The sequence below is a fragment of the Aplidium turbinatum genome, chromosome 7 (genome assembly GCF_918807975.1).
Source record: "Aplidium turbinatum chromosome 7, kaAplTurb1.1, whole genome shotgun sequence".
Lineage (NCBI taxonomy): Eukaryota > Metazoa > Chordata > Ascidiacea > Aplousobranchia > Polyclinidae > Aplidium > Aplidium turbinatum.
In genome coordinates, this window is record NC_137478.1 from 8,576,286 (window position 1) to 8,648,374 (window position 72,089).

At 36.9% G+C, this 72,089-nt stretch overlaps 3 protein-coding genes across 3 annotated transcripts in view; 1 reads left to right on the forward strand and 2 right to left on the reverse strand.

Moving 5' to 3' along the window:
- Positions 1 to 10,862: 10,862 nt before the first annotated feature.
- LOC145774773 (uncharacterized) lies at positions 10,863 to 24,380 on the reverse strand. The gene is made up of 13 exons (XM_082586083.1): positions 24,197 to 24,380; positions 21,879 to 21,973; positions 20,777 to 20,882; positions 20,139 to 20,248; positions 16,300 to 16,443; positions 15,530 to 15,601; positions 14,976 to 15,084; positions 14,050 to 14,204; positions 13,724 to 13,855; positions 12,977 to 13,128; positions 12,472 to 12,585; positions 11,405 to 11,533; positions 10,863 to 11,130 (listed from the first exon to the last, which is right to left on the reverse strand). The coding sequence occupies exons 1-13, from the start codon at positions 24,319 to 24,321 to the stop codon at positions 10,966 to 10,968; spliced, it is 1,608 nt and encodes a 535-aa protein (XP_082442209.1). The 5' UTR covers positions 24,322 to 24,380; the 3' UTR covers positions 10,863 to 10,965.
- Positions 24,381 to 29,743: 5,363 nt separating this feature from the next.
- LOC145773976 (uncharacterized) lies at positions 29,744 to 31,741 on the forward strand. The gene is made up of 3 exons (XM_082585104.1): positions 29,744 to 29,985; positions 30,196 to 30,327; positions 31,327 to 31,741. Exons 1-3 carry the CDS (start codon positions 29,802 to 29,804, stop codon positions 31,434 to 31,436), a joined length of 426 nt encoding a protein of 141 aa, XP_082441230.1. The 5' UTR covers positions 29,744 to 29,801; the 3' UTR covers positions 31,437 to 31,741.
- A 33,571-nt stretch (positions 31,742 to 65,312) lies between these two features.
- Positions 65,313 to 72,089, reverse strand: part of LOC145774688 (uncharacterized) — a 12,597-nt gene continuing 5,820 nt past the window's right edge. Inside the window, exon 2 of the mRNA XM_082585984.1 lies at positions 65,313 to 65,642. Coding sequence (XP_082442110.1) covers positions 65,526 to 65,642 — 117 coding nt within the window. The 3' untranslated portion in view covers positions 65,313 to 65,525. The remainder of the gene's footprint in view (positions 65,643 to 72,089) is intronic.

A 72,089-nucleotide genomic window follows, 5' to 3' on the forward strand; every position in this document is an offset into this window, starting at 1 on the left:
TAAGCAGATGCCCCAAACGATGCAAGGCAGCTACTTTGAGACACAGACACTTCAACAGATCACATTGCCCTTTTTACATTGACTCAACGTTAGCAGAGACTGAACCAATGCAATGATTTTATATCTTATGCAGTCAAGCGATGTCTCCTAATTGCTCAGTTTTTTTTCTTTCATGCATTCACGGCGTACGTTGGATTGTTCACAATGTCGGTTTTAAAATTGTGGAAAAATGATTATGTGCATTAATTTAACGCTTTTTAACTAATTGCCTTTTTTTTTACCAAGAAACACCATTTCCTAAATCGTCACCTGCATTTACTTGACCCTATTTCCGTGGTGGGAAAATGCAACTTTGCCTTAAAAAATCGATGACTGTTCTACAAGCGTCTTCTTGGTGAAATAATTATCCTGGGAAATTTTGTAGCTTTGTATTTTTTTCTATTGTTTTGATTTAACATGCTCATTAGGGACAAGCAAATCCTTTCAAGTTGCAATTACCTGGCCAAAATTATGACGAAGACTTGTAGATTTCCGACTTAAGAGCTTAAGCCCTCAGCAACTTTTGTGAACGACTCCTTGCTTTTCGTTTTAGTAATTAACAGTTTTACCATGAAATGCACGTGACTTGTATGCTTTAAAAACAAGTGTTTGGTTCATGTTTTCACATTAATTTTAACTTACTTGTGACCGTGCTAGCTACAGACTTGTACCTGACCACCGGTTAATCTGGCATGGACATTTTTTTACACCTTTCCCGGTTGTGCCGCCTATCCTTGTTTATTGGCACGCTAGTATATATTGTACTTGGTACTTTGTTTTTCTTTCTTGACACGTTAGCCTATTGGCAAAACATAAAAACTAGTCCCAAGTTCAGCAAGTAGTTAAGGTGCTTGAAACAACCAGTGGAGAGCCATATATTTGAAGAAGTTACCGGAATGGTAAAGTAAGTTAGTTAAAATTTATGTTTAGTTTCAGTGTGCATCTTTTTAGGTTTTAACATTTTGCGGGTCCTGTGTCACGTTTGCAGTTCATGCTCCTAAATCAACACATGTGAAGTGAGTAGTCTACCCTTCTCTGAGACTGTTTTCCATGCATTTACGTTTTGAAGAGATAAACTCGAATTCATCACAAGGATTGCTTGTGTTGAGGACTCCGAGCATAAGGCTACCTCTAAAGGGCTTAATCAAAGTGTTGTTATGGGTAGATGACTATTGTCATGTGAATTTACGTGCATTACTTTATGAAGTTTTCAGACTGTTTATGAATGCATTGCTTTCGAGAAATACTACTAACGTTTAAACGCCAAATTCATATCTAAACTAGTAAGTTTAGAAATGCGCATGCTTAATAGTTCGTTGATAGAGTACCGTACCTAACTGTAACTTCAAAATGGTTTGAGAGCCATTGGTGTGGTGAACACAAGCCATCGTTGCAACTCAAAAAGATTGGCTACCAGGCGTTAAAATAACATCACCACAAGTGTAAATGACGTTTCAGTTCGCTTTATGTTGATTCAACATCAACAGATGCCAAATCATTGCATAAAGAATGGATTTGGTCAGCTGGGCACACAGTGAACACCATGCTGAGTTGATCTTGGAATACCAGAACGACCCAGTTCCTGCAATTGAACTGTTTGTCTTCCAGTTTACAAAGATACGATCGGAGGCCATTTTAAAGAATATACGGTTTTATAACGTTAAAACGACAGTTGACAAAATAGAGCAAATCTATCACAAACGACATAGAATTGTTTACATTGCTTGAATAGCTTTTCGCGGTGCTCATGCACAGATTTTAAAGTGAAAGTTGCAGAAATCCTGAAAGGAAAATCAATTGAAAACGAAAAGCAAAAAATCTACAAATGCAATTACACCACGGGAGATTTTGTAGATGCTGCTGCATAGAGTGCTCATACCAGAAGGCCTATTTGGGCTGAGCTGCAACCATCAACGCACCATTTAAGGTTAAGCTGTCGATTAAGTTAATGATTTTTGTTAATCGGGAATCAGTTGGAGCAGAGTTCAACTGTGGATCAGTAATTGGTAATTTTAATCAGCGGATTACGGTTGGTGCAAAAGAGAAAAAAGCATTCCACAAATTAAATTTCTTAATTGGCCGGTTTGCTTAGTTCATGAATGACCCACAGTTGGTGCATCGAACTATTAGTATTTGCTGCGTTGTTCTACGATTTGACTTGAACGATGCAACAACAAGTAGTTGTCAAAAGCAATTAATCAAAATTCACACGAGCCAGTTTGCTTCCATTTTATAAGTTTTCCACTTTGTTGACGCTCTCTAGCTTGCTTTTTAAATTTGCTTCCATGTGATTAGGAATAAACGGTTAAGTTACTACAAAAAGGAACGAACCAAAAGTCGAGATAAAGCTTGCACAAAAGTCGGACCACCTGCTAGCTATTGTATTCTTAGCATAAGATCTTAAGAGCCGCACTAGCGCAATCCAAATGTTATTCAATTCAATTTATTTTTCAATGCTTGCGCGAACATGTAGAGAACGATAAAGCAAACACACGAATTTGGCACCAACAAAAGGAAAAGATGACAAAATCAAAAGGATTAAAATATACATCGATAAAACACTATCTTAAAAATACACAGCCACCAAACATAGAACGGAAGAGAAAAAATAAAAACTTTTATTTCGTCGGTTGTAAAATTAGGCCTACAATCAACAGTTGCAAGTATAACAAAGAAAATTTAAATTTTACAACACACAAAAAATAAAGTGACAAGTTTCCTGAACTTCTTACTGTGACAGTCACTCATTCAAAAACTTAGTTGTGATGTTATATAGGATAAGCTTGCAAACATGATTCGGTTGTTGTAGTTGCATCCGGAATATCTAAATCAGGATACGATAGTAGCCGGAGCTCGATGCGGAACTTCATAATTCCGCAAATTTTCTTGTAAGATTTGACTAGCTTTCCAAACGTTGGACATTAACGCATTGCCTTGCATCAAATTTTTTTCTTATTGTAGTTAAAACTTTTTTTTTTTTTTAAATTTGTGACAATTGATTTACATGATTCCTGCTATAAATACGTCACACACTTATCAAAACCGAAATTAATGCTGAATGAAACGGCGTTGTAAAACTAAAATCATTAAACTGCTGCTACATCGCAGTCCATGAAAAGTAATATCAACAGCCATAATTTTTATTGGTTGTATGCAATTGCATCATCAGAATGAGAAAGCATTCTCTGAAGATTCTATCGAAAAAGTTTTTACAAAAAAAAAAAAACGTTCAGTCGGCCACAGGTTTTCTGAAGTAATTTGTTCTTTCAAAGTAATTTTATCGTTCGATGTTCAATCAATAAAACCATAGCATAAGAATCATAGTCGTAGAAGATGAGGGGGGGAGGCAGGGGGCGGTCGCTCTTCAGCTGAAAAAAAAACGTAAAAAAACGTCGCGGATGTGTGCGAAAACGTCCATTTATTTGGGCAAATCATCTCACCATAATGTTTTAACATCTCATCAGTTTACAAGCTTTACATAATTGTTATAATAATTTATGAGATGCATTGATATTTTTCAATGAATGTAAAATTTATTATCGTCAATTTTGGAAACTATTGCATGTAATTTTGCAATTTAGGCAGAGTAATAAGTTTCGATTCAACATTTGCAAAAAGTAAGTGTAAACGAGCACAATTAGCGAGCAGAAGTAAGCATATCCTCAGCATGTAGGCTACATTTCTTCACGGGTAGGATTCAAAAGCCTGCTGGGTACTGGTATTCTCGTGATTTTTTTGCTTTTTTTCTCCATATCCTACTAGTGCAGTAATCATAAAAATCATTTGGGAAACAATGTCTAGTTATTTGGACAATTCAATTTTTACCATGAATTTTAAACATTTAACCAGTTTAGGAGCTTTGTATAGTGTTATATTTTGAAGTACATTAACATTATTCTTAAAATGTAGCATCAGAAACCTGTCTAGGATTTTGTCCATATCCTACCAATACAATTATTTGTAAAAATCTTTGGACAAAAATGTCCAGTTATTAATGTAACGGTGCTAAAAAAACGAACATTGACTACGATTTCATTGTAATATTACACCAAATACTAAAAGTGGTTTTGTTCAACTGTGCATGTTTGATGCAAGAAAGATTCAATTTGATGATTTATTTATAGTAATTGGGACACAGACAGGTCTATGAATGTAGATTAAAGTTAAGTCAGCCTTGTTTGTAACCTAAGTTGAACGTTTTGTTGCATGTGTTTTCGTACATTGCCAAGTCGATAACCGCGGAGTTATTAGACCAGGGGTTGGGTTGGAACCCTTGGCACGTGAGAAATATATGGCTCCTCGTTACGGCATCTAGCTCACAGAAAGTTTTATCTTAACTTTTCATCACAATTTAAAGCTGAAAATACGCTCAGAATAATAATAATAATGCTTGTTTTTATATAGCGCTGTATCCATCGCAAAATGCGTTTCTCCTCAGCGCTTTACAAAGCAGACAGTGTCAATGCAGCCATATAGAGGCGCAGCTGAAAATACAACTGAGAATACACCAAATTAAATACACTTTTTAAAGTTTTCTTGGGGAGGTCCCCCAGACCTCCAGCTGTTTTTCTCATTCTCAGTGAACACATAGTCCTACTTTTACAATTCATGAACTGCCACTATATGCTAGTTGTATTAACTGTTAAAGCAATATATGGTTCTTAAAGAAATATATTTCCAAAAATGTAGCTTTCATAGCTTTCTTACCTGAAAAGGTCCCGACCCCTGTATTAGACTATACACCATTTCAGAGATTGTAAGTAATGTTGCGTTTATGAAAGTATATTTACAAAGAGAAAATTTGGGAAAATTTTGTTTGTCCTCCCAAAATGTTTTATTCGCCTACGGTTATGGTAAAAATGATTACTACCATTCATGCTTTCCTCATCAAGCAACATATCCGAGAGCTTGAATCGAATTGGCCAAAAATATTCAAATTTACCACATTTTCTGTGTTATTATAGCCTCTGCTTTATGTTACTGGGCTAAACAAATGTTAAATAGGAAGACATCTCTTACATGTGTGTGAATCCTTTGTTCTTTTCTTAGAAATTGAGCAGTTTCTGAATTTGCTGTCTTGGCTAATACGTCTCATACTAAACTAATCTTGTTCATTCATTGTTTGGTACTTTGTATTATTGCTGCGACAATGCGACTTCTAAACGACAAATCTGCTGAAATAAATGATCCTCTATAATCGTTCTACAACCCTTGCTTCACTGGTTCTCTGCTAAACATATTAATCCGGTTTAATCTAGTCGACACCAGTTTTGACCTATTTCCATCAAGCTGTTCCATGCGCTTGCTGCATCGTCAAGCTTTTGTGTCAATCGATGCAGCTCTTGATCGTAACTTTATGTTCATTCAACGTCAAAAAAAGTGAAACTTGGGAATGCTTTCAAGTGCACACTTTGTCTGACATTCTGCGCTTGTACGACATTGATCAATAAAGAACCAAAGCATTTTGTATATTTTACTTTTTCACGTGTAGGCTCTATACGGCCAGCGGCCACATACAGCCCGAAAAATCTTTTTATGCGGCCCGCGAGGTGCTAAAAAAAATTTTTATTACATTTTATAAGAACCATTTTTGGCTTTCTATTCGTGCGGTAAATTTTTTTGAAATACAACAATACGATCGTGTGGAGCGGCACGCTCCTTTGCCGTTTACCATTAGGACAATTGATTTTCTTTTTTCCTGTCCGAATATTATCTGTTGTCCAATAGGCGGATAGGCCTAGTAACTTTATAGAAACGTTACAACAACGTTTGTTTGCTGCGCACGAAATGTAGTTTTTCTTGTTACTCCCTACCATTCTGAGTTGTGTAATCCTGTCCAGAGAGTCTTTACTATAACAATTATACACCAGCTCAGTGGCCGAGTCTTCGGTCAAATCGAAGTCTTCAAAACCGGTACTGATTATATTCTTTTTTGCATAACGTAGTGAGAATAAGTCAGGTAATAAAGTGATGACATCGTAAACCTGATTAAAAATGACCGTGTCGCTAAAAGAACTTTAGCTGTTGAAGAGCAACAACGATTAAATAAAACCCAGGGATATCTAGAGAAGGGGATAGGAAGACTTTGATTACGTCTGACAATAGAAGGGCTTCTATTTATCTTAAATAATCTCTGTTTATGGTAAAATGACAATTGGCACATATGGTAATTTAATAAACTTTGTTATGACAACCTGCACTGCACTATTACAACCAGGTATGGATATTCAATGAATGCTCATAGTCACTTAATTCAACTACCCGTATACTTGCTTTACGCCTAGCCAACTGCAAAGGTTTTGTCAAAAAAAACAGCTAAACTGGTAACCTTTCAACTGTCTTTCCAAACAAGCATTCTTCAAATATGTTCTACATAACACTTGCTAAATGTTTTGTGTAGCTAAGTATACCAGCTGCACTACAAAACTTTTTGCAATTTTAAAAAGAACCTCATGTTTAACGCGGTACCAACTACCGCCCTTCTAGTGTCATGAGAATCAGCAATCGCTCTGAGCTTTCGTATCCCCTCCCTGTTAAAACCATAACATTATTATTTAATTATCAACATCATAGTTTTACAGCAAAATCAAGTTCCATCACATCAAATTTTCCATTTTGCAGCAAAATTGTGTGTAAGATACATTAAGAACCAAAAGCCATAAACAAAGAATATTTCAACTCACTCTCACACACGCACGTTGAGAATTGAACTAACGTTGCTTGGCCTACCGGATATTTATCGATGGCATACTTCATACGGTTTGTATATTTGCAATCTGCAGGCCACTGCAGCAGGGCCGGATTTAGCTGATGGAGGGCCCGGGGCACTTTTAGATCGGGGGCCCCCATGCAAAAAATTTTTTCGCGCTTACCGGGCGTAAAACCACTTCTACGGCTACAGTAGCATTAATCCAGCACTGCACAGCATTTTGCAGAAACTTCAAAGGGTAAAAGAAAGAAAAAAAAAAACAAAAAAAATCACATTTTTTCCACGTGGGGCCCTTCAAAAGTCGGGGACCAGGAGCACCTGCACCCTTTGCCCCCCACCCCTAAATCCGGGCCTGCACTGCAGTGATGATGTTTACTGACTAATCAGAAGGCAAGATTCAACTCAGTAGAGGAATTTTTTGCCGGGAAAAGTTTGAGATCAGGTTTGTCACAATTCACAACAGCATTTGTCAAAATCGATGTTGGAAAGAATCAGAAGGCGAGCTTTGAAACAAGTTGCAACAAAAGTTTAGTAGGCTAAATAAGGTTTGCTAACAAATTTTCGAATGATAACTTTTCAGGTAGGCTAGTGAGATATAGCCTATCAAAGTATGTGGCTGGCATGCTCATGGAAATTGTGACATCAGAGGCAAAAAGTTGATTTATTAAACTTTTTCCCACGAAGTTTCTTTCAGTCGCGTTTGTTGATTAAATCCTGCCTTCTGGTTGGTCAAAACACTTTATCTGCTGAAGCAACTTGCAGATTACAGACACGCTGACGGTTTAATTGTTCATACTTTTCTGTAAGTTTCGAACATATATTTGGTTTGCAGAATGAGTCTTGCAGTAAGTTTTAGGCTAGTCTACTTTTCTTGCGTATCGTATGAAGAAAGAGTAATGTGTCTTTAATTTTTATTTAGGCTGTGCTATCTACAGTAGCCTATCCACCACAGTTGGCACAAATAAGTTTTTTCCAGTGTTTCTCAAGACAATTTTTACTCAGCGGTATTGAAAGGCCCAGCACCTTATAAGCCTGCTAACCGAAATCCGTTCCCTCAACTGCTGAGTATTACGCAGAAACAAGACTCATTGCCGACGATTTTTTATATTAGCCTACCGCCCTGCCTACATGGCATTTAACCAGGGGCTCCGGACACTTCCTGAGAGTGGGGGGGTAATTTAAGCAGGGACGGGAACGATGTTTTGACATCGACAGGGGGCTTATTGGATTATCGCATCACATATACTCCTGGGAGGTCTCCCCCAGACCCCCCTCGCAATACTGAAAGCTTCAATTTCTTATACAGCGTCTTAGGCGGCATGTTATGCGCCGAAAGCGCAAAATTTTTGCTTTTCAGCACAATTTAAATCAAAAAATTATTTTAACGAATCTAAAATCGCGAGCAAAAGCTCTTTAACATTTGCTTCATTTTTGAGGTTTTGAGACAATTTTGACTGGAAGAGGGGACGTACGCAAAACTTCCTCTCTGTATTCTTCCTTGGCTCAAGCCATCCAAGTTTTGCACTTCAGACGCTAAAAGGTTAGATTTAAAAGGTCAAAAGCGTCAAGGTCAAAACTTTCTATAACTTAATTTACAATTACATAAATACAACACGATAACCTGTGCCATAACATCCACAGTGTAAGAAAAAGTTTCAACATCTGGAGTCTAGGCCTACATTCAATTGTGAAAAAAATAAAATAAAAGCTAAAATGCATTAACTTTTACAACAACTGAAAATAGAAAAACATTGAAACAGCGCAACTGTAGTGGGTTTCGTTCGTGAGTGGTAAAAGCGAAATTAAACAGTTTGTAGCAGTGAAAAACTACGACGTCACACATAGCGCATTGTGATGCGTATGTATTTGACAGGATACGCAGTTCGGCGTTGTCTTGCGAGTCGAACTTTCCAAGCAAAAACCTCAAAAGTTGTGCAACAAAATAAAAACAAGAAAATAAAACACAAAAGTAAAAAAATAATTAAAAATATAATTTTTATCTGTAGGCTACATTGGTGGGGGGGGGGGGTAATTTTGCATTAGTTACCCCCCCCCACTCCAATTGGTGGGGGGTAATCACCCCCGCGGCCCCCCCTCTAACGGAGCCCATGCATTTAACCGTTTCTACCCGTGTCGACAGTATCAATGCGGAGGCAGGCAGGCAATAGGCTATCGAGCCGCGATAAAAATTACCTATGTCGTCTACTCGTTGCTGCACATGACCAGGGAACCGTGTTCCGAAAGCTTGTGACAATCCGCTACTACCACAGCAAACCACCTTCAGTACATGGGATGTTTTGACCGGTAGACACTTCAACATAGGACAATTTTCACTATTAACCAGCTGACTGCAGTCATTGTGATCCTTCTAGTACTCAGCCAGCAAGTTGATTTTTGCTTTGTTTGGTAATACAGAAGAAAAAAGAGTAATGGCAAGGGTTAGAATCGAACCCTCGTCATTGAAGTGACTATTCCACAACCCTCAAACTTATCGACATGCTGATTACAAAACGCGATCAACCACAGTATGAGTTTTGTTCAGTTGAGAAGGAGCGATCTTCCTGGCGTCAGTACTACCTGACTACTCACTATAGAACAGCGAGCATTGTGTTTCGCTAACCATACCGGTGTAGCCTCCACACTAGCCATCAAGACTTTTCCAAAAACATGTGTTTCTCGGCAGTCGAGTGGAGCAAGAATTGAAAGCGATAGACACGTGTTTCACCCAAGAGGCTGGACTCATCAGTATCGCACCACTAATTCATGCTACATAGTTCTCAACCGCTGCTTTTGTCAGTCAATTACAATCCTTACCTATGTGGAAAGAAAACAATTAAACTAACTGTCGCCAAGAATATGCACAGTATGAGTTTTATTAAATTAGAAAGATCCAGTGGCGCGACCTACAGACTGCATAAACTAGTTGTTCGGAAATTTCATGCCTTCAAAAGCATTGATTGATTATTGAATTCTTTTACCTCGGACTGAGAAGGATTCTTTGAGAGCTTAATTCTGGCAGTTTCGCATACTTGTAGAAACTTTGAACTACTGAAATCGACGCAGGCCCAGTGACGGTGTTTGACAGTGAACTTTTCGATTGTTGACGTGTTTTTTATGAATTATTGAATGAGCCCTGGGCGGTGGTGGTAGCCATCCACCCGGTTAGATGGTAGGGGAGCGGTTAACACAACAAATCCGTTCTTCAATTGAAGAAATAGATTACTTTTATAATAAGGTTTTTTAGTGAAGAAGTAGCAGTAGGCCACATACAACTCTTTAATCAAAGAACATTGGTCTACTGCCAACTTTGTGAGATATTTGCTTCAAACACTCAAAAAATGTTCCTAAAGCAAATATTCCTTGTTGTGAAAAAACCAGGGAGTCGAACCGAACCCGAACCGGATTTTTGTAAACCGGTTTTGGTGCGATTTTGTCTGAACTTTAACCGGAACTGAACCGAAAATTTGAGTTAGCTTAAACCCTAACCGAACCCGAACCGGTTGAAAAAAGCGGTTCACTCCAGCATTACGTCATTGTTCGCATTGTGGTAAGTGAAGCTGTACGTAGCATGTTGTTATCTTGGAGGCCACATTGTACTGATGAATTATAGCCTATTCCGTAACACACGATCCACTATCATCGATGCTTTGGAGAGGAATTTTTTGAGGTAAACAACTTCTGTTCTGTGACATCATAGACAATATAGTTTGATTGTAACTTGTGCAACAAACAACAAAGGCAAGTTAATTGAGCAAAGCAGTGTTGAGATCAGTGTTGCCAACCTTGCGGTTTTCACGCCCAATTTGGCTAGTTAGTAGTTGGGCAATAGTAGGCCTAGGCCTAATTTTATCGGACCCGAACCGGAACTTATAAAACCGGTTTTAAGTTTCTTCGAACCTGAACCGGAACTGAACCAAATTTTGAAACAATCTTTGAACCAGAACCGGACCCGAACCGGAAAAATCAAACGGTTCGACTCCCTGGAAAAAACGTCATACTATGACTACTTTTAAGGATTTATGTTGTGAAAACTGCCACAAAGAGCTCCTAAAATTTTCTTAAACAAAATTTGTGCATTTGCGCAAAGGTCGAAGCTGTGCTGCGATTTGGAGAAATGAAGGCATCGCTGAAAACGAAAATTCTTTGTGAGATTGCACATTCATACTGTGTACATATGATATGCAAGATTGAAGAAAGTATCAGTACAATTAACAAGTTTATGAATCCACTGATACGTTAGTATTTGTTATTCTGGACGGATGGGGAGCGGTAGGTCGGGTAGTTTTTGGTCCTGGATTACTTTTCTTCATCGCTTTTCGAAGTTGAGAAGTGGAAACCGCTCCGCGATTGCTAGTAGCTGCGCTGCTGTATGCGCTATACGCCTATACAAAAAAAAAATTATGTCGTTTTGTTCTAAAAAATATCTTACTATGCTGCATTTATTTAAAACTGGACAGCAGTTCTTCACAATCCAAACTACATTTTGATTGTTTTAGAATCGACAACGATTGAAAATAGGCTACAACGACTGGATTAGAGTTAGGTTACTTAGGACATCGGTGAAAATATAATATGTCTGGTAACTTTTGTGCGGGGTTAGTTATACCGAAAATACATAAAACAAACTATGTTTGAAAATAATATTGACGGACTCACATTGTGAAATTGATGTTCAGCAAACTCTGTTTGTAGCTTGGCGTTGTTTAATTCTTTAAATCGCTTTATATTGAGCTCTCTCTTTTTCTGCGAGACGGATCGATTAAATTTTGTCTTTGCTTCATCAACCTGTAAGAATTATTCAAAAAATATGAAACTTTAATTACAACCTGTTTAGTTTCTTCTATGGTAGACCATCATCATACTTGTGCTTAGCTGTATGCACCAAAAATTGCTAAAACTGGTGATCGGAAAAGTTACACATCTCAGTGGAAACAGCGGAAGCGCATCCGCTCTCGTGTATTACTGTATCTTTATTGCTCTCTAGTTACTGTATTAGCAACGCAATTGGTCACAGACGTGCTTGACTTGTCAACGTGGCCCAACAGGTGCATGTCGTTTTATTTGAGTTATAGAATAAAGCTGATATCTTTTGTTTATTAAATATTCAAAATCCAAAATTACATCTTAATTTTGCATCAATCTTTTTTCTTTGCGATGGCCTTTCGATTTTAAACTTATATATCATTTTTATTTTGTTACCCAGGCTTCATGGCTTTGTCAGTTTAGCAATAGAGTGTTTAAAGCGGATGTATGTATGAATGCACAGTATCACTTTATGTGTGTAACACTTTTCAGATATGTGTTTCTCGGCAGTCGAGTGTAGCAAGAGTTTAGCTATAGATACGTGTCAGGTAGTGCTGACGTCAGAAAAATCGTTGCTTCTCGACTTTTCAGATAAACGGTTAAAAACCTTGAACCTCAGTTTGACAAATGCAACAAACATTTTAATGATATTAAACAAACAAAATAATTGTTCATTACTATGGCAGTCTCCCAGAATAGATTGTGGTTGTTGCTTGTCCAGGTTGGTTGACAAAGTGTGTAGAATAAGCTTACAGTAATTAGTTGTTTAGTAGGTGTCTAGATTTATTTGAAAGAAATTAGATTTATTTGAAAGAACTTTTTAATCAAGGTAGGTTATGTAGTGCGATATGCTACTCCCCACTAGTAGGCCTATTCTTAGCACAGTTTAAGTCAAAATTTCAATCATTCAACATTTTTACCTTATTGCGTATCCATGGCAGTTTGTCAATTGGAATCTTTTGAGATGACTGAGATAAATTAATGCCAACTCTGTATACTTTCGCTCTTTGCGTGATCCAGCCTGGTCTACGACTCTACAAAAATAATAACTGCCTACATCTTTTATGAAGTTGGATATGTGTAAAAATGTGTTTCACACAGGGCCGTGGAGCTGGAGTCGTGGAGTCAGAGAGATTTTGATGTGTCCAGAGTCGGAAGGGGCCAGTTGTAAACCGAGGAGTCGGTGTCGTATATTTTTCAACCGACTCCGCCGCCTTGTTTTCTCATGAACTTCATACGAACATAATTTCTACAAATTACACGTATGACAAAATATCAATTTTTGATTGGCAACTCTTACATACATAACTTTTACTAATTTTAATTTGTATAGGCTATTAAAGTATTTTGAATTATTGTTAGGTCAAGAAGGTTTTACAACTGTAGTTAAAGAAAGAGTTAATTATGACAATCTTTTTCGGTTACCTTATCAGGCAGTTTTTCGCAAGATTTGTACGTTCTCTGATTAAAATAGTCGTTATCCAAATTGCTACTGGATGGTGGGTTGCTCTGTGATTTTGGGTTTGCAAGAAGTTTTTCAAGAAGGTACTCATGGTTCTTGTTTGTCAGTTGGCAATCTGAAAATGAAACATTTGTTGTCAAACGCACAGTTGTACTTTGACTTACATGGCTGAGTAGTAGAAAGACAATAATCACTTCCTAGACAGCAAATCAGCCGTCTTTTAGACTGATTGCGTTGAACGTCTGCAGACGTTGAATCAATGTAAAAAGCGGTTGATTTGCTGCATGGGTTGGGTAAGATACAACAAAGACACCTACTTGCTTGATAAACAAAAAGGTTTATATGAGATTCATCGTTTTCACGTTTTTTGGAATTTATGCTTTTAAAATATTGGCTGGAAGTTAGAGCGTTAGACCTATGGAATATGATTGGTCTTAGCTAGCGGTTAGCAGCAAGCAAGTTCTCGACAATTACAGTACTGCTTGCTATGTGATATCTATATTCATATCCCATGTGCGGTACAGTGATGTGCAACATTGACTTCGAGTAAAAGGAATATTAAATTGGAGAACGATTGCATATTTTGTTTAGGCGAAAAGGGCACCAGACCAAGTCTCCCTAGGTCTGCTACTAGTATTGCAATACGCACAATTTATTATAACATGTACAAACGAATTGAATGTAAACAATATTTATATAACAAACTACACCTGAGTCTGCACTGAGTGACGACGGTCGTCGCTGTTGTTTTTTATTTATAACCTTCTTTTCTGGCGACATAACAGAACGCAGTTCAGATGTCTTTATCGGAGCTGCGTAGGGACTGTTTTTAAACTCTCCGTCTGAAATAACAATCATGTGGTGAAGCCATTGGTTGGTAAATGGCTAACATAGCGCAGTTCACATAGAAGACAAATATATCATAGTTACAAGAGTGAAGTAGGCTAGTCACATGGTAGAAGATAACATTGTTCATGCTCTAGAAATATCTTTCTATATTGAATCATTGCATAAAGCATAAAAAATCTGAACTTACTTTCAAAGGTTTGATTGATTTTGATTTTGTTTAGTTGATCTATCAGTTGTTTGTTAGTGATTCCGATCAGCCTGGCCACGTTTGCATAGTGCTCAACCACATGAGGAGACTTTTTTGAAACACCAGCTACTTTTTTGTACTTTTTAACATAATATCTGAAACGAAATTGAGTAGGCTACATTCAGATGAACAATTTGTTACAAATAATAGGTTGTAAAACTAGAATAAATAGCTGCAAATTCATTAATTAAACTAGTATGCAAATTTATCAATTAAAACTAGTGTAAACTCACTGCAAATTCTACAGCACGAAGTAAACTTTTATTTTACTCGTTTTCATTCAAAGGTCTTTCATCAACAGCTAAAGCTGCAAACAACTAGCAGCAACATAAATTCAATGTGGGATAGTTTCAATGACGATCCCTACTTCATCAATGGTTGCAAGGAAGTTCTGCACATCTATCAACATCTCCAGATTACATATTATCACTAATAAAACAATAAATGTTATTAATACTACAGAAAGAGCCCAATGCCAAGCAAAAAAGCCAAGCAGAGCAAATTACATCACGGGTGTGGCAGACTTGACGACCAGCTCGGTCCTTCTGCCACTCCCATCATCATCAGCAAACAACTTATTTCACGTTTTAATCTTGTATTGTTTTTTTTTCATATGTGCTGATGATACGAAAATAGTTTGAACCCTGAAAATCAAAGTCAGTTACTACTTACTAAAACCTCTACAGCTTGTTTTAGCCTTACTTGAGGTCATAAGAAGGTCTTTATTCAAAATTCTACTTGAATAAGAACCTTCTAATGATCCCAAGTAGGCCTAAGGCTAGAACAAGCTGTAGAGGTTTTTAGAAAGTTGCAACTGAATTTGATATTAATTATAAGTCAAACCAATTGCAAGTTAAGCAGTTTACCCAACAATTTCATGAGCTTCTTTTAAAGCGGATTTCTTCATGAACAGAGTAAGGGCATTGCATAACAAGTCTCTTAGTATTTTAGGACCACAGTCGTGTTTTACAGCACCTAAATACATGATGTTGATTTAAACGTAAACTGAACCACAAAAATTTTCAACTAGGATTGCTGGTGTTGTTTTAACCCTGAAGTGCGGACCGCAAGAAATTTCAACTAAGGTCGCTATGTGCACAACGACAAATTTTGAAACCAAAGTAAGATTTAATACGTTTCAGATACTATAATGTCTTCAAATCCTTTTCACAAATAAACTGGACTTTCATGATTAACAAAGTGTAAAGTCTGTCAATTCCTAATTTCGTAATTAACTCGTACATATAGATATTTTTAAGAACATACGTAAGAAACGTTCACGAAAACATGCTTTTCAATTTCCAATCTTTTAGGCTGCTCTTAATTTTTCTTTCCTCATGTTAGATGAGGTCTCAATGAAACTGCAATTTTGTAACCGTGTTTCGTTACTTGTTAATTAATAAATGTTCTTTTCTCTTACCATGTACTTCCAAAACCATCTCCTGATCCGTCATGGCTTCCAAAAACTCATCAAAGTCAATAACTCCGTTTTCTAACACAAAAAATATTTGAGAAGGAAAGTAGACCCATGAAGGTAGAATGGCCTACTGTTTGTAACTTATCATTAAACAAATGGTCCACTTTTCATGGGCTTACCGTATTTTTGTATTGGTTATTGCTAGGTCGATAACGTTTGATTCAAAAACAGTGTGAGAAGAAGAAAAAATAACGGATCTGGCCATATTTTGCAACTTACAGAAGAGCGACTGTGAATCTTTTAGAAACTGAAGATGAATAGGTTGTTAATGTAGCTTAGAAGCTACTGCAATTTATATACAATACAACGCGTAAAATAATTCACAGAACTGTACACTTTCTTGTACACAATGAAAAAACTCCGTTACAAAATAGAGTGTTGAGAAAAAAGAGCTTAAAGTTTGCAAAGCTTCAACAAATCGAATGTCTGGGGATATTTTTCACGTGATGTGACAAAATCAAATAACTACTTTAACGTACACGGTTCTGGCACAAACGCAAAACTCTGTAAAATAAAAACCATTCAGGAACTTCACATAACCAGCCGTAATTTGCTCCTCCCTTTAAAATCAACATACTAGTATAGAAAAGCCGCAAATAAACGATTGTGGAATTCAAAATAGCAATTACAAACTCCCTGATTACAGTTGAAATTTATGTTTTTTTTCCAAGAAAGCTTTCTTGATGATAAACTTTTGTCTCAGTTCATCTTACCATCTCTGTCCAGTTTCAGCATAAGATCTTGCACTTCCCCGCGGCTGACGTCAATTCCAACAGATTCCATCGTTTCTTGTAGGTCCTGAGCATTGAAACTTCCACCTCCACTTTTATCGAATAATTTGAAAGCTTCTTTAAAAGCTGTACATATTTAAGGCTGTGTTTAAGTATATGAACATTACTTTAAAAAAGAGTCGTTGAGAGAAGGACTTGGGCCAGGTATCACTGAGACCTCTGACCCCACAAATTAGGAAACCTTTCAAAATATTTTAAAAATGACACAAACTACCTTAAAGTAGAAAAAGGTACCACATATTTAAAAAAAAATATATTCGATACTTCCTTTAAGTTCCTGAGTTCCTGCTGACATCCTGAGCTCCTAAGCTTATTCTGGATCTTAGCCAAACCTCTCTGAATTCCTTTGCCTGCGCTACTGCTTTGAGGTCGCCAGAACTTGATGTGCGTGTGGAAAGTGGTTATTTTATTTAGTGAAACTCTTAGCTTATAGCTTGAAGGCTGTAATCAGGCCACAGACGTTTTTTATAACTTTAAAAACGCTGGACTGCTTGAGCAACAGTAAGTGAAAACTTGCGAAACGTGTTCAGAGGTCGAGATCAATCAGATTGTAAAATAATGATTCACAAGACGTCCTATCAAGATGGAAATCTCGTTAGAGAAGAAGGCATTCTACTACTATTAACTTTTAAAAAATACTTTGAATTTATGAATGGATTAGAGTCGCGACCCAAAGTTGGGTCGCCTGATTATTTTTTTGGGTTGCTTGTTTTTCAGGCATGTTTTATCTTGGGCGAAAGAATAAAAAAAAAAAAAATTTAAAACATGCAGAGATCGATCACAAAACTATGAATTCAGAAAGTCATGAAGCGTTTCATGTCGAGACATCGGAATGCTTTGTAGCATGTTCGTAGTGTATGAAATTTTAACAGTTTTCGTTTTTATTATTGTCATTATTGTTATTATTAAATGTAAACCCAACAAAAATTTCAGTCTCAAAGATAAAATAACCTGCCAAAATTACGGGATATACATTGCAACGTGCACTATATGTCACAAACACTATGTAGGACAAACCATGACAAAGTTTTCCACACGTTGGGCCACACATAGATCTATTTGGAACAGCTTTAATTACTCTGATAAATCCGGTGACAAAGCAGCATTATGGAAAGATTATGCAAAATTCCACAACACTGAACAGAAAAAAAAAACAGTCCTGGCAGTCTGCTTAGTCGTTACTTTCGTCGAACAACCCAACAAACAATATTTTGACATCGCTGAAGATAAATGGCTACATAATATCAAAGCCACCATTAACATACAGAAATTGATTCGACCAACCACTTAGTCTGTTTTAATCAAATCAAGGCCACTAAATCGGCGATTGTTTTCGTCTTTGTGCACTGACATGGATTCTGATTATTTATCAAGCATTGCTGCTGCACACAGAAGTGCGATGATTGTCCCGAGGTCGTGTCCTGAAGCGAGTTTGTGATTTACGGGAGAAGATTGCTATCTTCCTGAGGCAACAGAACTGTGTGGGATTAGCTGAGAAGTTTTTGCAAGAAGATTTCAATGCAAACGTTGCTTACCTTGCCAATATATTTCACTTTCTAAATTCTCTAAATTTATAAAATTATGCAAGGCAATGATTTTACGGTGAATAATCACGCTGCAAAAGTTTCTGCTTACCACAAAAAACTCATAGCATATACTCCGGAGAAGCTATGTCGCCAGTGATGAGTACGATATGTTTCCTCAGCTAACGCAATATATTTGTGGCAAGGAAGTTGATATTAAGCAAACCATAATTAGACACAGTGGCGGCTCGTGGTCTCAAAACATGGGGGGGCTGCATCAACCAGTAGGCTAACTTAATATAAATAATTATAGACCTGTACCGGACTGAGTTATAAATGCACTGAGTTAGGGTTAGTAACACAGTAACATCTTCTTTTAGTTGGCTGTCGTTTAATGTTTTTATCATTTAAAGTAAACTTTTGATAATGGCTTGAATTTGGTCAAGTTTAGGTGGTCACCAGATGGAGCTAGTACTATTTTGGGACTTGGTATTAACTTAGTTGGTTAGATCTATGCTTATGCTTTCTAACGATAGCAAATTTGTTGAAATTAAACAACAAATGAATAAATGGGAGACAATTTTCTTCAGGTGTTTTTCAGTGCATTTCCACCCCATACTTCCTCCTTTATAATAGTCCATTCCAACCTGTGTGACGTATCATGACGTCATCATCACAAAAGGATGAATTGTGAAAGAGCACCAATAATTACAGTAATTGGCTTTACTTCACATCAAAACTAGTCTGTCTCAATGACTTCTCAAAACACAGATCAAGTAAAGTAACCTACGATCCCTTCACCTAATCACCGACAGCTTCCACACGCTTACCCTAAAGATTTACGAGAAATAAGTTGGAATCCCTTACCAGGGTCTGTTCTGTTTGCAGTCCCTACAGCGCTTGTTCAGTGACGCTAGGAAACTTTTTTCTGAAAAACCTACGTCATAAAAAAAGAACAAGAAACATCGGACCTGCAGAATTTGCAGACCCAGAGTTGCCAATTAATTTTTGTAAGACAAATTTTTTTTTTATTACAAAAAAAAATTAATATTAAGAGTTTTTTCAATTGTTTAAGCGAAATAAATTAAAAAAAACATGGCAAAACTATCTATATGTAATATAATTCACATATGCACAAACATGTTAGGGGGGCTGCAGTCCCGCAGTCCCTTATGACGAGCCGCCACTGATTAGACACCTAGAACACCTTGTCAAAAAGTTTGTGCACTACTATGGAGAATCTCTAACACCTAATAGCCAAAATGATTGGATAATTAATTGATCTATTTGCTGGAAAAGATCTGCCTCAACTTTCCATCCATGTTGTAGAACAGTTTATAGACATAACAACATTAGCAGCAAATCATTTTTTTGAGTCCTTCAAAGACAAATACCCCAAAGATTCTACAAACATCCCCTTTTGAGCTTAGATGTACAAAGTGTATCCCACAGTTTCCAAATTAGTGATTCAAAAACTGATTCCATTGGCAGCAACTTGGCTTTGTGAGACTGGATTTAGCGTCCTGTGTGCATTGAAAACCAAACAGCGAAACCTGCTGGAAGTTGTAGCCGACATGCGGCTATGCCTAAGCAAAATAACGCCTCGATTTCAAAAACTTACTGACAGAAAGCGAGCACATCAGCTATCTCATTAGTGATTTGATAAACATATTATTTTCGAAAAAGTTACTTCTTTTGTAGTGCTGTTTATTTGCAATGCAATCTTGTACTGATTTTAAAATGTTACGACAATTCGCTTGGGTCGCAAAATTGCAGCGAACTGAATCTTTTTTAAAAATGGGTCGCCTTAAAAACGTGTTGGGAACCACTGGATTAAACATAGTCTATGGTTTTTTCATTTACCAAATTACGATAATTTATATGTTTTTATTTTCAATAGGATACATTGAAAAAAATTCAAATAACAGAGTTAAATGTCATGAATGCTTAACACATGCATTATTAAAAGCGTTGTCACAACCCAGTGGCGTACGCACAGTGATGGTGGAGAGTATTGGGCCCGTCCTTCTCCTCTAATATAATTTTTCAATATTTAAATGCTTGATGGAGAGATACTATATCTTGCGCGAACCGTTAGGTTACCGTAAAACTTGCGCGAGGTAGAACATATTAAAGTGTTACTTTTTATCAAAAATGGTCAAATTGAATCGAATGCCCCCCCATTGCAAAATCTTGCGTACGCCTCTATCAAGGCCCATTATAGGATTATAAACAAACCCATTATCTGGTCTTCTGTTAACGAGTCTCCAGTTTGCTTTTCAAATTCTGCTATGGCTTTAGTTTCTTTCGTTGAGCCAATCACCAATGAATATTGGCGTTCTTCAGCGCTGAAATAAACATTTCAGTTCATGCAAAAGTAATTTGGCGTTGTCCAGTAGGCTAAATCTTGCATTGAACTGTCAGTCTTAGTGTTTGAGTATTGGAATTGCTACTACATGCTACGACTATATACCAAGCGATGATAGACAATAATTATTGACATCGTTAGAAAGTCTTGCCAGGTTGTATTACAAATTTACAGTACTTTAAAAGCTTAATAGATTAGAATAAATGAAAAGCTCAAAACAATCTATATGTTAATGTTACTTTATCCTTTTACATGGTGTAATTTGAATTTCTATTTATTGGGAAATAATTATTTAAAAAAAATAAGCCAATCGATTAATTTAGAACAATACTTAAACAGCTTTCTTTCACTAAAACAGTCGAGGGCCCTTGCAGTTTATTGACGAGCGACCTAGATCTAAACTAAACAGTAAACTTAATGCCATAACTATTGCCACTGTTTGTTGAAGGTTTGTACTACCGCGGACATCGCTATAATAGATGCTACGGTAGCCTCCTAGCCTACTTACTCAGTGTTGCTGGTTTTATCTCCCAAAAGGCAGAATTCTTCGTTTTCTTTGTTTACTTCAACTTTTGAAATGCTGTCACCTCCAGGAACAGTGCAATTGTCCTGACCTAAAAATAAAAAATAAAATAAAAGTCGAAAAAAAAATGTTATTATCCTTTTGGGAATTTATGTATAGCGTTTTGTCACACTCTAATGCTTAACATGGTTGTACTTTTCGACGGCTCTACTTTATTGCAAAAACATGTGAAAGTAATGTTCAATTGTTCATCATCATCATTATGTTCTTCCTTGTATTGAGGGTTGGATACAATGCGCCATTGTTCTCGACCATGAGCTGTTCGTACTGCACCTTCATAAGTTAATTTTATCCATTTAGTGGTGTTTGATGTCCAAACCATTCTTGGTCTGTCTTTTTTTCTTTTACCGTTTATCTTCCTTTTTATTAAGGATCTTTGTAACGAGTTTTGCCTTATTGTGTGTCCGAAGTACTTCAATTTTCTTTTTTTGACTATTTGTAAGAGAATTTTGCTTGAAATGAATTTGGAGAGCACTTCATCGTTAGTGATCTTTTGTTTCCATGAAATTTTTAACATTTGCCTGTGTCCAGAGCTCGAGGCATCGATCCATTTCTCCATTTTTTTGTGACATTGTCCAAGTTTCAGAATTGTATAAAAGGGTTCACCAGATATAGCATTTTAAGATCCTGTGACGAATTGATAAATCAAAACGTTGATTGGTTAAAATATTTTCTATTTTTCCAAATATAGTTCTTGCAATTTCTATCCGTCTTAGAATTTCATGGTCACACCTCCCATCTTCAGTTATTAAATGCCCAAGATAGGAAAAAGATTTTACTTTTTGTATAATTTCATTGTCAATTATAATTTTGAGTACTGGATTGTCTGGTGATTTTAAAGATTACCATTGACTTGGTCTTTTTAGCGTTAATTTAAAAAATAATGTTAGTTCAAGCCTTTCGTGGGGACATGAATGGTTACCTATAAGCGTCAGCAAGTTGTAACATACAAACTGTGCAGCTAGAGCACGTTGAACAAATTTTGTAACATCTTAGGTAAGCTCTATCCTCTATTTGACTTACAAACCTTTGGAATCCATATTTGGTTTGCAATTTTCAGAATCTGATACGTTTGATGAGCTGTCCTCTGTGTGATTGGAAGCGTTCGGCGACAGCGAATCTCTGTATAAAGCGTTATGTTTGTAATGTAACGTTAAATGATGACTGGTTCCTCAACTGATATAGCCTACGTTACGTTCGGTGCTTCCAATGGCATCTGTTGATTAAAAGAAAATGTGTTGCGGAAAATTGCTTTCTTAGTATACTTGACAAAAGATTGTAGCAGAAGCGTCAAGATCAAGCGGCGTTGGTTCGACTCTCAGGGTGTGCGCTTGAGCAACGCTCGTTAAGGACTGCTCTCCATTCAGTGGCACCTAATGGATGGAATAATTTCCCGGCGACAACACTTCAACAATCGGAAACTTCACACTGTCAATCTCGGTGACCGGGCTTGCATCAATGGTTCATAGTCTCTACATTGTCTACAAGTATGCAAAACTTCCAGGATTAAGCTCTCAAAGAACTTTCCTAGTCCGAGAATAAAGATTCAATCAATCAATAAGACGTACCCTGTCCATAACATAAACAGACAGACTACACAATATCTAAAAATATTTAACATAATTTTTTCGGTGTGATTTTTTTTCATTTTCTGCTAAGTTCTGGAGCGTGAAATTTTGGTTCAAACCGACAGCGGCAGTTGCAATGTATCTTAATACTAGTACCAATAGGCTAAGTCAGTGACGTAGGATAGGCTTCGCAATGAAAGGTCTGGATTTGAAGCCCTGTTTAGCATGACAACTTGAAAATAATTGCACGCTACATGATGATTATGTGCCTGATCTGATGCAGACTTGGCGATCATGGTCTTCCAAACTTCTGTGTTATATGACATCCGTATAAAATTGGTAGTTTTGATTGTTGTGTTTGTGGCCCATTGGTTCAAGCTGTTTAAATAACTTAATCTTTCCCGACCTCTGCTTCTTCTTCCTTGTTTCATGCCCAATAATACTAATTTTCCCAAATCTTCATGTCTGTGAATAAGCCCTACAATTTCCATCAGGCGCCTTCTAACTATTGTTATTAATCTCCTGTCTGTTTTTGCCAGTTCCAGAACTTTGTCATTACCTTTCTTTTCTGTCCAACTGATCTTAACATTCTTCTGAGAAACCACATCTCAGCAACCTCTAATATTTTCATCATTTCGTTACTTGTCGTCCAGCATTCTCATCCGTTAAAAGTCAGACTAGATTTCACATTACTATGATTTTAAAACTTTCATTTTTTGTTGTTGTTGTTATGTTGCAAGTTTTTAGACTGAACTCTTTTTACTGACAGCTTCCTTTTTCATAGCGATCCTCTTTTTAATTTCAGTGTCACTTTTGCCATCGGAAGTTATAATGTACCGGTACGTACCTAAGATATTTAAACTTTCCAATTTGTGTTCATGTAACATCGTTGAGTGTATCGTTGTATTTTGGATAAGTTTTATTTTTTTAATACAGTGATGCATTCTATTTTTCTTGAATTCTCTAAACCCATCGCTTTACTTTTACTGACAACAGAATTTAGCAAGTTCTGTAGATGATTTGCAGATTCTGCTATCAAGACTGTATCATCAGCGTATCTCAAGAAGTTTGTTATATTTTGTCTTCTAACTTTTATTCCATTTATATCTACGATATCTCTCAAAATCATCTTTCTGTAAACGTCGAAGAGGTCGGGATATAAGAAACATCCTTGTCTGACGCCTCGTCGTATCGGTTTAAATTCGCTAAGGTTGATAATTATAGGTATTACAGCCATTTGTTCTCAATAGAGGTTTTGTGTAATTCTAAGTTCTTTTCCGTTGGTATCAAAAGAATGCAATATTTGGAACAGTTTAGCTTGTTGAACCTTGTCAAAAGCGAAAGGGCTACATACAATAACTTGCAAAGCATTTTTATTCAGAATAGGTACGGTAGGCTGAGCCAATTAGCGATCTTATGGCACACCTTTGTTATCACAATGCAATGCGGTCAATAATGAACAATTGCGATTTGCGATGGCTTGATTTAACTTATATACGGTGGCAGTATGCTGGCATATGTGACACATTTGCCTGTGGTTGAGGTGAATGTATTTTAGTGGTTTTTCTTAAGGCCTGCTTTTGTTTTCGGCAATGGAGTGAAAGTATTGCTACAAAACGTAATATTAAAGTGCTCTAATATTTTTTTTGTGTACGCCACTGTCAGTTACATTTAATCAACTTAAATAAATCCAAGTAATAATATTTATTTGCTGTTTTTGACATTTCGCTTTTTGTGAAAAGTTGAAATAAGATTATCGAATATTTTCCTGACTTACTTTTGGAAAGTTCTTTCTTCATCCTCTTCATTTTCCGTCTCCTCCAAAAAGTTATCGTCCTCGGTAATGAAAAGACCACTAGGACGATTAACGACTTGTCCTGACACTGCAGTTGGCGAGTCCATTCGTATTTCCCGTGCTTTCCGTAAACTAATTGTAGTTGAATTTTGTATACTAATGTGAATACTTTTAGAGCTTATAACTTTTGAAATTGATTAAAATTTTACTGATTTTACTTTGAATTATGACATCACAATTTGCTAACACACATGAAGCAAATTTTCAAAACAATGAAAACTATTAATACTACAAAAAGTGCTCAATGCCAAGCAAAAAGGCAAAGCAGAGCGAATTGAATCAAATATAGTTATTACTATCTGAAGCCTTTACAAATTGTTTCACCTAACGGATCATCAGAAGGTCTTATTATAAGACCTTCTGATGATCCGTTAGGTGAAACAATTTGTAAAGGCTTCAGATAGTAATAACTATATTTGATTTGAAGCAAATTTTCTGTAAAATTGGTATGTCATTCTCATTGTCATGGCAATAATCTACCGTACTTTTTATACTAATTTTATTTTATTGTACTTTTGTTTTATTCTTTATTTTATTCTTTGTACTTTCTATTTTATTCTTTTATTCTTTTATTTTATTCTTTTATTTTATTCTACTGTACTTTTAATTAGCTAATTTTATTTTATTAGCTACTACTTTTTATTAGTACTTTTTATTACTGTATATTGTACTGCAGTTCCTTTCACAACTTTCTACGATATTTTCCTGATCAGGATAAAACTTCAAAATATTTTCTTCCCAAATTATTAAAATTACATTTTCAGTCATCATGAATTTGATATCTTGCCATGTCACTCCTGTTATGTCGGCTGCATAGCCAAGTGGTGAGAGCCTTGGAACAGCAATCGAAAGGGCGCCGGTTCGACACCGCTCAAGAGCATGCGTCTGTGTCTCTGGCAGGTACACTTAAAGGCATGTCTGAAGATGGACACGAAGATTGGCTTCCTTGCCTTCCCGTCCACTTAATCTAAATCTTCAACCACCGGGTGTAAGCCTAGATACGACAAAGAAAAAAAAAACAAAAAAACAAGAAAAACTCCTGTTACGTGGCCTATCTGCATATACAGTAGGTCTACTTCTACAACATTTTATCTGATGCTGTTTTTAAGTGATACTGATCTTTGACATTATCCAGCCATTTTGTTTGTGGTCTCCCTCCATTTCTTTTTGAATCCTTTTGTCTTTTTCATTTACTGTCATACTTGATTTAAAGCATTGACTCCCCCATCGCTTTGGCAAAGTGTTTCGTCTTGACTCCATGTCGTTTGTAGTTGAAAGTGGAGCAAGCAAAACAGAACAAATTTAAACGTACTCTGTGCACAGCAGGGTTAAAGTATTCACAATCCGGATTTTTTAAAATGCTGTAGTTTTGTTTTGGTAGATGAATTTTTTTGGTGGCATTAAAAATGTGTGTAGTTTTGCTAGTGCATATTAGCTGTTAGAATCCAATACAGTGTAACTTCTGATGGAAGTGGAACGCCACCTATGAGCCAGGAGCGGATTTAGCATTTGTCAAGTTTAAATGATGTTTGAGAAGTATGTGACGTCACAACTATAAAATTGGTGACAATAATATTGAATAATACTAATACAGTATTATTATTATGAATGCAGTTATTGTAACGTTAGGCTACACACGTCCCAAGGAGGTGGAGGGCTGAAGTTCACAACTTAAATATTGATTTATAATAAATATTTATAATATTATTAAAATAAAATGTTTCCAATAAATATTGATTACATCACTACATGTTGTGCTTTTATCTTTTTTGCGTGATTTGTTCCAATAAATATTATTTCAATCAATTTGCAATGATTCAGAAATTTAATTTCATCTGAAAAGCGCGTAAATTGCTCTCTAGCGTACTTTAGTGCAACGATTTGCAATATTTTTTCTTATAGTAAAATTTGAATCTATTCCAACAATACTTTACCACCTGTTCTGTTTGTCTAAAAAAATTCTGTGATTTTGTTGAGAATAAAGTGAAAATTATGTGATAATATGCATGCATGTCTAGTGCTTGTTGGCTGTGGGATAAGATGGTAGTGGCGTCATGGACAAATTTAATTAAAATACTGTTTTCTCCATTCCAAGATGAGAAATAAAGGCGAATCAAGTTCGATGCATTTAACAAATCTTCAATATCTCCTGGAGTCAAGTTGTAAGGGGAGCATATTTTCGCCTCAAATAGTTTTTTTTTTTATTGCAGATGGCTTTCTCGTTAACTAATTTGGTAACCTATATCTAATCACAAAGGCTGATGGATCTTGCAGTGGCGATATAATATTGTAAAAGCTTCGCAACTAAGGCGGACTAAAAGAAAATGTTGCTTTTAAATTTTGATTTTCTTGTTTATCGAACTTCACATGCTTTTTTCTGGGCACGTGATGTTGGCTGGTTGTTCAATGACTTCAGTAGTTTTTTTTTTAATATTTAAAATGGTGCTCATAGATGTAAGATTGTGTGCCTGCAATCTGATGACCCTTTTGTTTTCATCACAGCCAAGACGAAGCGTGCATACGGCATATGTCAGGTAAGAATTAAAAGAGTTCTTAAGTGATTTTGGACAAAATATTTTCCACATTGAGATAGACATGCGGCAGAGCGTTTGGCAACATGGTACGTTTCTTTCCCGCAATCGCTAAAACGGTCTTAGACTAGAATTGTATTATCAAGTACAAATGGTTTGGCCCGACCAAGAAGATTGTTATTTCATATTCTTGTAATTTAGCCTAATTCCTTTATATCGTTGATTTCCTAATCGAGATCATCGGACCCACAGGGGATCCATGTAAATTTTTAAGAAGTTCCGTGGAAGCAAAAAAACTGCAAAATTAAAACATTTTGGACAGTTCTCTCAATGCAACTTTTAGAAGTTCGTGGGTCCGTTTTTACAATGCTCCAGTTGCAAACCCTCCTGTAGGCCTGGTTATTATAAAGGATGACAAAACAACTGTTGGAGGCAAGCTTTGTCCATCTAAACATTCGGAAGGCTTTTATATGTTTTGAACCACAAATTCTAGCGATTGTGCAACGTTGTTGGATGGTATCGTGTGCTACATATCTTACGACAGACCAGAATGAGTCGCAGCACAGTGATTAAAGTGATTATAATTTTGTGCAGTATTTAAATTCGTGTAAATTTAGATTCAAAAACGACTGTTTATGGTGAAATAAAGGTTATTGACATATCTGATTTAAATATTCATGAGAAACGTGGAGACTATGCAACAAACAAACTTTCAACAAGAAAGGAAACTTTTTTGGTTTTAGATTGATTGTTTGCATTTTTTATCGTTTTTTTCTACGTTGTAGTGCAGTTGTAATGATTGATTGACAGGAAACAAGACAAGAGCTACCGGCCTGACTAAACTATCAGTGGACCATGTTTTCATTGGACAAGACAGAAAAAGTTATCGCCTTGTCTTGATAAATAAATCATAACATTTCTTACTTTTATCGCTTAAAATCTTATTGAAAACATCGGTCTAAAGTACATTAGATCTGCAATTACTTGATGTTACCAGGAACAAACACTACTAACCACTTGGTTCTTACACAACCTGTTTCCACTCAAGAAGGTTGTGTATTTTAGACGATGTCGTCTGAAGGCAAAAACGATTTAAAATCGCGCAGGCTACCAGAGCTTAAACTCGAACGCGTAAATGAAAAGTTAAACTTAAAAGATAGTTGACCATACAACAGATTAATGGTCCGGGTTTTTTATTTTTTATTTCGACAATTACATAACTGGACGTTATATAAATATAAGATGTGGTGCTTGAAAGGGTAATTAGTTTCATTAAAACTACTTTTTAGGTTTTTTGAAAGTGCAGGTTTTGAGCAAGCTAAGAATTTAGTCAATTTAGAAAGTTTCTTTATATGTAATGATTTAAGGTTTTAAAAAATAATTTGTCTCCATGACAACCAAGGCTGCAAGCGATGTTTTAGTCGATGTTTTAGTTTTAAGTTCATAAACTATTGAAAAATTTGAATTCGAAAAAAACAACCGAATATAACCGAATTCTTTCAGTTTATAGTCAAGTAAAACTTTACAGTTCTGGTAAATGTCAATGCAATTCACATGGTCGTATATGCAAAACAAAATAAAACTATAGGCTCTACCACAGTGGTTTTCAACCAGGGTTCCGCGGAACCCTAAGGTTCCGCCAGTAAGTCTAGGGGTCCCGCAAGTTTACATTCAAATCCGAGAGTCTATTTTATTATTATATGCATATTGTTTAAACATAATCAAATATTGATTAGGTTTGCCACTATAATAAATTTGCTACACTTTAACACGTTCGCTGCGGTCCCGAATTTTCGTTGTTTTCTTGTGGTGCGATTACCTTTAACTTTCTGCTTTCCCGCTAAATTTCGTCGACATGTTTTCTTCTGTTCAAGGAGTTCTTTCAGACAGTTTATTCGATTGAACACCGGTGGGTCAAATCGCCGTGAACGTGTTAGAGATCATTTTGTTTTGCCAGTATTAGGTTTGTTTTTATATATATTTATAATTTATAAAATTCTGCTTACAGCCTTACAAGTATGGATATGACTACATGAGTATTTTAATTTAATTTTATTAATCAAACGATGTTTTTTGCATATGGCAATTAAATTATTGAACAGGGGTTCCTCGAGCTTTTGGAATGTTTCATTGGGTTCCGTTCCACCAAAAAGGTTGAAAACCACTGCTCTAGCCTAATCAGGAAATGGGAAATTTTAAGAAGCCAAATGCATCCATAAAGGATTTTGTTAACCGGTTTTTAATTTGAGCAAACATTCCTTTGTGCAGAGACAACAACTATTAAAAATAAAAAGTTATAAATAAATTTCAAACAATTTAAGTATACAGAACTGTTTAAACTGTACATTTGTTCATGTCAATGCAATTAGCAACCAGAAAAGGAGACGAATCTCGGCAAAAAGCAACCCCGTTGTAACTAAGAAGATCATATGCATTGTTCATAACTGACATAACTATTCGTATACGAAGTTTAGAGTAGAAGGGCGTAGTAAAACTAAGCCAATCACAGCTAGATGTATTTTACACCTTTAATCATTGAGGCGTTTATAAAGCTTATTTTCCAAAATTTCTTTTTAGTTATGCTACTAAATCTAGAGCGGTAGGATGGCACAACGGATAAAGCGTTGGCTTTCCAATTATGCAAACCTGGTTCGACCCCCGGCTTCAGCTGGTTGATGAAAAACACCGCTCACCTAGGGGGTAATAAGATGGGTGGGCTTAATTGCTGCAGGAAAGTCGGCCGAGAGAAAAGAACTGGCCACCTTACTCTCCTTAGTGCCGAAGGCTTAGTACAATGAGAACCCCATCTCCTCATACCCGACACTTGAATCAAGTATGGGACCACCTTTACCTTTCGAAATCAAGAAATTGCAAATAATCAATTTTGACATATTGTTCTAGTTCAGTTTAATTAAAGTTTTGCATTTCAGATGTACGATTTTGAGAGTAATTTAAAAAATCAGAACTAGTTTAAATTTGGCCAAAGTTGTTTTAGTATGACGATAAAAAGGTTTCACTTTTTTCTTGTTTCGTCATGTCTCATCCTTCATTCTCCAAATGGTTTAACTCAAAGCACAAACCTCAAGCTCAATATTGGCCATTTGAAAAATCCAATGAAAGAATCTGTATCCTTGTATAAATTTCACAAAGGAGAAGCCAAAGAAAAGAAGTTCACATCAAGTAAATCAAGTAACGCAAGAGTTGGTTTAGTGACGTTTTTTTTAAGCACTACATTTGTCTTAGCTGACTTGAAGTTTCAACAAATCAGAAAGTAGAATTTGCATATTTAAGATGTGATTGCAATTTAAGATGCTCTTTCTCATTTTGCAATAACCTTTCAAAATATTTACTTTTTTCAATAGCACAAGTTGCATCATCTTTCTTTATTAGACAGAGGGTTAAGCAAAGTGTTGGCTGCACACCATGGCCTACTACATATCCTGCAGAGCATTCAAAAGTACGACGGACGTCAGAAGCATAGGACTTCATCAAAAGAAAGGAAACCAGCTATGAAAAGTATAGGTAAGGTTGCTATGAAAATGTTAGCCAAAAAACTTTTTGTTTATTTGATGATTTTAATTGCCTAAGAATTAGGTTATGTTAATTGTGAGAAATTCTTTGGATTTAGTGATTTTCTCATTTTGCGATTTTACTCAGGTGCTTCACCAAGCGATGACAAGTAATTATGAAGAAATTATAGCTACTCTAAAATATAATAATTAATGTTACCAGATTAGTAGAACTACGGTACTAAATTGTTTATAACAACCTCAATCTTTTCATGGTAGTACCATGTTTTTGCAAAGTTAATTTTCATTTTACGCTTGTTGGGACATTCATTGAAGGCGTTATAAGCATAAATAATTTGCATTCAATTGAATAACCATTCAAGGCAATATATAACGCTTGAAAGGGCACGGGTTCAACACCGCTCAAGAGCACGCCGCTGTATCTTTAACAAGATGTTTAAAGATATCCTTAAAGGTAGAAACGAAGATTAGCTCTCCTGCCGCCTTCCTGTTCGTTAATCTTAAACCACCGGATGTGGACTTGTATAGCCTACGACAAAAATAGAGCAATGACTTTTTCTATCGTTATTCAGATAAAATTGTAGATTTATCGTACTTAGTGAAAGTTTATACTAAGCGGAAAGCGTAGAGGGCAGAATTTGTTTTTACATTTAAACATGTCAGTTTCACGTTCAGTGTCTTGCCGAAACACAGTTACATTCTCCAAGTCAGTAGCCAAGTCAGTGTTGAAACGAGGTTGTTTTAAACTTCAAACTAACACTCTTACCACTCGGTCATGCTGTCATTCTCCACTTAAACACGCAGAATTACTGAAAAAACATATAGCCTGTAGACGCTTTCTTCAAAATTAAACTGGTAAAAATTATCTCTTCAAAGAGTTTAAAGATTGATGAATGAACAGTGGGGACTGGATGGAAACGTAAATAGTAGTCTAGTTTGTTAAAAAGATTAAAACTTGAATTGAAATTGATAACCTTCTAATTATTATCAGGATCACAGGACAAGGGTTCGGAAGGCAATATCTCTCGAATGGATAGAAGTTATTACGGATGGATGGACTTTGGTAAACGATCCATTGACACAGATGACTACGAGTATTGATTGACTTTTACAATGAAATAAACCGTAAAGTTAAAGAAGGTCTTGAATAAACCAAATCTGGATAATCACCCTGCTGACAGCAAATCAATGTAAAAATCGACTGATTTGCTCTGGGAATTGATTTAAAAATTAATCCTTTATCGAATATTGTTGCAAACTATATCGTTGTGTAACGGAATGAACATGATTTGCCAGTGACCATGTTAAATATTATTTTTCAATTTTTCTGTGTTTTTAATTGAGATGTCATCATGCTTAGACTACTGATAAGTTCTACAGAAAGTTCTATTTGACAATCGAATAAACTGAAGTATATATTTCGCAAAGTGCTTGAAATTATCTAAAGCATGTATTCCTAATATTGCACGATTAAGATAGTCCACTACGATAGCTCAGTTGGTTAAGGGCTTGACTTCACGAGGAAAGAAACTTTAAGATCAAGAGGCGTTGGTTCGACTCTCGGGGTGTGCGCTGTGCGCTTGAGCAACGCATTTCATGACTGCGCTCCATTCAGCGCACCTAGTGGGTGGAATAACTAACGGACAACAATCTTTGAAACCTGTTGACCAGGTCTGTCAATGGGTCAAATCCTCTACAAGTATGAAAAACTGCCAGGATTAAGCTCTCGTTAACAAAGCTTTCTCAGTTCGAGATTACAAATTCCCTCGATGATTCAATAATAGAGGTGGTGATATATTTCTCACAAAAACTTCAATAAAAAGAAGATCATAATAACATCTACAAGGGATGGATATTGAAACGTTTGGGTGTTCATCAGGACAACTATCGTTTCTAGCACTAGTTGCAACGTTCATCTGATGAAAGTGAAAGTAAAAGCAATAACAAACAGGTTGATTTATTGCTTCACTGAGGTTGAAAATAAATTTTTATTTTGTATGTTATTCGCTGTGAGGATGCGCAATGTCAATGGTGCACGAAACGTCACTGAAGCAATAAATCAACCTGTTTGTTGTTGCTTTTACTTTCACTTTCATCAGATGAACGTTGCAACTAGTGCTAGAAACGATGTACAAGGGCAATATTTGTAAACTAACAATAACGACAGAGTCAGCACATTGTAAAAGATAACTATAAATTTCACTGGATTTTAAAGTTAATTGTGATGTTGGAATTATAATAAAAATCTTTAGGTTTTTAATTGGTTGAAATGAAAACACTTTCACAATATCCACGTCTGACTACTGAATACATGCATTGTAGCTCAAAGATGGCGAACCATTGACTGCTGGGCACAAAGTGACCCATTGCAAGTATCGAATAACAATTTAAGGCTGAGATTTAAATAAAATATGACTCAAATGCACTACCAAGCGATGAAGTTTGGCAGAGTGAGAATACAAGCCACCAAGAGACTACAGCCAGTCTAAAGATAAGAGCGTAACCATCACAGTACCATGAAACAATTATTACAGAACTGTTTATTAGCACGTGACATTGAGCCCAAATGTGATTGGTTTGTTTGTCTCGTTTGTCAGTGCCCTCCTGGACAATGCAGCTATGTCGATCACCTCGGTATCAATATTGTCGGTTTTCCAGCCAAATTGGGTTCGTTTTGACCTTAAAATTTCTCCTTGACATATCAATATACAAATAAAACCTAACAACCAGACGCCTAGAACCTAACAACCTATCATAATTATGTTAAATGCCGTCTGGTTGTTAGGTTTTATTTGTCCATGGTGAAAGAATCACCTCTCTACCAAAATTGTACATATCAATGAATCGATCATTCAGTTCTTTTTATAAAACCTCAAAGCCAGAACAGAAAACTTATTTTTTTTATAGATTTTAGTCGTAACAATCTTTTACGTTCGTAAGCAGTTGATCAATTTACGATTGCGGTAGGTTAGTGGCTCAAAGTTCAAACATAAACACTTCATGCAGGTTAGGAATTACAATGAAATTAATTAAGATTAAGCTACGTAGCTAGCAAATGTCTCTACAAAGGCAGTGGTAGTCGTCCCTGCAAGTACCAACAGGCGAAACGAAACTTGCTACACCTGTCGCTACATAGTCATGTTCGGTGTTCCCCACCAAAAGTGAGAAAAGTACAAAGATGTGACAAAACTCAAAAAGTCAAAATTTGATTGGAAGCATGCTGCCTAGATCTTCCAAACAACTAAGGTCTAACTCACTGTAACTACATTACCTGCTTGAATACATGAATATTATTAATTTGACTTCTGCGTGTTAAAATGTGATTATTTATGCGTAAATAAAAGAGCTTATAATCTCAGTGGGAACCAATGCTTGATACGATAAGTTCGTCATGATGATGAGTAAAAACAAATCAGAAAATAGAATGTAGATAAATCTTTGATTGTTGTTTGAAAAGGAGATTTTTTATTAATGATTTGTATGCTGACGTTTTTAACAAGCATTTTATTGTAATTGATGTTAACTTAAGCATTACTAAGATATAAGCCTATCAAAATACCGAAATACACTTCTTGTGGCCTTAAAGTCGGGTTGTTGGTTTAAAACAGAATCTTTAGCTGTTGTTTTGACAACTTGATAGATTACTCATCTTAGATCGTCAGAACAGCTCGAAGCGCAAAGGATAACCTTGCAAATTCAAACATTGATTGATTGAATCTTTATCCTCGGACTGGGAAAGCTTCTTGAAGAGCTTAATCCTGGCAGTTGCGCATACTTGTAGAGGTACTACGACAGTTTATCGAACGACAGTTCATCGAACGACAGTTTATCGAAGGACAGTTTACCGAAACGACAGTTTATCGAACGACAATTCATCGAACGACAGTTTATCGAAACGACAGTTTATCGAAACGACAGTTTATCGAACGACAGTTTATCGAACGACAATTTATTGAACGACACAAGGCTGTAGCCAGACCGCAGAGCAAAGGGGGCCAACTTTTTTTAAGGGGGGCCGAAAAAATTTAAATGGGCAAAATCATTATAAATGTAGCTGTTGCTCTTGAATGTTTGGATTTTGCCAGGGGGGCGAATTTGTTTTTAGGGGGGGCGAGGCCTCCCTGGCTCCCTGCTGGCTAGGGGCCTGGAACAACAATTAATCGAAAACCTAACCCCTAACCTAAAACCTAACCCTAACCCCTAACCCCCAACCCCTAACCCCCAACCCCTAACCACTAACCACTAACCCCTAACCCCTAACCGTAACCGTACCCCTAACCCTAACCCTTAACCCCCAACCCCTAACTCCTAACCACTAACTCCTAACTCCTAACCACTAACCCCTAACCCTAACCCCTAACCTTAACTCTACCCCTTAACCCCCAACCCCTAACCCTACCCTTAACCCCTACCCTTAACCCCTACCCCTAACCCTTAAACTCCAACTCCCAACCACTAACCCCTAATTCTAACCTTAACTCTTAACCTCTAGCCCCTAGCCCCTAACTCCTAGCCTCTAGCCTCTTCGATGAATTGTCGTTCGATGAACTGTCGAACCTCCAACCCCTAACCCTACCCTTAACCCTTACCCTTAACCCCTACCCCTAACCCTTAAACTCCAACTCCCAACCACTAACCCCTAATTCTAACCTTAACTCTTAACCTCTAGCCCCTAGCCCCTAACTCCTAGCCTCTAGCCCCTAGCCCCTTCGATCAATTGTCGTTCGATGAACTGTCGTTTCGATAAATTGTCGTTCGATGAACTGTCGTTTCGATGAACTGTCGTTTCGATAAACTGTCGTTTCGATGAATTGTCGTTCGATAAACTGTCTTTCGATAAACTGTCGTTCGATGAACTGTCGTTCGATAAATTGTCTTTCGTTAAACTGTCGGGTCACGACTTGTAGAGGCTTTGAATCACTGACGCAGGCCCGTTCACCGAGATTGACAGAGTGAAGTTTCCGATTGTTGAAGTGTTGCAGCTGGGAAATTATTCCATCCATTAGATGCCGCTGCATGGAGAGCAGTCCTTAACGTGCGTTGCTCAAGCGCACACCCCAAGAGTCGAACCAGCGCCGCTTGATCTTGAAGCTTCTTCGATCCAGAAGTCACGCGCTAACCAACTGAACTATCGAGGCGGAGCAAGCATTATTTTATTTCCGAAGGCATTATTTTATTTCCCTTTAAGCAATGTGTTGGTCAATTTGTGTTACAGTTGAATAATGGCCTACAGAAATAGCACATGGAAAAATTAATTATCAAATTAAATTTCCATTGAATAGATGCAGTTTTAGGTAACTTTACTGTAATTTTTTTTTTGTAAATCCACGCGTGCAAAAGAAATGAAATAAGTGCATAATATAGAATACTAAATACAAAACTAATCAAACCGAAAACAAACTTGCTTAGTGTGTTACTTGCTTGATCCACAGAGCTACCAAATCTTAATCAGAAATATTTATGTTTTGCCTTCTACCGATAGGCCAAGACTACTCAACTGGCGGACCGCGGTCCGAATCAGGACCTTCTGAGTGTTGATGGTGGACCTTGAGCTTTTGGAAGAGTAACCTCATTGCCACGTTTCAGGGCTTCTTTAAACAGAATTCTACTTGGAGGAAGCAATTTTACTGTGATTATCCTAGTTGCTGGGGGGCTTTGACTCCCAGACTCCCCAATTGTCACTCCCAGATAGTTTAACTTTCGTGGTTGCGTGTGAAATAACTTATTCACCGGACCGCTAAAAATATTCAACTTGTCAAACTGGATCTTTGTTAAGATTAGTTGAGTAACCCTGTGGACAGGAAAATGCAGTAGGCTAAGTTAGTTTTGGATCGTAAGCTATTGCTAATAACATTTCCATTGTCACAATACACTACGGTACTTTATACAACTTGACTAAAGCCAAAGAAAAGCTGTTCAAAATCGTCTCAATAAAAGGCTAGAAATTACAGAACGTTTAAGTTTAAGACTGATTTTGGTGATGAAATGTACAAAAAAACGTTTTACATCTTCTCGTTCACGTATTTTGTTGCAACAACTAAACAAACATTATTTTTTATAGTTTGCACTTGGGAGTGTCGAAAACGTGTTACCTGCTGTAAAACCTACTTTTATAATGCTTTAAACTCATAAAGATATTTAACATGCAAACAAAGCCAGAAAAGTTAGTTATTAACATTTAAACGTGTTTGTTCTTGTCGTATATGATGATCTCCAAACTAGCATTGTCGTGCCTAGTAAACAAATCAATTTTTTTTTTATTGATTCTACGTCCACAGATGTTGTCACTGAGGTTCTCACAGATGCAGTCGTTCTCACAGCAGTCGTTCTCACAGACAGTTCTCACAGACACAGTTTAGCGTTTGTACTTCATTGATATTGTTCAGTCTTCACCTGCTTCCAATCTATAAACATCAAAGTCCGAAAGATCTTCAAATTGTCTTATTCTTGGTGACAATTTGAATCACAACGCATGCCTGTCTATCCATGCTGTTAGTGTGAAAAATTTCTTCAAGTAGTTGTTGTTTAATGAAAGTAATTTCCAGCCACTAGTCGACGGTAAATAAAAAATATCGTTGAATTGCGTTGCTCAACTAATGCCCATTGCCGCCCTCATCGAAATTTGAAGTGCTGCCATATTTGTTTGATGAGTTTGATGCTTTTGTCGCCTTGCTAGATACAATCATTGTTAGGTGTAAGCTCCTCATTGCTGAAACAAGGAAAATCAAATTTATGATGAAATCATTTTCAGACATTCTGTTGTAGCTTATATTGAAAGAAAAACACACAAAAAAAAACACAGTAAAAACAAAAAAATTACAGTGCATGGTGCGTTTACACAACGTTGAAAAGCCATAAAAGTCAACTTTCGGCTTTAGATAATAAAATATGGCTTTCCTTTTTGTCTTAAAGCTTAACTATTAAACTCTTATAGTTTCTTTTATGAAGTTCATATGGTCCCTTCAGGCATTGACGTGGTTATGTTTGAATAAAATGCGTTACCACAAATGATGTCATTGCAATTGTGGAAGGCTTCAGTTTACGACATACGCTGGTTACAGAGTTTTTGAGAAAAAAAGATCAAAGTTTTGCAAAGTTATAGTCCATATTGTACGAGTTTGTGTGACGAAACCACTCTGGTAAAGAAATGGACGTCGGCAGGAGACAATGCTTTGACCAGCAGTAAACAGCACGATTTAAGAAATCACTCAAAATTTTAATATTGTGAGTGTGACTTGAGAAGTTCTCAAAACTAAATTCTTCAATTATTGAACTGAGTTTACAACAGACTTCTCCATCTTCACAAGCAAAGTCACTTTAGCATGTGAAGCAATCTTTTATCCCGTTGGCTGCATAAACAAATGATGAATTTTCGTATCTTCGTATCTGAAGATAAACACGACAATTAGATTTCTTGTCTCTCCTGTTCACTTCAACTGAACCCTTAACTCAATTGCAAATTTTAACATTTATACTGCGTTTAATAGGCTTATAGTAAAAAGAACAACAAATGCCTCAAGTCGTGTTCAATCTATTTAATGAAAACGTGTTTCAAATTCATGTGGGCCTACAACTGTAGTTTAGCCAACATACACAGTAATTATGACATAGAATACCTTGGATAAATTTACAACAAACTAAAATCTACTGTGGTCGAAGATATTTAACTCAGCCATTCGCATCACCCAAACAACGTTTTTGTACAATTTAAAGTTCACAAAAATTTTCAACTTTTTTTAAAAATTTAACTTTGGTTTGCGTTGAATCATGGAGAGCTATGTACACAGGGCATACCAGCGCGCAAGCTTCATGTTTGGCTGGAAGTCGAGTCTTTGGACAAGATTGTGGCATTTATGATGAAAATCCGAAGAGTATTTGCAACGGTAGGCACTTTAACTTCACCCACTCGTCGAAAAACCGTACTCGCGATTCTGCTGATTTCAGTCATGTGACTCGACACGTGATATTTTGATCGAAAAATTTTGATACAAAGAAATTTAACTGAATGCTTCGCCACAACCATTGTTGCATAATGGTTAGGGTAGAGGAGTAGTAATTTCGATTTCGTGGGTTCCTTTCCCACCCTCTGCTAATACTATTTTTTCTTCTGCAACTGAACTGAGTGCAAGAAGGATCTTAATGACTGCAATTTTAATATAAAGAAAATTGTGACTAAAACACAAAGCAATTTCACATTGAAAAGCAGGCACTCTTCGACGAGTGGGTAATGTTAAAGTGCCTACCATTTGCAACACTGATAAAAAAGAAAAAGTTGCCATTTTTTTAACGCGAAAGTAGGAGTTTTTCAGTAATTTTAGTTTAGTGATCATCACGCTTTGGCAATCTGGATTTTTAAAACTATCATTTCAAAGGGTTATCAACAGGGGCGCGGGAACGACTTTTGACTGGAGGGGGGCAGGATTATGAAAAAAAGGCATTTTTATTGCTGAAGGGCCATTTTTTTAAGTTTTAATACAAGATATTGCTATAATGCTTATCTATCAGCTCATTATAGAGTAATGATACAAGTGTCCGGTATACAAAGAGCAATGGCACGGATGGGCATCAAACTATGTTACAATGATGTAACCTACTGTGATACAGAATTTTGTGTCGTGAATATTCTTTTAAGGCAAAAATGAAAGTTTATAACTAGGCTAAAAGCGAATACCGGTAGCAGAAATTGTTATATTATAACATATGCAGTAACTTACATGACCTTAAAAGGACACCATCGCCCTCCTGCCCCCCCGCTTCCGGCGCCCCTGGTTATCAAGCACAATTACCGTAGAGCTCAAAATCAAAATCGCTTCGGCCTCCAATCATTAGGCTATTCTTGATTCGGACGTTAGCAAGGCTTGTAACTTACTGATTAAAAAATTATCGTCGTATTTGTGGTTTACCGGATTTACGATTTGACTACTAAACAAGTCAAAATTCAACAGAGTACGCTGCAGACACACCTTTAAAAATACTCATCGGATGTCTTTTTATATCATGATGAGGTGTGCTTGTAATCAGGGAAAAACCAGTGAGCTGTAGTTTTGGTGTATTGACCAGTGCAAGATACGTTTTCTAAGAATTGGTACAACATGAGAAACTTTGTAGTATGTCTGACGTGGAAAAATGCAGAAATAATGTAAATTTCGATCAACTTGTGGCTGGGATAAAAATATATCGTTCAACAAATTGTCAGTTCGATGAAGTATCTCAACTAAGTTATTTTTCTATGCCAACTTGACACCTTGAAAACGAAATGATTTGTCGAAAAGTCCCATAATGTAAAAAATAAAATAACACCAGTAATGCGTTTGCATGAATATAAATAGTGAGTTTAAAAAAGTTGCTGTATGGTAGTTTAAAATTTTTTAACGGAAAAGGTTAAACTTGCAAGTGAATACAGGTCAAGCGTGATCAACAATCCAAATTTGACATTTTTGCAGGCTTAAGACACGTGTAGTTTGCACACACAAACAACGCACGTTTCCCATCCACGTAGTTGTCATGTATGATGCTCGTTGTAGAAAAAAGGCTCACGTCTTCATAAGCAGACAAGTCATGCAAATGCGTCACATAAAACGGTTCTGAAATTGCGAGTGTTCAGAAGTTTTCTTTTATGAACCTTTTAACAGTTTGTTTGAAAATGTTTCAAAAACATTTTAATTTGAAGACCTGAGTTGAGGGACTATACCTAAGTTGCATTTTGTGGAAATTGAGTTATCACCAAAAAGATGTTGCATGATGGTCAATGCTTGTCCCCTCGCAAAATTTGATTTAAAAAACAGTTTAATTTTGCTATAACACACGCTGCTGTTTGCGTATAAAAAAAAAAAAACCATTAAAAAACATTAGAAGAAAATTAACTTGTTTTATCTTAATAGTCGTATTTTGGACTTAAGTGGTTCTTCAAATCAGGTCTTCCTTTTAAATTTATTTTAAAACAAAATCTAAATTTACTAAAATGTACATAAATCCAACTAACAGAATCAACAATTTAGTATTTATACGAATATACATTATGAAAGAAATAATTTACCGTATTAATTTTGGAGTCTCTTAAGACGGATAAATTACGTCTAAAATAAAAACTAGGTTATCATTTCTTTTATGGTAGCTTCATTTAATTCTCAACATGTCCATAAACTCGTACGCCGCGTCTTCTTCATTTTAAAATACAGTTGAGCTAGCTTTAAGTTTCGTGTCTCAACCTTAAAAGAAATGCACAAAGCAATAATTTGAATGTTTCCGTGAATGAATGAAAGTTTCAAGTTAAAATGATTAAAGTTATTCTTCATAAACTTATTATTGTTTGAACTTAGATTGGGAACTTTAAAACTGGCTTGATACAACAACTCGTTTTCATCTAGGTAAAGTTGGTTACGCCTGTTGCAATAATTAATTATAACATACGTTTGTTGGACCTACTTAAGAATATAAGCCTACATCGAAGCAGACTAGAAAATTGTTAGATCAGGTAGCCACTATACCAGATGAACTAATGTGCAATATATGCAATGGCAGCAAATTTATAATCTTAAGCATTGCATTAGAACATAATATGCCAATTGGTGTTTTTATTTGCATTTTCTAAAAGTTGGAAAAAGTACTTGGTTTGTGTTTAACTTTTTCTGTAACTTGTAATTTTTTACAGAAAATTTGTTTTGCAAAATGAAGCTAATCCGGATATATCTTGTTATAAAACATTAACACCACTCTCATAGCATATGTGTGGAAAGCCTGACCCTTGCCGGCACTTAGAGGTTAAGTTTAATGCAATTTAAAGATTTTTTTGGATGTTTGTGAAAATAAAAAAAAAATGAAAAATTCAAATTGGTCTACACAAGCAGCTTTCAAGTTTACATTTTTTGTGAAATCACACTTCAGCTTCCTTCATGGTTGAAGTTTTGCTGCCTAAATACAATCTGATCCACGTTTCGATAAAATATGTGAAAACAGTCTTATGAGACGCATTGACACTGTACCGATGAAAACTAATCTTTCTAGTTTAATTTTCGACAAACGTTGGAAAGACGTTCGTTCGATCTGTGTGAATGACTGTATGATTGAATAAAAGTATTTTTGTGTGTCTAAGCTAAGGGAGGCAAAACGGACACGAGGGGGAAAAACGGACATTTTATTGTTAAAAAAAACTACAGATAAAGATAATCCAATTTTTACTTTATCTTCTAAATCTACTTAAATAGATATACCACACAAAAAAAACTAATAGGAAATCCTTGTGCCGCACTTAGTGGCCAAGAGGTTGAAATAGGTTTCTCAGCTCTGATGAGCTTTCTGTATATTTTAATTTGGCTTATAATTACAAACTTTTTTGAGTAGCTTGTTTAAGACCTTTTTAGATGTACTGTAGGGTGCAGAATTAAAAAATCGAGTGCTTACACACTGACAACAGGACATTTTTGAGATATTAGCAAATTTTAATGTTTTTGTGTTACTTCAGTTTTTTTATTTTGAAATTTTTTCTTTTTCCAATTTGTCATAGAATTAGACAGTTTCTTACTTCAAAACGGGCAGTTGGTCAAATTTTGCTAAGACAAAAGGCTATCTATCGTGGTTTTTGAGTAGCATAAATATAACAATTTTTGTGTTTTTTACATAAAAAAGTGCAAAAAAAACAAACAAAAACAATCTGAAATACAAGATTCTATTAGATAAAGTTGAAATTATTGTTCCTTACTGTCATCTGAATCTTGAGATACTTTCGAATCGTAGTCACTGTCATTGGCATATTGGTCTACTTCCAGAGAATTTGGCAGCCGAAAGCTTTCAAATCAATTTGGCACTGCCTAGCCGCTATTTTCCTTTTCCATCCATGGTCTAAGGGTGATTCTGTCACAGACTTGATTTCATTAGCAAGTTTCCACAGCCTTGCAATAAAATTTTCTCGCTTCCCTGCAAGCAGGCATTGCTGTAGGTTCCAAATTTTTTACTTTTTGCAGAGGCCACTCATTACAGTATGTCTTGGTGAAAACTTTGTTTCAAATATAACTCTGCGGGTTTCGTTAGTGTCATGAAGTTGACTTTTCTCATATGTTGCACATATAAACTCTTCCAAAGCAACTTCGGTAGCACAGCTATCACTGATTGTGTCGCAGTTGTGAACTGTGCAAATCGGTATTTATAAGTCGGCAGTTGTGAACTGTGCAAATCGCATTTATAAAGTGAAAACTAAGCTAACAACATTTCAGCAAGTGGCTGAAGTTGGCAAATGATGAAACTGAGCAAGCAACAACTGAACAAGCCGAAACTTGGCATGTCACAAGTCAGAAAATTCAATTTGTTTAGCGATGACCAAGCATGTCCAAACTTAGCAAGTAAATTTCATTTGCTGATTTGACAGTAGCTGAAATGTAGGGGAGACCGGGGCAAGTTGAGCAGGTTTTTTTTTAAATCTAATTTTTTTTTATTTTACTAACTTTTTCGAAGACTTAAGTATTGCATTTCAAAAACATGCTAATAAACCAAGTTTTAAGACAAAAACTGGTTGGTTTTATTTATTATTTTGCACTGTATTCAAGTTTAAGTAACGATTGCGCAACTTGCCCCGGATTATTTTTTCGGGGGGGCAAGTTGTGCAACACCATGGTAGGCAAGCTGTGTAGCACCATGGGGTAAGTTGAGCAACACTAGTGCCAGGGGCAAGTTGAGCAACATATTACGATCATATTACAGTTGCACAACTTGCCCCGTCATCAATTGCACAACTTGCCCCATTCACACTTTTTTTAAAGAACAAAAAATTTCAAGAAAACTAACAAATGTACAAAAAAATTTTACCTGCGAAAATACAACTACATCACATGTGTACTGACTAGAGTTGTAAATGCAAAAAAAACGAACCGTTTTTTTTTAAAAAAAAATGTGTTTTTTTTCAAAAAAAACTTGGGCCAAAAAAAACACGCGTTTTTTTTTTTTTTTTTGTTTTTTTTTCATATTATTCTGGAAAAGTTGCAAATTTTTTACAATTTGCAGCTTAGTTTCATTATAGTGCTCTTGAAAAACATTAAACTAGTAAAATTGGTTTTATTGGTGTGCTGAAATTCCTAAGTGTGTGTGCTTGGCAGCAGCATATGTTTTTTGCATAGCCCTATAGCCTACGTTGTTTCACTTTCTTCTTCATTCTCAGGCATGTTTGTGGCAGTAGACCTGACAAACATTGAATTAATGCAATTTGATACATGACATAATGTAGATGAGTTAATTTCTTTTTCCTTTTATGGAAGTGCCCTTTATGGAAGGTAGCCTACGATGTTAGTATACCGGTAGGCCTACTGGTTATTCTTGTACACACTCAATGGGTTGACGAAATTTTGGCAAAAACAAGATGGCAGTATTCAGAACACACATTACCTTGTTTGTGGTAATTTACTAATGCAAGCTATTGGGTTGACGAAATTTTGGCAAAAACAAGATGGCAGTATTCAGAACACACATAACATGTTTTTTAACTGATGGCTTAACAACGATGAATATGCTTTATAAATGTTGAAACAGAAGTATTCTTTTCGTGTGTTGTAAGGTCTTAGACACTTTGTCATTGATGCTTCCTGCAGATCATTTGTGACATAATGCAAGAGATCTTATCACTGATATTTTTAGCTGTCAAAAGTAAGTGCATTTGTCAGAAAAGGTTTAGGTTAATGTTCCTTTCAAATGCCCACCACCCATGTTAACTATTGCTAGTAACTACCAACCATGAATGAAGAAAGTTTCCCTTTAAAGTGGAGTTTTTCAGCACTGCTCGCAGTGTTCACATAGTGAATAAATGCTTCATAATACTTTTCCTGACAAGAATAAAGTTTTACCCATATTAGGCTACCGCAATGCAGGATAAAGATACAAAACAAACATCAAAGATGAAAACTTATTTTATTTGGGAACTACGCTGGAGTAAAAAAGAGTGAGAATTGACCTCTTGTCGTTACGCACCAATAAAACCATGATGCGTAACTTTAATTTTTTTTTTTTTTATTGGTTAGAGGAAAGATTGATGAAAAGTTTGGCAAAAACAGAAAAGTGCTAAAGTCTCAAAGACCTGAAAACTACAGTAGTTCAATTTGGATAGATAAGTGCAACCATACTTCTTTTACAAATGTCTATGACAGCACAATGGTGTGATTAAGGGAAAACAAACATGACTATGACATCACAATGGAGTATTGAACCTCTTCAGGGAAAATAAAAAACATCAAAATTTTTCCATCTTTCACTACATTTAAATGTGATTTGGGCTAAAAGTTGGGGCTTTAGCACTACACTGCTTTTGCCAAACTTTTCATCAATTTTTCCTCTACCCGATTAAAAAAAAATTTTTTTTTAAAGTTACGCATCATGGTTTTATTGGTGCATAACGACAAGAGGTTAATTTCTTTTTATCTGAAAAAATAGTTGCCAAAACTTGTTTTAATGTTCATAAACAAATAGCCCACCCCAGAAAACATGGGGTAGAGCTAAAAATTATCCAAATATGTTGAGCGGTTCTTGAGATATTGCCATTTCTGTATTGCTCCTTATCTATGAAGCCACCTAGTGGCCAAGGTTACTTCACTTATAACTCGAGAACCGTTTGTGTGATTTTCATCAAGTTTGCACCAAATGCACATCAACTGGAACAACCTCTTGACGTTGTACTGGAAAAGGTGTGTAGTGCTGGTCAAAAGTGCCTTTGTTAAGTAGAAAAACAAGACACTGACCACCTGGTCCTAACATGCCCATTAACCAAAATCCCAGGTGGCTTCAAAACTGTACACGAGTGTGGTACTGCATTTAACAACTGGCTCGACCAAAGTACAGACAATACTTGAGATGTGCCAACCATAGGACACTGTTACTAAATCTTTATGGCTCGTGTGTCGAGACTTGGGATCTACAAAATTGCAATGAAAAAATAGGCCTATACCAGACATATAGTCTGATTTAAAGTAAGTTATACGAGTTATGAGACTGTTTCTTTGTTGAAAGAGACGCTATTGCAATGAGTTTACCCTAATTGCTGCATATTGTGACATTTAATGTCAAAATAGGTAAAAAAAACAAAAAAAACAAAAAAAAAACGAATAAAAAACAAAAAAACGATAAAAAACAAAAAAAACGAGCTCGTTTTTTTTTTAAAACAAAAAAAAAACGTTTTTTTACATCTCTAGTACTGACCCCTACTGCTAAAGTTTGACTAGTTCTATTGTGCATCCAAAAAATTAAAATTTCGTTTGCATCCGAATCTAGATCCTAAGACCTAAATACCTTATATCGTTGATCAAGCCTAACCTGCCCAAAAAACTGATAACTGCAATTCACGTGCTTCAAAGGCATTATAGGTAAAATATAATAATGGCGTTAAAGATTCATTACGCTTTTTATTTCCTTTCAAACGGGAACTTGCACAACTTGCCCCGTTGCACAACTTGCCCCGGTCTCCCCTACATGCTGAGCTACCACATGCAAAGTGGTCTGACGACCTTATAATTACACCCTGTGATGACATGGTATCCTGGCAAAGCAGTAGCCTACAGAATAAGATATTAATTTCATTGAGCTCAACCATGCTTCTGATCAGGGCCGGATTTAGCTGATAGGGGCCCCGGGGCACTTTTAGATCGGGGGAGGGGGGGCCCTGCAAGACAATTTTTCGCGCATACGGCATTCGCGGTGGTTTTCGCGCATTTTCGCGCAAAAACCACCTCTACGTCTACAGTAGCACTAATCCAGCATTGCACTGCACAGCATTTTGCAGAAACATCAAAGGCTAAAAGAAACGCAAAATCACATTTTTTCCACGTCAGGGGCTGTTCACAAGGGGGGCCAGGGGCACCTGCACCCTCTGCCCCCCCTAAATCCGGCCTGCTTCTGATGTTAAACAATGCGCCAAGTATTTGTAAGCATGACCCTCCTGAAACTTTTTTCCACATCGCTGCAACAATGAAAGATAATACTTATTACATCTGCAAAGTGAAGTGAAGTTATTAGAACTGAAACTTGTAAAGTATAAATGATATTCAACTTCATGAAAGTTGGTTAAACTTGAAACGAAACTAACAATACAAACAGACCACAACAACTCCAATTTTCCAGCGACTAAGAAACAAAACTAACCCAATTCCGGGAAAAACAGTGGAATATGCAACTTTAGTTTTGAGCCTGGTATTCAACCAACAACCTCAACTTTCTCCTGAGCTCCAAGCAATGACGTCATTCTCTTGTTGGCCTAAATATTGTAAATATCTTAAAATTGTCCAGTTTTCGACTTGTAAGCACTTAACTTTTGAATTCTGGGTCGAAAATACATCTAAAAATGTTTTTCTTACTTTTTTTTTAAAGGTGTTTAACTCCTGCTCAACAGTATTGGTGATATAAACTTATTAGTGAATGTTCAGCATAATGCTTCTGCAATGTGAGCTCCAGCTTCAACCACCCAGAACTAGTCTGTCGCACGTTTACCTAATTTGTGTCACCAATTTAATTATTTAATGTTACTTTTTTACTAGATCCTTAAAATTATATTTTCGTATACTGTACTGCATACTTACAGTACGTTTAGTGTTAAAAAATCATCAGAACAACATGAAGGCTTCTTTAATTAGTGTATGTTTTGTTGCTACACTGATTGCTGTGAGCCTACCAACCATTAGAGGGATGTGCAAGCGCAATGTACGAACGTGCAACGTCAGAGGAGATGATGAAGATTTTCGAATTGTAGACTACGAATCTTGTACTGCGATCTGTTGCGGTTAGTAATTATAAAGTGTTGCGACTGTGCAACATTTTAAACTGATTGTCCTGCTTTGGTATCATGCACGTTATAACGTCCGCGTTTAGTTGCTCCTACCTTTTTTATCGACCTCTGCTATGTTTGGCATACTTTTTTTTTCGTTGTAATGGTCGGAAATAAAAACAAACTGAAACTGACATTTACTCTGTAATCTTCTACTTTGGCTACTTTTGACTTGAGGCATCGCAAATACTTCCACGGCCCACGTTTTCAGGGAGGAAAGGATTTTTCGGGAGAGAGCTCTATATAGGTCAATGTCGGTACGGCTGACAAACTCTGTAGGCTAATAACTCAAAACAGGCGTCAGTTTTTTTGCACAATATTGCACCGACAATTTCCATGCAAAGATCTGATGTACCGACACTGCGATAAAAACGCATAGTGCTTTAAACGTAGTAAATATTCGGCATTACTTATTTCAATCTTGCACAATTACAACAACAAAACAACATAAATTTTAGGTTCAGCAGTGGTAGAACGAGATGTGTACTTGGAGTGCTGTGGAAATGAACAAGTCGGCCAACCATACAACAGCCAAACTCAAATATGCTGCGTTGGTTCGAATGGTGAGGTCGGAGTCTATTTCAGGGCCAATGCGGTACGTGGTAGGATAATGCGGTATTCCAATTCAAGGCATTTTAATTTTCTATAGCAGTGCCGGGTTTACCATTAGACTGTAAAGGCTGAAGCCTAGGGCCTCAAAATTTAAGATGTACCACGTTGTATTTAAAAACGTTTAAATATATATTTGTAGAAACTTTCACCTGATAATAATGTGAAATTTTCTGGCAACTAGTTCTAATAAAGTAGGCTATTCATAAACAGATCATAATACAAGTTAAATGTCTGCTGTGTTTATTCATTAAGAAAAGGAAATATAACACAGAATTTTGAACTGTTAATTTGCAAATGACTGTTTATAGCCTATAGTCATTGACAGATATGGGCAATGGGCATGATCTTGAAGATCACAAGTGATCACAACTCTGATTGGCCAATTGAATTATTCTGATTAGTCAAATTCACACTTCGTTTTTCTTCTACTATAAATAGTTTAAATAAATAAGCCTGCAAACAAACTTTTCATGTTTCCTTATGGAAGGTTTTGTGTAGCGTGTTAAAAAAATGATAAAAGGTTACAAAAGATTTTAAAAACTTGCAAAACACTAAGCAAAAGTTGTAGCTTATGTTATCTTCATGTCAGTGTAGTGGGAAATTGATATTCAAACTATTCAAACTCATAAAAATTAACAGGACATGCAATGACAATCAGAAACAGATCTTTAGCTGTTCAATGATGACCTTATTTTTAGACTGGATTCTGCTGTGGATCCGAGCTATTCGATAATCAGTTGACCGAAAACGCGAATAGCGCTTGCTGCGGCGGCAACGGCGTAGTTGCCGCTGCACCATTCAATTACCTGACGGAAATGTGCTGCATGGGGGTTGTTCAATTTGCAGGTGATATCAACAACTCTTTTTTGCTTGGACAATCGACATGCTTTAGTTTAAGCGTTTTCTAAGCTTGAATGGTAATCAATAGCTTCATTTGTAGTGTATCTTAAACCTGCGCGCCGAGAGTAACAGAAAACTTGATTCCCAAATGGTTGTGCTTTATGGTTATTGCAGGAAACACGGCCTACACATCTTGCTGTGGCGACCAGTCGTACGATCGGCGGGTTGCATCTTGCATCTGTGAAGACAAAGTTGTTACTGTTGGTGTGCCTGAAGATGTGGCGCTGTGCTGCAGGTCAGGAAATGACAGAATGGCTTACAATCCTGGAACTCAGGATTGCTGCAATGGAATTGCCTATTCATTAGATGATGGCTTTTGCTGTGGCGGTGCAGTCGGTGATTCGGCTACACAGGTGAAAATTTACAGTAGGTCTATCACAATTTTTTTTTGGCTCTTTGGCGCTCAGCGTTTTTCCACAGTTTGGTTGAAAAGCCCAAGTAGTTCTGCGGGGCACGATTTCTGGTAGGCTACAATTTTCTAGAACATGAAAGTTTTTAGAATTTCAAATTTTTGTTTTCAACAACCTTAGGCCTAATATTTCCCATGTAATAACACAATTTTAAAAGAAATTAGCAAATGTATAGATATTCTGTTCAGGCAAAGCTTTTTGACGAGCATTATTTTAAAATGATGCTGGGCGTTTCGCATTTAACCACAAATCATTTTAAAATGACGCTGTGTGAGAACTGGTTAAATGTCACTATAGCTTATCTCAACAGTTGAAAGCAAATGTGTAGTAGATGACATTTCTAATCAGTTTTTCCACTTCGTTGCGTTTGATTTGGTTATTTTGTGTAGCCTATCTCTAGTATTGTAACCTATATGTTAACAAAGGAGAGATCTGAAAGGACACAACATTGAAACCATTGCATTTCAGACAAAGCTAAATGTTTTATTAATGGCTCATTGTAGTTCGAGGTCAAAACAACCTCCAATGATGCATTTCAGGGCAGATGTAAGTATAATCCTTTTGTTACAGACATGCTGTGGTGATGTTATCACTGACAAAGATGTTGATATCGATAGTGACAACGTTGGCTGTTGCCTGGTGGAGAGTGGACGCCAGAGAGCTCCTGTAGCTTTTGACACATCTTTAAGTGTGTGCTGTGGTAACACAATTATTCCTCGAAACACCAACGTAAGAACACAAAAGTTTTATTGGTTTAAAAGTTCAAGAAAACGTAACAATCTGAAGTTTGTAAATTTTACAACGTTTTTAATCTCATATATATTGATATTACAGTGACACTAGGCATTAGTAAATTCTGCGTTTTCGCTGACAAACAACAGTGAGTGTATGTTTCCGGCGCGTTCAGCTCAGCCAAGAGTATTTGTTCTCTTTATCCTCTACAAAATACTCAGATGATAAAATCGTTCACTATTATTCACAAATGAGCAGAAGGTGTTCTGAAATCAAGTTTATCTAATGATGTGGCCCACAACCGCATTTTGGCTTTCTTGAATGACAGTGGTGCCGAAGTTAGTTGAGGATTGGGGGAGATAAATCAACAATTTATCAAATTTTAGACGATTTTTAAACATTGGGGGGATGCAAATTTTTTTACACAATTTTAGTGGGACCGGTATTAAGTTTATTAAACAATCATCGGACCTCGGTAAATTAGCTGCTAACAGCATAATATACAGATAGGAAATCATGGAAATAAAAGTGCTACCAGTGCGCTTGTGAATGCTTGTTTCTTATTCTTGCAGCAGTCAAAGAAAAATTGGTACCTCCAGCGGGATTCGAACTTATGACCTTCCAATGAATATTATACTTAGTTTTTCCAAAAAAAAAAAACACAAACAGAAGTGAGGCCTTTCTTCTTGTCCTCTCCTTCACTAGAATCACTACACTAAGTGCACTATAGGAAAAAGTCACTAGTCAGGATACTGAAAACAATCGAAGCTACATAAGAACATTTGCAAATTTATGACAAAAATAATAACTTTCAAACACATCACAAGAACTTGTTACAACCGAACATATTGCGTCTTACGGTGGTGGGCATTGAAAACTCATTCATAGCAATGTCATTTATGCTGATGTCATTGAGAATATTTTGGTGAATGTTGCAAATAATACTAGCATTCAACCTCTCCTGTCCCAAAGTATTTCTCAGAAAGGTTTGCAATCTACGAAGATTGGAAAACAACCTCTTACAAGCAGCAGAGCTTACCGGGAAAACTAAGAGGATCTAATCAGCTGGAGTATTTGAGAGAAGTTTTTCCAACTCGGACAATGCCTGGTAAGCTCTTTTAAATTAGAACAGCAGACACTATAGTTAGGAGCTGCGATTAAACGCAGGAGATTAATCCATTGCATACCAGAGACACAAGGCCTGCACAGGAGATTAAAACAATGAGTCCCCTCATAAGCATTACTGCAGTGCCATGGCCGGTAGCCTGGTCCAACTCGTCTTTAATACCTTTAAGGAAGGTCCTTCTTTGTCTAGCGTCAAATCCAAGACAATTTAGAACTGTGATCAAACATCAATAAAAGAAAAGCAACAGCAATGCGAGATGCTTGCAAACAACTAAATCGAAGTACAACGTTATAGCAAATTTTTTTTTTCTAAATTATTGCGGGGGATGCTGCCAAAATATTGGGGGAATATGTCCCCTCATCCTCCCTACTTCGGCACCACTGTTGAATGATATTTTCTCCAACACTCACTTTCTCGAAAAAAAGCATCATCATTGTTCAGTGCAGTTTGTTTTTATTTCTGACCATCACAGCTAAAAAACAATGTATTCCTAACACAGCAGAGAGCTAGTAAAAAATCAGAAGCAATACAACACGAACGTTGACCTGCTTAACACCGAAACATTATAACCTGTACAAAATTTGTCACGGTCGCAATACCTTAGAACAGTTTTAAATTTTATAAAACGAAGAGAAGAAAGAATAAGAGAAATTTTCAAAATTTGTGTGAGAATTAACGAAAGTTATGAAAAACAACGTTGCTGTGTCTTTGCGTAGGCCGTAGAGATTTGCTGCGGAGGTTCCCTTTTTGATGTTTCTGTGTTCGGAGATGAATGCTGCAGCGGTACACCTTTTAACTCAAACGTCAGTGTTTGCTGCCAAGGCGTAATTGGGGTAAGTCAGGTTGTCTATTAAGTGCTCAATTTACTGCAAATTAAACACACTACCAGTACATTATTTAACGTTTTTTTGTAATTAGACGAGCAGTGACTTACCAGTCAATTTTAGTTTGGATAACAATCCACGCTAAACCACCCACCATATCAAAAGTGCAAAATCCTTTTACAAATACATTTCACTTAGCCTATAAGCAAATATACACCAGTGCAGACTCCAGGTCAAGGCTGAGAACAATAGCTCTCAAAACGCTATTTTGTCTACCAAAGCAAGTTTTTGTAACATTGACAGAGCCATGCTGTAAGTAGCCTACATTGTGTTATGGCCATTAAAGCATTACCAAGAGTCGTTCCTTGGACAGTGAGAAGTAGTCGGTTGACCGCCAGTTTCAACAATAAAGATAATGGAAAACAAACTGTCTTGAAATGCTATTGTTAAATTGATCGTCCAACTGTATATTTTTGGACAGGATGGGGATCGTTGTTGTGGTGCCCTCTCCTACATATCTGGTGGAGAGTTCAGATGCTGCAATGGAATACTGCGAGGGGGAGTAAGTATGGCACAAGGTGTACCCCACTTAAGAAAGAGTTTTCTCGCTTGAAGTACGATAAGCATAACATAAATACGAAACCTAACATCAAACTATAGTTTTCCGCAACTTTTTTTCCATGTGCTGCAGCTGCACTTACAGTAAACTCTTTGAAATGTAATGGAACATCTGGACTAAAAATGGTACACGCAGTACAGGAAATACAAAAGCACTTTATCATTAATTTATGTGTAAGATTTTTTATGTTATTTGAATAAGAACGGTTGCTGGCAATTGGCGTAACGATTTTCTAGCAATGTTTGAAATTTCTGTATCAACTTCTTTTCAAGCGGGATCTTTACTCGTTTTGGTATAATTTAAAAGTAGAAGTCTTTGTTTAATTACTAAAAAGATGGATAACATGGGAAGAATTGCAACGCCCTTCCGACAGCTCTCCATTGTTCAATCTGAACAACACCGAGACTATGAACAAATCCAAACATTTCTGAGCGACAATTTATCAAAAAGCATTTCTTAATGTCTAGTCTGCCTTCGAATTGCGACTCGTTTTTAAAAAGTGTGTTTAAGCTTTAGGCATATCTACCAGTTACCATGCAGTTACAGAACACTGCATTAAACTACAGCCAATGTAGGCTACAAAGTAATCTGGTCTCTGGAGGTTATATTCAGTGCCGGATTAAGGGTCTGCTGGCCTGTAGGCACATTTTATAAGCGGCCCGAAAATCAGGGTTGCCAACTAAAAAACTAGAATTATCAGTCTTGCCAAATCATTGTCACAAAGACCGTTGTTGCAACTGTCTATAACACAGGGTACCGTGCAAAAACTTGGTCATATGCCTAACCAAATAACAACTTTGCGCGTTTTTGCGATTGAAAACGCGATTGAAAACGCGACTGAAAACGCGTTAACTAGTTTTTGGAGGTCAATCTTACAGAGTAAATTGCTTTCAATACACAAAAGTGCCAGTGTACCAAGACGTTGTTGACACATTGTTGATCGTTTAACGTCTTTAATTCGTTTCAGTTGTGAAAACGAGGGTTCCCTCAAAGAATTCGTAGCCATTAGAGACAAGTACATTCTAAATGCTACTTCAACATCAAAAAGGAAGTGGCAACATGTCTCAATTCGTCTTTTTTTTAACAGTTTTGCATCCTTTAATTCATCTGGAAAAACAGAGCTATTAAGATAAATACTTATTAGTTTAGAAAATAATTATTTTGAAAACATGACTAAATTTCTATTGATTTTAAAGTGGCCTGGATTTTTGACTGGCCTGTAGGCACGTGCCTACTTTGCCTAATGGTTAATCCGGCACTGGTTATATTCTACAGCAGGCTTGGAATAACGTTGGGAATATTCACATTTTCCAATGAACGTAGGCTACCGTGGGTAAGCGAATACATTTTTAGGTTCTTAGACCACGACAACATTGTTCCATACATGTGTACAAAATTCTATTAGTAGGCTACTCATCTAAGCGTTGCATTTTGATTTTCTATAGGGTGGAGATAGATGCTGCAACGATGTTGCATACAACTCTCAAGAACAAGTTTGCTGTAATGGAGTGGTTGGAGTAAGCATAGTCTGATAGTTTTTTTTTATGTTTGTAAGCTTTGTCTGTTTTACAAAGATAAGGTTCCACAAGTAAAAGGGAAAATGTGAAAACGAGAGCTCGATGTGAGATGACATTTGTTTGACATTCTATTTGAATTATTCCTGCTTTGAAAGATTATCGCAATGAAAGGATTGCTAGTTTCAAATTTTTAAATTAATTGTTTGATTTTGAAATTAGATTTTGCATTATCTAAATTAGAAGATTGGAATTGTGTGAAATTTTGAATTTTTTGATATAGCCTACTGTAGCTTATCATTGTCAAAAAAAAGGCAACAATAGCTCATTGCATCAAAGTCGCGTGTTTAACATTATACTTTCTTCGCAGAGGGGGAATAGGTGCTGCAATGGTGTTTCATTTTCATTGGATGACGATCAGATTTGCTGCAGAGGTGCCATCAATGTAAGTTCTCAATATTAAAACATGGTTGCATTTTGTCATTTCAGAGAATTGCAATAAAGTTTGCCAAACTAAAAGTTACAATAGTGTAAAATACATTGTCTTAAAAGCATCATAAAAGAACAAAAAAACGGTTGTATGAAGCAATTATTTTTAAATCCCTGCTTCTGAAAATAAATTTACCATTTAAAAAAAAGGTTAATATTTTCATTAAAGCTTTAAGTAAAGGATTGCAAGATTTATAGCAACGTTGAAGAAAGGCATAGAGATATTTTCGCAAGAGCGCTTCAAAAGTTGTAACGCTTCCTGAAACTTGACATTCACGTGAACTAGCATAGCGAGGGATATTGTGTAAAATTTGAAACGAATCATTATAATTTCTATGATCATTATTACGATTCGGTTTGGATAAACAAGTGTGTATATACGTATGGCTTTGCTACACCATTGAGTACCGGTGCATTTACAATTCTATACTAACCGAAAAGGTAACGATTAAGCATTCAGACCGGAAACTAAAATGGCGGAATAAACATATCAAAAACGAACATCATAAGCATACTGTAGCCTACCGAACTTGTAAAATAATTCTAAAAATATTTCGTTTTGTAAAGAAAATCGTATTGAAGCATAAACAATCAGCTTTTGTTTTCAGAATGGTACCCGATGCTGCTCAGGATCCGGATATTTTCCAGATGGACAATTATGTTGCGGGGGAGACTTGCAAGTGCGTTCATCCCGCACGAATTAATTTCAAATATTTTACTTGATTTTACTGTAAATCAGTGGCGTAGCTAGAAAGAAAACTTTATGGTGGCAATGGCAAAAGCAATTATTGGGAGGGGAGCAAACTTCATTCAACATGAATTATAATAGTATTTAAACAGCCGTGTGGCTACGTCCCGGTAGTAAATTACTCCTTTCGAATAGATGGAGATGAGGTTGCGCGAGGGATGGGTAGGACTCCTTCTGTAGGTTAAGCTTGCTGCTTGCTGTTCCTGTAGGATCCAACCAAATTATCCTCCGGTGTGGAGAAACCCAATCCTATAATATCAAAAGATAATCAATGCCAATGATTGCTCTCTACAATGTCATATGAATGTCAATCCATCTGCTTCACTTAAAGTAGTTTGATTTGGTTTGCAACCTCATTTGGGACTGCCTGAATCAAGATAACAATTCTAGCAGATGCATAAAACTAGCAGAAGCCCAAGCAAACTTTATCATCTATGATGGAAACCGTAAATGAGACTTAACTATTTCCCCTTTTCGATGATTTTGCTCAACTACCTATAAATATAGGCGGTGGGATGGCGCAGCGGGTAAGGCGCTCGCTTTCCAATCACGCAATCCTGGTTCGACTCCCGGCTTATGCTGGTTGTTGACAAACACCGCTCACCTCTACCCAGGGTGTAATAAATTGGGTGGGCGTAACTGCTGAAGTAAAGGCGGCCGAGAGAAAGGAACCGGCCACCCTACTTTCGTTAGTGCCGATGGCTTAGTATAATGAGAACCTTATCTTCTCATCCCTCAATGCTTGGATTCAAGTATGGGACTCACCTTTTTTTTACCTATAAATAGGAAACGATATCTCGCTGTCTTTTGGCGTTTTGTGTATAATTCACGTTACGTGTACTTTAGCTGGAGTTTTGTAATCAACCTTTTCATGACAATTCAAAACATTTTTGCAGTCGACAGTCGACTATGAAATTCCGGAATGCTGCGTCAATCAGACATTTGACTCTTTTGTCCAGACATGCTGTGTAGCCACCGTGTATGATAATCCATTGGTCACCAATGCTGATGTAAGTAGGTTCTGTTTTCATTTTTCTGTAAAGGAAGCGATAAAGAAAACCAGACAATGACGAAGCTATTTGAATAAAAACAACAAAAAAAACACAAAAATTAACGTAAATTTGAAAAAAACGAATTTGCAAACACAAATATGATGATAAAATGTGAAAAACAATGTTTTTCTCATGACCCACTCTTGTATTGCAGGGGGAAAGAGAAGTGAGCCACAGAACACGATGTTGTGGCTTTGATGATTTAACTCAAGTTCCATACGACTACGACACACAGACATGCTGTGATGGAAACGTTATAGACTTAGGTAAACTACTCTTTATATTTACATCAAAGTGGATCAACTTGCGAGTATAATTTTCCATACTTTGACTTAAAATAACAAATCAAGTGTGATTTTGTGTTCAACATAATGTTGCGGCAAGCTAATCTGGGTGTGACGCCTAAAAAGTTGGATGATGATGATTAAAGATATTATTGAAAAGCCATTTTTCATTTCAAGACTTCCAGGCTATTATCCTGCGAGTATTCTTATTTCGTTATAAACCTAGTGAAGTTTAAAAGCACCCTCAGGGTATGGTTACTTACAGCAAAATGGTTTAACTCTAAAAAATACAACCAAATTATATTTCCTGTAATTTGAGAGCTTTAGAACTTAATTGATTTTGCAGACGGAACTCCTGGCAATCTTGTTCAGTGTTGTGGAGACAATATTATTACAACTGGAAATCAGTTATGTTGCAATGGAAATATTGTAAATAATCCATACGGTGGTAGGGGTGTGTGCTGCGATGACACAGCCGTTGACCTTGGGATAACCTTGTGTTGTAATGGAGTTGCTCGTAACAGCACTGACTACGTGTGCTGTGGTGTGTAAAAACATTTTTATCTTTAGTTTTTGAAAAGAGTTTGCTTTTTTGTGCCACAGACAGGCAAGACACAACAACACAACAAGGTTGAGCATTATAAGAATACAATTCACACATTCACAAATAATTTGAGAAACAAACGTTTTAATCGTCACAGTAGACTATTGCACCATCTTCAAGCCACTTACTGAAGTGGAAGGTCTGCGTGACTGCGTGTCTTGGATGATGAAACAAAAGACTGGCTGCTCGGCTATAATAGCCTTCTAGCTTAGTCTGGGAAAATCGTGAATCTGAGATGGTAAAAAAATAGACCTTCGGCCCCAAATGCTCACACGACGACGACGAGTAGACAATTTATTTTATAAAAGCTTCTAAAAGCTTCAACGTTTAGTTATCCAGCACTTTCCTGATCGGAGATATGAAACAGATATTTGGATTGGTATGATTCACATTTCAAAAAAGTTAAATTGCGCTAACGGAAATTGCGCAGTATGAAATACTCAGGGCCTGATTAAGGCTCACGGGGACCGGAGGCACAGCAAAGTTTAGGGGCCTCTATTGGCAATCGCTTTCGATGCAAAGCAGCAGTGCTCAACTGAAGCCTAGCATAGCAAGTAACTTTCCAAGTAGTAAATGTGCCCAAGACCATGCAAGCATTAATAATAATATAATATTATGCCTCGGTGGGCATCTCAGTGTATGCTAGCATGAAGTTCTACATTAAACGTGAAATAACAGAAATATTGTTAAGCTTACAATGTACAACATTTAACACCCTTATGAAAGAAAAACTATCTACAATTAAACTGTGCACACACTGGTACAACTTTCACTACCTACGCCTACGATACTAATGTAAAAAAATTGGGAGCCCCAAAACCAGGGGGCCTGAGACCTGTGCCTCATAGTTAATCAGCACCTGGAAATACTATAAATTTCAGTTTTCTTAAAGCTATTAAAATGTGCAATGGTGTCACGTTAAATTCGAAGCCTACTTGTCGATGGCCTACCAAGCCAAAAAAGAAACTACAACGTCTATAATATTATTACAAAAAAAACTAAACCAGTGAAGATGACCAGTCTACTAAGTACTGACCATTCATCTTTTTTTGGTTTTCTTCATACAATAACAATATTTAAAAACAAAAGGTTTCGTTCCTATAGCCTACTGTTGTGATGCAAACAATGACTTTTCCAGTTTTACCTCCTCAATGATAACATCTCTTTTTAGGTGACACTTCGGCGGAGTTGAACTTTGAAATATGTTGCAATGGTATCCCAACCGAAATCAATAGCGTCCCTGCTCCATTGGCAGTTTGTTGTGGTGAGACACCAGCGGTGACTCACGTTGGATTGGTGTAGAGTTGCTCTTGTCTAGATCTTTTTGCAATAGTTTTTATCATAGCATTTAGGCTACATTTGCCCAAGCAACAGGCATTCGCATTAGGAAACTACTGCTATTAGAGCTAGCTGTCCTTGCTTTATGTTTGTAGGAGCTGGAGTTGCAGATTCCACAGATCAAATATGTTGCAATGGTGTACCTCGAGATATTGGTGGAGTGTTGCCAGAAAACGCTGCTTGCTGCGGTAAGGTTTAACAAATGTTTATCAGGCTAACCATTAAAATAATAGCTGGATTGCAAAGAACCAAACCTATCCCAACTTTTAACTTAAGGTTTTTTTCACTGATAGCCTATATCAAACAAAACGACTTGGAATTTTCAAACAAAACAAAACTGCAGTGAAGCAAATTGTTACGGACAATTTTCACCAAATCAAACGTCCATACAAAAACCGTTATGGTCTACTTAACCTAGCTGGTATCTTACGTCATGGAAATTGCTAGAAAATGTCCAAATATTGCACCATCGTTCATAAGACCTGATGAAACGTTGCATCACCACCTTTGAACACCAGTTTGAATTGCGTGACAATGTCTTTCATTATTGCGTCACAGTTACTGTTTACGTGAGTTTGAGATATCGCAAATTATTCTAGTCATTCGTAAGGTTGTTGCTTGAAAGTTGGTCGCATGTTTAACTGTTTGCTTAGTGCTTGCCAGATGGACGAAAATTCCGTCTTTTATCCAAGTAATCTGTATTGCAGTGACAAGTTTTAGTGGCGTACCGTGTTGCATCCCAATTTCGACAGCCGTGGGCTATTTTTTACAGAAATACAATTCTCGAATAGACGTTTCCTGAAAAGTGTTTCTTTTCGGTCATTACATACAGACGAACGGATCCGGGAACTTTATGTCACAATTTTCCCACGAAGAGATTATGGTTTACCGCTGTGACCACAAATATACTCCACAATAGTTATACTTTACATTGGAACAAAAGAGTTTCAATCTCTTTACGCAGGATACTAATTTTTTTTGCTTTCTTTTTTTTATAATTGTTTAAAAAAAGACATTTTGGTGATTCACAGCAGTGTTGCCGGTTTTGATGGATCTTACTGTTTTGTAGGTTCTCAAGTGCTAGATACTAGGACTCAAGTTTGCTGTACTGGCGTACCAAGGACTTTAAGTGGAATAGAAAATGAAGTTTGTTGCGGTAAGAAGAACTTGTTTACCAAGTGACAAACCATCTCATACAAATATTTTTAAGATGTTTTTCTTGCTTATGCCATGGCCACCTGGAGACGCGGCCTGATTTGTCACATTTTGCAGATTTTGATTACAGCTACTGCTAGTGCTTGACTGACATTTTTTAAGATGTTTTTACTTTTTGCGGTTTCCTAATGACAAAAACTTTTTTGTTGCCTTGGGGAAGCAGTAGCAAATGAGAAAAAGTAAGTTGAAAAACGCCAAATCAGACTGTACTAAAATTTACAAAATCAAATTTTCTTTGTTTTTCAACATGTGAGATGTTAAAACCTATTGTGTCATCTGGGGAAAAGAATAAAGAAAGCGTAAAAATCTAATTTTTAGAAAAGTTATTTAAACATTCGCCCAAAGTTAGAAAAACCTGGAAATTTCTGCAAAATGTGACAAATCAGACCGTATCTTTGCTTATGCCAAGTCAATTAATGTTATTGAGATTTTTAGCTAAATTTATTTTTTATTTCAAAATAAATCTTGGTTGCTCACCTTTTCATTAAAAATCTTCCTTTGAATTCAATAGTAGCCTACAGCATAATATTTTTTTGTTTTTATCGATTTAGTGTAAAAGCCTTTTTTGCTTACTTTCTACTACGTACATGCATATTCGTGTGGGCGATAATTTCAATGCTAAAAATTACCAAATTGTGTTCCTCTCTGTAGCCTATTGTTTTCAAACTAAAACTTTGTAGATTGTAGAACATAAAATGAAATCTTAATTCCTTTGAAAAATAAGTAAATTTTGTGATGCTTTATTTAGAAGAACTATAACTATTAGTACAGGGTTCAGAAAAAAACTTAGTCCACGAATTACTGGAAGTATAGGATACTGTTTAAAATGTCGGTTTCCAATATTTTTAGTGCAAGAGCGTAAAACTCAAAGATTTAGTATTTACAGGTCTGAGTGAAAGCAAGAGTAGCTTGTGAGTTTTAAAAGAATAAACAAAAGAAATAACAAGCGGCAAAAAACACGGCAATGAATAAACAAGTTAATGTTTAACTTGATGTAAGTCGACGAAGAGTGTGATCACAATCATGCGAAAGCAAGACTGAAATTCAATCAGAACAAGATGAAGTTTTATTAGAAACCCTTCGCTTGAACCATTCAGTGGCCACTAATGCCGCGGTTGTTTCAGCACTTTCAGACCAATGATGTCGATTTAATTTACACTTTTCACTACTCTGGTGCTTTAGTTTACTTTACTTGCTCTTGAACACATTTTTTCTGAAAAACAATGTGAAATTATGTTGTAAAGTTGTAAAATGTTTTCACGAAACTTTGAGCAAACAGTTTTGTGTATACATACCTATTGTATTTGATTCAGGCACAGCATTGATGGACCCAACACAGGAACGGTGTTGTGACAATATGCCTCGGTCATTGAACGGACTAGCTCCTGAAGACGCGATCTGCTGCGGCGATGGTTGCATCGATGGAACAACCTATTGGTGTTGTGATGGACAGCAATATATGAGAGGATCCATCACTGGTGAAGATGTCAGCGGATTGGAATGCAGCGAATTATTTAACGTCGATGGATGATGTCGAAAAACAATTCTATTTTCGATTTGTTTGCGTCGATTTTGCTTCTTTTTCATTTGCTTTGTTGATGTAAAATTTATATCAGTTTTCAGTTCTTTCAAAGTGATTAGCAGTTGATCAAACGACATGATGTTGTTCTTGCGTTATTGGAGCAAATCTTCACGCATTTGTATCAATGATTGCAACGGTTAGAGGACGAAAAGTGGAATAAATTTTATGCAGAAAAATAAGCAGAATATTGTAAATATAGAATCTTACCCTATGGCTTAGGTAGCTTATTTCCATTGTAGCTTATGGGGAAGAAAAATGCTTCAAAACAATGTCAGTTATAGCATAGATATCTTACATATAGATATGCAACTCAGCAATCGTGGAATTATCGTCACGCTCGACTGACTTTATGGACATAATCAACAATCAAGGTTGCCAGCTTGGCTATCGTATCTATGATGGGCTATTATTGTACGGTTTGGGCTTGGCGAGTGGTGGCTTTTGAGCTCTTTTGGAATATTTTGTTTGGCGTATATTTCAAGTTTTCACAGAATAGCCTACTATGAAAAATCAAGACAATAATCTTTCTTCACGTAGGTTATGCAACTTCTGTTTCATGATCGTTGGAACTATCATTTAAGCTTATTTCCAGTGACTCATTAAAGCTTGTTGTAGGCAGTTTACAAACCTGAGATAGAGGGGCGCCGGAACGATTTTAGGGTGAGATATACGGTAGCGATAATTGCCAAACATTTTCAGGGGTTGTCGAGGATTTCCAGGGGTTGTCAGGCATTGTAGAGTGGCTACTTTCAGGCATTGTTGGGAATTTCCAGGCATTGTTGGGAATTTCCAGGCATTGTCTAGGATTTCCAGGCATTGTCGATCAATATCAGTGGTTGACAGGTTTGGTAGTCATTAATGACTCATTATGGAACATTTTCAGGCATTGTCGAACATTTTCAGGGATTGTCGAACATTTTCAGGGGTTGTCGAGCATTTTCAATGGTTGTCAGGCATTGTAGAGTAGGCCTACCGTATAGCTACTTTCAGGCATTGTCGGTAATTTCAAGGCATTGTCTAGGATTTCCAGGCATTGTCGATCATTATCAATGGTTGACAGGCTTGTCAACCATTATCAGTCATTGTCCGAAATTTTTAATCGAACATTTTTAGGTGTCAGGGGCTCTCAGGCATTGTAAAGTAGGCGTAGCTAGGGAATGTGCCGCCCGGAGTGGATTCAGATTTTGCCGCCCCTTTAAGAAAAAGCATGTGAAAACAGACCCGGATTTAGGGGGGGGGCAGAGGGTGCAGGTACCCCGGACCCTCCGACTTTTAAAGGGCCCCCCTACGTGAAAAAAATGTGATTTTTTTTCTTTTTTTCTTTTAGCTTTTGTGGTTTCTGCAAAATACTGTGCAGTGCTGGATTAATGCTACTGTAGACGTCGAGGGGGTGTTTCGCGCCGTAGGCGAATTTTTTTGCACGGGACCCCTGATCTAAAAGTGCCCCGGGCCCCCCATTAGCTAAATCCGGCCCTGTGTGAAAATGAAATGCGTTTTTTATCAGATTATAATCAAAATCAAAAATCGTAGTCTGAAAGTGCCGCCCCCAGACGTGCCGCCCGGAGCGGTCCGCCCCTCCCTCCCCCCCTAGCTACGCCACTGATTGTCGGACATCTTCAGGCATTGTCTAGGATTTTCAGGCATTGTCGAACATATTCAGTGGTTGATAGGTTTGTTAGGCATTGTCGAACGTTTTCTTGGGTTGTCGATCATTACCAGGTTTTGACAGGTTTGTCAGGCATTGTCGATACTTATGATAGCCAGGTCATAAACGCTGCTGTGTTTGTGTATACCGTAAATATGTTTACAACCTACGCAAAATAGAAAGGGATCATTCTGCTGCGCATGCAAAGCTGGGAATAAAAATGTATGAAAATGTTCGACAATGCCTGACAAATGTGTCAAAAACCAATAATGATCAACAATGCCTGGAAATCCTAGACAATGCTAGGAAATGCCCAACAATGCCTGAAAGTAGCTTAATCTAGAATGCCTGACTACCCCTAAAAATGTTCGACAATGCCTGACAAACCCCTCAACCACTAATAATGATCAACAATGCCTGGAAATCCTAGACAATGCCTGGAAATTCCCAACAATGCCTGAAAGTAGCCACTCTACAATGCCTGACAACCCCTGGAAATCCTCGACAACCCCTGAAAATGTTCCATAATGACTACCAAACCTGTCGAACACTGATATTGATCGACAATGCCTGGAAATCCTAGACAATGCCTGGAAGTTCCCAACAAATGTCTGAAAGTAGCTACTCTACAATGCCTGACAACACCTGAAAATGCTCGACAATCCCTGAAAATGTTCGACAATGCCTGAAAATGTTCCATAATGACTACCAAACCTGTTGAACACTGATATTGATCGACAATGCCTGGAAATCCTAGATAATGCCTGGAAATTCCCAACAATGCCTGAAAGTAGCTACTCTACAATGCCTGACAACCCCTGAAAATGCTCGACAACCCCTGAATATGTTCGACAATGCCTGAAAATGTTCCATAATGACTACCAAACCTGTCAAACACTGATATTGATCAACAATGCCTGGAAATCCTAGACAATGCCTGGAAATTCCCAACAATGCCTGAAAGTAGCTACTCTACAATGCCTGACAACCCCTGAAAATGCTCGACAACCCCTGAATATGTTCGATAATGCCTGAAAATGATCGACAATGCCTCACAAGCCTGTCAACCACTGATAATGATCGACAATGCCTGGAAATTCTACACAATGCCTAGAAATTCCCAACAATGCCTGAAAGTAGTTAGCCTACTCTACAATAGCTGAAACCCCTGAAAGTGTTCGACAACCCCTGAAAATGCTCCACAACTCCCCAAAAAGCAGACAATGCCCGACAATGCCTGACAATGCCCGACAATGGATATTTAGAGCCTTAGAGGTACCCTCTGTGACTGTGATTTGTTTTCAATCGCCAGAATCTCCATAAAGCAGTCCATGCGGAACGAGAATGTGACGTCATCACAAGCAATCCATACGTCAACTTGAAAACGAAGAAAGTTTTATTTAAACAAAAACCAAAAAAATATATTAAAAATAAAGTTGTTTTGCTGTGCCAAGTTTGAAGTCAATGCATACAGCCATAGCTACGCTGTTAGCCTTCAAACATCATTACGCACCACTGAGTTGCATATCTATATGTAAGATATCTATGGTTATAGGCTTTAAAAGAACAATATTACGCTTCCAGCAAGTAGGTATAGCCTACAGTTTGTTGGGTAGATAAGCAGCAAGTCTTTGTATCATGCAAAGTAGTATTGCAAAAGCTAATTTTCGATATAAACGTTTAATAATTTATTTTTGTATCATGTTCCGGCAGAACTGAGCCTTATCCCAAGATGACACCATAAATAAATGCAAACTTTTAAAACAACAAAGTAACTTTTTTTGAATAGACTGTCTAAACTAGACCAGTATTTTCACATCTAAAATAAAAGTATATTGCAGTGGACTTCAATTGAAAGTCAAATCATTATTTTACGATTTTGATGTCACATCGAACGCTCAGGAAATCAAACGAAGCAGTTCAACATGTGAATGTCTTTAAGCTGACGTCTTCAGTTAAAACCTAAAATTAAGCAAACCACGGCATTTGATTGCAGTGATTGCGTTTTTATTGTTTCCTATGCGATGCTATCAAAGTTTCTTTCCACAATTATGTCACATCGTAAACTGAAAACAGTTTTTATTTTGATTCACACCGACAATCACTTAATAGACAAAAATGTAAAAAAATGATTCCTAATGAACTAAATTCGCCAAAAATTCTTAGTGGAACAACAGAGTTTGATTTGTTAACTTTTTAGACACATCATTACAGGTAGGCTATAGCCTACCATTATTACGTTCTTTTATACATTCATTATACCATTATGCATTCTTTTTTGTTTCGAATTATTTCAATATTTAAATCTTGTTTTGTGATTTATTTTCTTTCAGTGTTGATATCTATTTGAAGTTTTAATATTTTGGGAGAAAACTTGTACAATTGATATATTTCTCCTCTAAAGGTTTAGTTTTACCACGACTTCTATAGCCGCCAAATCTAAAACAAAAGTAAATCGGTCGATTTTTCTTAACATCCAACTTTGGAAATCACAACCTTTGAAGACACATTTATTACAACAAATATGATATTAGAATGCATTTAGGTTTAGAAAATACAATCACGATCACCAAAAACAAGAAATTTCTGGATATATCAATGTTACATGATGGGAGTTGGAAGTGTTATCTTTTTTCCTTGTTTCAAAGCAGTCAGTAATAATGACAGTTGCAAGTTTTTTTTGCAATAGTGCTGTCGATTTAGGACTTTACATCACACAGCAACTGTCTCCACAGGGGCAATGGGGCAGTGGGTTTGCTGCACCTCTCATTTTAATATGACATCCAACACCTGGACTCTTGGGTCGCAATCCCGTTTCTATGATCTACAAAGAAAATTACTACAAGTTAAGTTACAGTATAAGGCCGTTCGAAAAATAAACATTTTGAAAACTTTTCTTATTTTCGAAATATTTCGTTTCACTTCAAGGTTAAATTTTTTAACTTGCTTTTCTTTTGTTTATTTCAAAATTTTAATTAAAATGAAGTAACTTGAATGAGAAAATGCAATTTAATTTCCACCTCTCATTTCAATTAAATAAAACTTTTCTTTGGTTTGATTTCAATCGGTTGAATCGAAGAGGTTTACTGATGACTATGAAAATATTGCCTCCTTAGATTCTATTTGAATAAGCATAACCGAAGCTTACCTAGCAGATCAGTGTTGATTATTTAGCTTTGTAGGATTAAACTGACTAGTGTGAACATCAAGTTATTTGTATTAAAAAACATGTAACCGAGTGGTTGACATCAGTCATCAAGCATTGTTGTAGGCTTGACACCTGACAGAAGTGATAATTCTTTTTTCTTTATGTAGAATGATAAAGCTTTGGTAGAGAGTTTGCTTTGTTGAACCATAGAGAAATAAAACATAGCAACTTTAGAGGGTTTAACATACTTTATTTTACACAAAATATAACATAATTAAATAAAATGAACTCAAACGTTTTCGACACGTACGTGTGTCCTCATCAGGAATTAAATCTGCAATCAGGCGCGGATCTAGGATTTTATTTTGGGGGGGGCCAGAAAATTTGAAAATGAATTAAAAAGTAAGAAAAAAATAAAACAGATATGAACAATCAGTGGCGTAGCCAGGAATTTGGGGGTTTTGACGGCCGGCGGGCGAAGCCTGACGGCGTGTTCGCCGTAGGCGACACCCAGCGGCGGGGGGTCTGGGGGGCTTCCCCCAGAAAATTTTGAAAAATTACTTTAAATTTGGTGCATTCTGAGAGCATTTTTAACAAAAATATGGGTATAAATATTCCTGTAAAATGGTGCTGTCCGGTGGCATAGCAAAAGGATAAGATCATGTTTTCTTCGGTATTTTTTCGGTAATAAAGCTAATTGATCTCTATGTTTTCTTGGGTGTCCGACAAATTGTTCGTAAGCAATTGTTCGTAAAATTAATTCTTCGTAAAACAATTCTTCCTAAAGCATTTTTTCGTGCATGCAGTTAAAATTTGATGTATACGAAGAAATGCTTTACGAAGAATTGTTTTACGGATTTCATTTTACGAAAAACAGTTTACGAACAATTGGGACGTCTGATTCTAAAGTGGCCCAAGTCAAAAAAAGTGGTTTTGAGATAATCGAGTTTAAAGATTCATGCTGTGATAAAAATTGTCACTGAAGGTTTGCAATCTTCATCTTGCATGTGAGAAAACTTGAGTGAGCAAGAAACTGTTTGTGATGCTTGGTTTAACTGAGTGATGACGTCATCTTCGTTTATTACGTAGGTTTTAACTTGGGCCACTTTTCTATGATTAGATAAGTCAAAACTAGCGACCCAAGTTAACTTGGTACAGATAATAAAAGCTTTTCTTATAACAGAAAAGTGGCCCAAGTCAAAAATTTTGCGTTTAAAAAAAATATTTTTTGCCTGTTTTTATGTTACACGAAAAACAGAGCTTTTAATACCTTTTTATTAAAATAAGGAAAAAACAGCAAACAACAAAATACTGAAAGAACAAACGGTTAACAACAATACGGGCTATAAAAGAAACGTAACTTTAAAACCAAGGCTGTAGAAGCGTGCAAAAAATATGCGATTCCCACTCGATTTATAGCTGCTGGCTGATTCCGACTTCAGTGTTGCCAGATTTTTTTTCATTTAATTTAACTTAAATTGCGATCGAAATGGCAACTTTCACGTACTAACAAGAACAAACACTTCTATTTGTCGGTAAAGTTAATACAGAAAACAAGAAACAATATTTTGAAAAAAAATGCAAACAAACATTTTATTGTTTATCGTCTTGCATCAAGCTTCTTGTGGTTAGTGGTTTAGCGTCTTGTGATGTATGAAGGGACCATAAAAAACAGTAAATCTGGGAAATCCAAACTTTTGCTGCTGTCAACAGAAGACGCATGAAGCCGAATCCAATTGCATACATTTTGTCTGTCAGATGAGCTTATAAGAGAAAGATTGAATACCCTACTCGCATCTATCCCTGACAGTCGAATGGCGTTTGGATTGGAAATTCGTTATCATCGTGGATGTTGGCGCAATTATGTCAGCAACCCTCTGAAGAAATCTTTGTCTGATGAAAGTACAGAGCATCTGCAACAGGTTAATCTTCGAGAGGCTCAAGCAATCTTCTTTCATCATGTCCGTCAAGTTATCTTTGAAAGTCATGAAATCCATACACTGCAAGGGGTACTAATGGATTACAAACGCATTACTTCAAATTGTGGTTACTATTCCACAGCAAAGTCCAGTTTCTTGAAGGAAATTCTGATCAAGGAATTCGGAAATGACATAGCATTTCATGAAAGAGGTCAGAAGAATGTGAGTGAACTGGTAGCCTATATGATACGAGAGCTGCAGGCTCATATCTTGAGGCTGCAATATCCTCTCTAGGTGTAAGTGACGATAATCTGGTGAAGAATGTAGCTGGGAGACTCAGAGATCCGATCAAAACAAAAACTATTCCTTGGCCTCCATACATACATGAGTTAGAAAATGGAGACTTACATGATCTCCTCTTGAAGCTCATCACTTGGTTAAAGCACCCTACTAAGTCTGAAGTCGATGACACCCCCCCAGTCAGATCAATTGCATCTATTTTGACCAGCTATATCACTGGAAGACGTACTGCATTTGAGACAAACCTAGCTGTACTGGTACATGGTATGGCAAAGAGCAGAGAAATGGTAGACATATTACATAAGGATGGCCTGGGAATCAGTTACAACGATGTACTTATGCTTAGAGATTTCAGGTCAGTTACTGACCTGAAGCATTCAACTGAGTGTCCATTTGAACTTTCTGAAAGAACACCCGCAATATGTATAGTCAAGTCGACAACGATGATTTCAAAAGTGATAATTTGACTGGAAGTGGCCAATCACATCGTACAAATGTCATATTTGTTCAGCCAGATCTGCCTGAGTTAAATCTACCTACCGTACCCTAATTGAGGATAGACCAGTTGTAAATACCACCTTGACTTCCCACTTCTCTGCTAGTCTCAAAGAACTTGGGAGCCAGATGCAAAGAGTTGAACCATACAAAACAGTCAAGCGTGGTGAACCACCCATCAGACCAAGGGTAACGGATGAACATCTGGACACAGCTCCTCAAAGAATGAGAGGTGTCATCCATGCATTGGCCCGAGCCATGGCCACCTAAAGATACGGCCTGATTTGTCACATTTTGCAGAAATTTCCAGGTTTTTCTAACTTTGGGCAAACGCTTAAATAAATTTTTCTAAAAATTAGATTTTTACGCTTTCTTTATTCTTTTCCCCAGATGACACAATAGGTTTTAACATCCTCACATGTTGAAAAACAAAGAAAATTTGATTTCGAAGATTTTAGTCAGACTGTTAATTTTCAATAACAGTCTGATTTTGCGTTTTTCAACGTACTTTTTCTCATTTGCTACTGCTTCCCCAAGGCAACAAAAAAGTTTTATGTCATTAGAAAACCGCAAAAAGTAAAAACATCTCAAAAAATATCAGCCAAGCACTGGCAGTAGCTGTAATCAAAATCTGCAAAATGTGACAAATCAGGCCGCATCTCCAGGTGGCCATGCCCGAGCTAAGGCAGACCCAACAAGACCAAAGCCAGAAGACCAGACCATACCAGCCTTTTCTGGCTTCCAGGCCAAGCTATCACCAGAAACCCGGAAAAGTCAAGCAATTTATCACATGACTTATCCTGATCCACCAAGAAAGATCATTCTGTATGAAGTCCTGCGCAAGCTTGCAAAGGCAAGTGATGACAAGAAGATGCCATTTGCAGTTATTGTCGGTGATCATCCTGTCTACGCATTACTGCTAGAATTGAAAAGTGAGAATCCAGACATGACTGCTGACATATTGCCATGCATGGGACCCTTTCATATTCAGATGCCTTTCATCAATGCGGTCTACAAGAGGTTCAAAGGCTCAAGCATTTCAGATGTACTGGTGGCTGCAGGTGTCATTGCAAATGGATCCATAGATCCAGCTCTGCGTGGAAAACACTTCAAACGCAGTGTGCGTTGCCTTCGACTCTTCTACGAAGCTTTAGTCCACCATGCACTAGACAAACCTTTGGAAGGTTCCACTCTGTCTGAAAAGATCCAGGAATCTCTCAGTAAGTAACGCTGTTCAGTAGACCAACAAGAACTTAATGATGCAAATGCCTATCTCAAGGTGCTTGTTGACTCTCTATTCGAGAACTTAGATGGTGCTCCACAAGCAGATTTCTGGATTTCATTCTTGGAGATGGTAGAGATACTTTCTCAAAACATCCATGCTATAAGGACAAGAAACTGGATGGAGTTCAAGTCCTCACTGAAGTTGATGCTTTCTTGGATGCGTATCTATGATGATAGATATGGACGTCATCTTCCAGATTTCATTGCAGTCCTGGAAAGTCTTCCCCATATCCAAGCACAATTCATGGAGAGTGGCATGTTTGCACAGATCGGCAAATATGTCTTCCAGATTTCATTGCAGTCCTGGAAAGTCTTTCCCATATCCAAGCACAATTCATGGAGAGTGGCATGTTTGCAAGGCTCGGCAAATATCAGGACTCTTGTGCTTGAAACGCAAATCGTAGCTGATGTCGGTGAGAGGTGAGAGCAGCAAAGTGGTCAGTACTCAAGAAAAAGACGGTCATCAGACTGGTAGGCTTACCTGACTCTGACAGTCTACGACCACACTTATAGCGCACCAATTACCTCACATATCGGCAGAAGAACTTCCAGCTTCAGAATCATCCGTCACCAATTGGCCATGGATTGCACCTTGCAAATGGCATATGCCTCCCAGTACGCTATACCCAACCTGCACTTCCACGATCCCTGGAACTTCCAACAACTCCAAGTCATCTATATATAGGGAACAGTGATGATGACAGCAGAAGTGATTCTGACAGCTGTGCATCATATTTGTCCTGCAGTGATAGTGAATCTAATACAGTAGGCGACCACATACGTCTGCCATCTTGGATTTTGAGGTTAAGGGGACTCTGAATCATGAAATATGTCATCCCATTGTGTTTCTGACACCAAAATTAGTGGGAATTGACACCTAAATTGTCATTTTTGGCCATCCACGTCAAGAAATAGAACTTTATTAGTTTTCAAAGATGGCGGTGGCAGCCATTTTGAAAAACGTCTAAAATAACAACTTTCCCGCCATTTTTGTGAGGTATATGGGAGCTTATTTTTTTAGTATCAGTTGCCCTTGTTAAATCCACTGAGAAACTTTGGTATGCTAAACACGGCCAAGGATCCTCTGAAAATGACCCTACTATAAAGCAGGCTACAGCTGCAAAAGCAAATTAAAAGACAATTCTAGGTAACAATGAAACTATTCTTCAGCATTGTTTAAGTTTAATGTTAGCTTATTCGTTAACAAAGGAGTAGAGATTAAAAAAATACGCAGTACAGTATTACCAACCAATCAATTTATCATTACAAGCTATAACTTGGTTCTATTGATTTGGTGAAAATTGCAGTATCGTAAATGCAAGAATGGCCCAAGTGAGCTTGGGCCTTTCTTGCAATAACATTTTTTTTTATCCAAGAGACCAAGTTAACTTGGTTTACTTTTGGACACTTAATAAAAAAAAATTTTTTTGGTCTAAAGACTCCAAATTTTGTCAGCAACAACCTTATATCGTTTTGTGCAAGATTCCATCAAAACCTCATAAGTGGCCCAAATTAACTTGGGCCACTTTAGAATCAGATGTCCCAATTGTTTTACGAACAATTGCTTACGAACAATTGCTTTACGAACAATTGCTTACGAACAATTTGCCTATAACCGTTTTCTTGTTGCTAATTCCTGGCTGAGATGTTTGAATGTTTGGTATTGGCAAAACTCGCTCTTTTCATGCAGTTTCGCTTAAAATTAGGCAAACTTTGGTTTAGAGACATACAGTAGAGACTGAAAGCATCATTCTCAATATCGTGACGTCACACGCGTGCCAAAAGGGGGGTTGTAAGCCCGCTGTGGGACTAATATAAGCTGTTTAGAAGCATATCAAACCATTCAACAATTTTTCACAAAATTTCGGGGGGAGGGCCCGGGCCCCTTGGGCCCCCCCCATAGATCCGCGCCTGTCTGCAATACATAAAATAAAAAATCGTAAGATAAATTTGACTATGCACTGTAACTGAAACCACTCTGGACTGAAAGCACAAACTGAACAAATGATACGAGAATGATTGCGAGTAAATTATGCGGTGGGAAACAGATCACGTGAGGTGTAGACTACAGGCATTGGACAAAACAATTAGAACACACACAAAAGGAACGATGAGCCACAGGCGA

Coding starts and splice junctions, on each gene's coding strand:
- LOC145774773 (XM_082586083.1), bottom strand. CDS start 24,321: ATGGACTCGCCAACTGCAGTGTCAGGACAAGTCGTTAATCGTCCTAGT. Junction 21,974..24,196: donor GAAGAAAGAACTTTCCAAAA/GTAAGTCAGGAA, acceptor CGCTTTATACAG/AGATTCGCTGTCGCCGAACG. Junction 14,205..14,975: donor GAAGCTCATGAAATTGTTGG/GTAAACTGCTTA, acceptor ATTTCGTTTCAG/ATATTATGTTAAAAAGTACA.
- LOC145773976 (XM_082585104.1), top strand. CDS start 29,802: ATGACGATAAAAAGGTTTCACTTTTTTCTTGTTTCGTCATGTCTCATC. Junction 29,986..30,195: donor AGAAAAGAAGTTCACATCAA/GTAAATCAAGTA, acceptor TTTCTTTATTAG/ACAGAGGGTTAAGCAAAGTG. Junction 30,328..31,326: donor ACCAGCTATGAAAAGTATAG/GTAAGGTTGCTA, acceptor AATTATTATCAG/GATCACAGGACAAGGGTTCG.